The sequence below is a fragment of the Chrysemys picta genome, unplaced genomic scaffold (assembly GCF_011386835.1).
Source record: "Chrysemys picta bellii isolate R12L10 unplaced genomic scaffold, ASM1138683v2 scaf297, whole genome shotgun sequence".
NCBI classification, from domain to species: Eukaryota; Metazoa; Chordata; order Testudines; family Emydidae; genus Chrysemys; species Chrysemys picta.
The window spans coordinates 13760-75000 of NW_027053004.1; the positions used below are offsets into that span (position 1 = coordinate 13760).

At 41.3% G+C, this 61241-nt stretch overlaps 1 protein-coding gene across 2 annotated transcripts; it reads right to left on the reverse strand.

Moving 5' to 3' along the window:
- Positions 1-4302: 4302 nt before the first annotated feature.
- Positions 4303-59251, reverse strand: LOC135978527 (TBC1 domain family member 5-like). 2 transcript variants are annotated; one of them, XM_065579439.1, is made up of 5 exons: positions 58971-59251; positions 48001-48066; positions 37290-37453; positions 10197-10296; positions 4305-5009 (listed from the first exon to the last, which is right to left on the reverse strand). In XM_065579439.1, exons 1-5 carry the CDS (start codon positions 59143-59145, stop codon positions 4906-4908), a joined length of 609 nt encoding a protein of 202 aa, XP_065435511.1. In that variant the 5' UTR covers positions 59146-59251; the 3' UTR covers positions 4305-4905. The 2 variants fall into 2 exon arrangements, with proteins under 2 accessions (XP_065435512.1, XP_065435511.1); XM_065579440.1 differs by lacking the exon at positions 48001-48066 and having other exon boundaries at positions 4303-5009.
- Between the last annotated feature and the right edge of the window lie 1990 nt (positions 59252-61241).

Below are 61241 nucleotides of genomic sequence, written 5' to 3' on the forward strand. Positions count from 1 at the left end.
CATGACATGATTGGATCCTCAATAGCTTAAATATCATATAAAGCAAAGTACTACTTTACATTTATGAACTAAAAGGAAAAAACTCCTCTGCTGCTGAAGCTGTATCGCCAGTCACAAAAACAACCTTGCAATTAATTAGAAGATTAAAATCCACAGAGTACACATGATTTAAATGTTGGACAGTTTGTGATTCTTCTGAGGTGAACTGAACCAAAACCACTTTAATATTAGAATCTGAGACAGAAAATAAATCTCCAGTACGCATGGCTCAGTTGCCTTGGATGCCTCAATGGCATGCTGCCCTATTGAGTAATGTATTCTTCCTGCAGTAACACTAACTTTGAAAAATGCTAGGACATCTTAAAACGCTAATAAGGAGAGTCATGGTGAGATAAAACTAGAGTGTCCAATTTTAAGTAGGGTGTATTCAAAAATTCGGAGCCTTACTTAAAATACAGGTTTTTTTCTCTGTCCTCTCAGTTGAAGGTGGCAGTTCGTGGTAGCTACAGCTTCAGATGAAAACCCAACTTGAGGAGGCAGGTGGAAAGGCTATGGGGTGATTTAATAATCCTACTATACGCTGTCCTAATTGTTTTGATTTATCCCTGTTTTCCATTATATTTAGTTTGTATTTTGCTGTTTATGACTGGATATCTATTTCCCCTCAGTTTTTCCCATATCTTCACTATCACCTACCTAAAGAGAGAAAAACAAAGTTTGGTTTTCTTCATTCATCAGAACACTCAGTCTCTTTTTGTTTATTTTAGCACTGATGGGTTCTCCCCAAAACTGCAAAGCAGTAGTGTCACACCTGTTATCTGAAGATAGCACAGTACTCATAAGACTGACATCACATCATGAGGAGTTACTTTGGCATTTGTGGGGTACATTTGGGGATTAGTAAGTGAAGAGTCATTTCTACTTCTCTCTGCCGAAAAGTTTTAACTGAGGTCTAGAAATGAATGGTTGGGCTCTATATCCACTGTTTCAGTTTCTGGATACAAAATGGTGTGCCTGATGAAAAAGACTGTAATTTACATTAAACACTGATGTAAGCTGCCAGAGTAATATTGCACACACTCCAGCATATCTGCACATTTATCTGGAAATCCTTAAGAAGCATTATTGACAGTTAGTGCTGAACTTGTGCCAGGACTCTAACTTAAAATTAAATTGATTCAAGTTGCAAGGCATAATTTTCTTCCCATTAATTATAACTGCGTTAGAAGACTGTTCTTTTCCTTTGTTTGCCTCCATTTTGTTCCCTGGGCTTCTCAATATACTGTTTAGATTTGATAAATTTACTGACACCGTCTAAGTTTCCTGCATATAGTGCCAAGACTATGATGGTACTCTAATAGTTCTTCCAGTGTAATCTGCTGTTCCATCCACCTACAGTACACCTCTTCAGTGAAAACAAAGTTGTCTTTGTCAAGCAGTTTTATCCCTTCCCACTAATTAGTGAGTCTAAACCTAGATTAGGAAATCTAATTCATGCTAATTTACTTTGTGATTTTAACGAATGGGCTGACTTCTGGCACAGGGAACTGTATTGGGCACTTTTATGGTGCAACTAGATCTGCTGCACAAACTGGGTCCCCTTATCTGTTAGTCCATTATAGTGAAGAAATATATTCGTCCATAAAGTGCATAGCTAAATTCTGAAAGCATGCCATTCAATCTGAGACTTTAATCCTCAAATGTAGATTTACTTTCAAAACTGAATATTCCAAAAGAACTCTCTCATTCTATAGATCTGTTCCATTTATATGTTTAGAGTCAGACTATCTCACTTTGTTGCAAAAAAAAAAAAAAAAAAAGTTCTGTTTTACTGCATTTTACTCCTAGTAGTGAAGAGGGAGGAAATGGAGTATTTTAGTCCATTTTGTGCATCATCAACAAAATTGTTTACTGAGGCTTGTTCTACATGAGAAAGTTACACCTGTTTAACTTAAGGTTCAATTTTAAAGGGTTTAGTTAAATTGGTGACAAAGGCAGTGTAGACATTGCTTTTAGCTTAACCCAGGCTGGCTTATTTTGGTTTAGCTTAAATCGACTGGGAACAGGGATTACATAAACTAAAATAAACCATTATTAATCCACAATAGGAATGTCCATATGGGGCTTTAAAAATTGATTTAAGTTAAACTGGTGAAACTTCTGTGTGCAGACAAGTCTGAAATTCCAATCGGTTACATGGCGGTATTAAATACAAGGGAAATTACATAATCCCCTTGCTGCCATCTATTTAAAAAACAAGGGGTAACACAGGCCTAACTGAGGCATAGACAATGAGGGAAATACTCAAATTATTTTTATAAATATAACGTGCACTTCCTTTTACCTGTGCGATATTATTTTGCCTGGCTACACAGGGCTGTATGGGGAAACCAACATGAAACTAAACAATGACAAAAATAAGGTACTGTCATGGAGAATGCCAAGGGTCCTTGAGGAACAATGTGAAAGCTATTAGTTGGGGAATGGCCCCCTGCTGGCTTCATCCAGGCTAATATGGTTTATTCTTCCCAGCCCTGAAAGTAGGATCAAAGGAGATACTAAAACCTTATAGCTGCTGGCCTAAGCTAGAAAGGGGTTGACTGGGCTGTTTGCTGCTGCCTGAGAGGAGATGCTGACAGAAGCGCACACAAGGAGGGAGAGAATTCAGCAGGGGAGTCCTCTTCTCCCAGCCCAGAGATGGAGGTAAGATAAGGGATGTGACAGAACACAGACTGACTTTCAGAATCCAGACTTAGACTGTAAGGCTGGCAGTCAGCAAAAACATCTTTTAAATTATAAACAAAACACATTATTGAGAAGGCATAACCATGGAATGTCACAATGCCATTTCCAGAGTCACTTTTCAGAATGGAATCACACTTTAAAGCTCTACTTAAATACACAATGAACATTAATATGATCCTTCCCAGTTGGACTAACCCCATAACATTTTAATTTGCTATCACTAGCTAGATCAAAGATTCTCAAACTGGGGGTCGGGACCCCTCAGGTGGTCACGAGGTTATTACATGGGGGGTCGTGAGCTGTCAGCCTCCACCCCAAGCCCCGCTTTCCTCCAGCATTTATAATAGTCTTAAATATATAAAAAAGTGTTTTTAATTTATAAGGGGTGGTCGCACTCAGAGGCTGGCTATGTGAAAGGGGTCACCAGTACAAAAGTTTGAGATCAACTGAAATAGATATTTCATTTTTTCCACTGACAGTTTTTGGATTATAGAACAGAAAAGGCTGTCTCTAAATAGATCTGAGCATGTAGAGAATCAGCTCTCTGACAAGCCAGCTATACAGCTACCTTTTGTTTCATACATTTCATTTAAAAATATGAAATAAACTTTATTTAATAGGAGGGGCTTTTTTTTTTTTTAAAACAGTCTTTTAAAGCTTTTTTTGCTCTTTTACAAAAGAAACAGCCCCCTCTGAATTAAAGGGCAGGGTGGTGAGGTGTTTTTTTTTCCTTCAGCACTTTCAATAACACCGAATTTATAAAGTATGGATTATGCCCCAAATAAAAGGGAACTAAATTTATTTTACTCATTCCCTACAGATGAGAAAATGTTTCATTTCAACCTGGGCTTGCAGAGTCAGCTATAATTTCCATTTCATAATCTTCAGTCTTATCACACTACACTTAATACAAAAATTCAATACTACATTGCACACACTTTACAAATACTGTATATAGATCAATGGCATGGGCTTGATAGCACTTTTTGTCCGAAAGGACTGCGTTTCCTACAATCTCTCTTCTCGGTACAACTTAACTCAATAACATAACTTGAGCTGGACAGCTTGGTGGGATTTCCACCAAAACCAAATGTGCAGACTGGCTTAACAGTGCAGAGGACCCATACATTCAAAGTGATATTGCCACAACGCTCTTAATCTCACAAGAAGTTCCTCCAAGGCAAATACCAGGTGCCTTGCTAATCATTCTGGAGACGTTTAGGTTTTCAATATTTAGAGGTCTGAAACTTAAGACCCAAAGGCCTCTGCTGGGGGCAAGTCCTTGCTCCTTCATTCTGATAATGCTTGCTTATGCACACCAGAAGTATTCATCAAAAGATCCTTTAAAGCTCTGCCAGGCATGAGGTATTTTACACCCAGCATCATCTAGTGGCTGAACAGTATAATACAATTTAGCACTCCATTCAATTCCAGATTTCAGAGTGGTAGCCCTGTTAGTCTGTATTAGCAAAAGGAACGAGAAGTACTTGTGGCACTTTAGACTTGTTAGTCTCTAAGGTGCCACAAGTACTCCTCGTTCTTTTTGCATTCCATTACAGCGGTTCTCAAACTGTGGGTCGGGATCCCAAAGTGGGTTGAGACTCCATTTTAATGGGGTCGCCAGGGCTGGCATTATATTTGCTGGGGCCTGGGGCCGAAGTTTGAGGGCTTCAACTTTGGCCCCCTCACCCAGGGCAGAGGGACTTGGGCTTTGGCCCTCCTGCACAGGATGGTGGGACTCTAGCAGGCTCAGGCTTCGATCCCCCCTTCTGGGGTCATGCAGTAATTTTTTTGGGTTGCAGTGCAATGAAGTTTGAGAACCACTGCATTACGACAGACCCCAAGGAATGAAAGGTGAACCTTATCTCTGTCATGTTAACCTCTTATTTTTTCCCCCAAACAAGTTTACATCATCACTGAGCAGCTGTGAAAACTTCTGGCACACCTCCTGTTAAAGCCAGACCACTGCAGTCCCCTCCTGTATTCCAGAGGCAGATGGTGAACGATAGATTTCAGAGTCCAGCTCTACTTTATTATTTAACATTTATAAGACAGTAGTGATAAGAGGCCATAACCCTGCTATGCCCAATTGTGCTAGGTGCTGCACGAACATATCATATATTACAGTCCCTGGCCCACAGCTTCAGACTGTCTCCGGATTTAGATCTGTGTGCAAGAGAAACTGGACTTTGTCCCTGAATCAAGAGATGAGCCCCTCTGATGTAGCACGTTGACAGACTCCAAATGCTGATGATGCTGGAGCGCTGAAAATTTAGAGGGTATCAAATGCCAGTATTAGAACCTGTGTCATTGGATCTGTGCCAAATCAGCTAGCGCTTAATGTCCAGCTGTGATACTTGGCTATGAAACACATGCAGCTTTTCTCTTTGAGGCCTTCCAGACTGACTTGATATTAAACTAACACATCAAACTCACTTTCATGACAAACTCAGTGGGGGCCGGGAAGCCTTCAGGCAGTCACTGTGGGATCTGAGAAAACATGGTGACGTCTCGCACAGATCCCACAGACCAGGTTAGTCATGATCTGCTCTGAGACATCAGACAGAGGTCACATTTGTCCTTAAGGAACATTCTACGACCACACTGGGGGCATTTTTTGAACCTGCTAGGAAGACGCTTCTACATTATTCACCTCTACCCCGATATAACGCGACTCGATATAACAGGGGTTCGCATACAACTCGGTAAAGCAGCGATCCCAGCGGATCAGCACGTCAGGTCCCAGCCGCAGCGCTCCACTTCCCGCCGCTGGTGAGTGCGGGGAGGTTGGGGAAAGGACGCTCCCTGTACTCACCTGCAGTGGGAAGTGGAGCGCCGCAGCTGGGAGCTGGCGGAGTGGAGCTGGGGCCAGGCTGCTCTGCTTCTGCCGCTGCCGGTGAGTGCGGGGAGGTTGGGGAAAGGACGCCCCCCCCGTACTCACCTGTGACACGAAGCGGAGTTCCGCGGTTGGGAGCTGGCAGAGTGGAGCGGGCTGGGGCCGGGCTGCTCTGCTTCCTCTTCTGCTGGTGAGTTCGGGACCTTTCCCCAACCTCCCGCCCCCTCCCAACGACACGGCTGGGGCCGGGGCAAGGAAAGCAGAGCGGGCTGGGGCCGCAGCGCTTTGCTTCCCGCTGCAGGTGAGTATGGGGGGGCGTCCTTTCCCCAACCTCCCCGCACTCAGCGGCGGCGGGAAGCGGCGCGCCGTGGCTGGGAGCTGGCGGAGTGAAGCGGGCTGGGGCCGGGCTGCTCCGCTTCCTGCCGCTGCTGGTGAGTGCCTGTCAGGGAGTGGGGGGGTGTGTGGATAGGGGTCGGAGCAGTCAGGGGACAGGGAGCAGGGGAGGTTGGGTAGGGGGTGGGGTCCTGGAGGTGATTAGGGATGGGCGTCTCTGGAGGGGGAGGTCAGGGGACAAGGAGCAGGGGTCCAAAGCAAGTTCGATATAACGCGGTCTCACCTATTGCATGGTAAGATTTTTTGGCTCCGGAGGATCGCGTTATATCGGGGTAGAGGTGTAGTAAAAGAGAAGAGAAGGAATAATGAATAAGGACATAACATATTAAATGTAAAACTGTATGTAATATTTAACAAGTAAATTAAAGCTCTGTGAAGCACTGCATCCTGAGGTGCCCCGGTACACTAAGTATACCTTTCATAAGAAAAATTTTGAAAAACATTTTAAACTATAGGAACAATATTATCACAGTATTAAGGGCACTAGGATCAGAATATTATTTCCTGAAGAAAACCAATAGACGTGAAGAGAAACATTAAGGGAAATGTAGCTGTGATGACGCTGGAGTAAAAATAATGGCGAGTAAATTCCTTCACCAGCAGCTGCATTAACAGTCTTCATTTATATTATTAATTAAGCTTCACAAAACTCTCGTGAGCATCTCCATTTGACAAATGGACACACAGACACAGAAAGTTAGGTGATTTTTTTTCAAGGTCACAAAGCATGTTCGTGGCAGAGCAGAGAAGAGAATCAAGATCCACCTTCCAACCTGGCATTCCTATCCACTAATACAAATATAAAGATTGGCAGCAGGATGCGTTAAGAGTCACGAGACCTTCTCAGCAGCCATGGCACATGCCATCCTTTACTGGGAAGTTAATGGTCATTCTAATGCATGGACCTACGTGCGCGGATGTGCCATATTACACTGGAGAAAGGAAATCCCAGAAGGTTAAAGCTCTGCGCATCTATCTTATTGAACCATCTCAGGGATCATAAACCAATTTCAATTCATTTTCATCACACACAAAAAACAACTTTTAACTCCTCCCTGTGCTACTAAGTTCTAATATTCATAGAACATCATTCATTTCCATACTGCCAAGTCATAAACATATAATTATGTCGTCAGTGTGTGCTGCAGCAAGAGAAGTAGATGAGGACTTAATGAGAAAGCTTTTGTGTATATACACAAACAAAAATTGCCATTCTAACCATCTGTTCCTTCTTCGGATTCCATGGAGTGAATTTATAATGTTGGCAATCTCTTGTTCAATCCCATGGTAACAAATTGGCATGTTTTAGGTAAAAAATTATGATGTCATTTTGTGGTGGTGTGGAAAATTGTGCAAAACAATTTTTTTTTAAACAAAATTATTTTCATACAAAGGGCTATTATGTAAAAGAAAAATTGTGGATTTGCTTAAATAGATAATTACAAGAGGTTCAAAGATTTAAAGTAGGATATTGGATTCAAGAGTGGTTTTGAGCAGTTTTGGACTATGAAAAATATGTAACCTATATAATGAACTATTATAGTCACTGGTGGTAATAAACATATCCCCATAGCAGAAGGCGACTAAAAAACTTACTCAGAATGTCACAAATCATTTTCAGATAACTTCAAGGAAAAATATTCTGCAACCATTAACTATTTTTGATACTCAGTACACTCATTTATTCTACAGATAATTTTGTGATGAACAGCCATAGTATCTTTGTTAAAAATGACTGGCAAATGTAGTAGAGTTTCTAGAGAAAAATACATAATTCTATGGTAAAATTTGGACTATTGTAAATAAAAGTCCATTCAAACAGCATTCCTTGTCTTCATGAATCTCTTCCAGCTCAAACACATGTAATTCAGCATATTATGTTGACTGGAGAGGGGACAGGTCAATGCTGCCCAATCACAACTCTTAACGTGAGTAGCCAAGTCAAGAATCGTGCTCTCAGTATGACGAATATCGGGGTGCTCTTTAATAACTGCTAATCGTGTACCTTGATCTGCCACTGGCATTGTGCTTTCTGCATGAATATTTCTGATGAACTTCTTCCCAATAGGGTACCATCGTGGACAACCCAGGCAGAGTTGAGATGTCTCAGGATAGTTGTCTAACAGCTTCCATTTGAGGATTGTTAAGGGACAAAGCCAGAAATATTAAATCTGATGAGACTGTTCCAATAACCTCGCCCTCTCAGGGCAGCCTAGGATCTTGTCTGACCAGGGGGCTTCTTGAAGAACAATGAAGGCTGGGAAGGTTTTAAAAGGACACACTTAGAGGGAGAACCAGATAGAGACACGCAGGCACAGACACCCATGGGGGTGTCTGAAGAAGATAATCCTGCCCAGGTTGACATTATGGAATGGTAGTGCTTTAAACAAGATAGACATGCATACAGGTTCTTCCTAAATAAAAACTATTATTAGTTTATTTAGTATTTCTACTAAATAAAAATACTTTGTCTTAAGAAGGCTGTTGGTCATTACCACAGGTTCAAGAAGGGAGATTAAAAAGGTGCCTAAACCCCAGTTGGATCTGCATAGTGATAAGTGTTTGGGGTATCTTCTTGTCTTCTTCTTCGGCTATCGCTTGATGCGAGGATGATGTCTGCCAAGGAGCTTCATTGGTGAGTTTTTAAGTGGCTGCCGCCGCCACCACATAGCACAGAGCACCGGGTCAGGCCAGGCTCTGCAGCTGTGCTGCCCCAGGAGCTCACAGCCCCGCCGCCCAGAGCATTGCGCCGGCGGCGGAGCGAGCGAGCTGAGGCTGCGAGCGAGGGGGACAGCAGGGGAGGGGCCGGGGCCGAGGCCGAGCCTGCCGGGCCAGGAGCTTGGGGCCAGACCGCACGGTCCCCCGGGCCGTAGTTTGCCCACCCCTGTGCTACATCCAAACTTCCAGAGGCAGCTGGGCCTTCTTCCTTCCTACCTCTGTGGTCTTCAAGAAAAGGACTACATCCTGAAAGAGAAACTGGAGGGAAAAAAACAAGAGAAAGACCCAGAACACCATCAAGCTCAAAGCCACGTTACATGGAACTAAGCTCCAAAGCTTTCAAGAGCTTCCAAAGGGTAAGCTAACTGCTCCAAAACTGGCTTGGAGAAAATAAGATGTTTAGACTACTGAGGCAAACTCTTAATGCAAAATACATCAAAAAGGCATTAGTACAAATTCAGAATCTTGAGTGGTCAAAAATATGCCTCGCTAGACTTAGACTCACTGGACTGGAACTAAGGACTGTACAAAGACAGTGGGTGTCAAGAAGCAGCCTCGTTCTCCATGACTATATAGTCTGGAACACTGAAAAGATGGGCAATCAGAAAAATAAACAGCTTTGACTACAGGTTACCTGGAATGTTACCAGGTATCCAGGACTGGAAAACGCAGGCGAAGCACAGCCAGAGAGATAATTGGAGGGTCCAAGTGAAGGTTGCTTTGTCAAAAAGAATATGGCTGGAAGATTCTAGTGAGGGCTGTAGTACTGGCAGTTTTTACACTATGTGGCTGAATAGGACAATTCTTGGAATTTGGCTCAATATAATTTTATAAGAGCATTGCTTATTGTATCTACATACACATATCTTGGGCTCCTCTGCAGTTTTTTTTTTGTTTTTTTGGCAATTTGTCTTGGTATTATATAAATCCAATAACTTTCATTGTTGATCCCGTTTTCCAATACACCAATTATTTGTTAATTCATGTCTTCTGCTGCTAATGTCAGACCAAGAAGTGGCAGAGGAGATTAGGAACCAGCCTGGAGTAACAAAACATTTTTATGTAGTGAAAGTAATCACCACACCATTACATCTGATGAAAATATATAGATTTTCTACAAACATACTTCAATGTATCAAGGATCACTGTGTAGCAGCTGAACTGCACATGGACTTGTAAAATGAGTTGAGTTGTGTGGTCCTTAAGAATACAAGAAATCTAAGAACAAGAAAAGGCCACCTGTCCCAGCATGTCTGCTCTTTATCCTTATGTTAATCAACTGGCTAAAAAGCACTCACATTTAAAAGCAAGAGGGAAAAAATGATATGGTGGTTAGAAACATCTGTTACAACAATTTGGTACATGAATTCTGTTTATAACATGACTTACAAAGTTATATGCACTATACTACAGAACTATTACTTAATTCCAGGTATGCAAACATGGAAAAAACCTCCAGAAAGATTTATAGGCCAGCATTAATTGTCTAGGGTACTTCACTTACCAAGATGTGTATTCATCATTTTTGCACAGTATTTGCACATGGCCTCTAGGTCATTTAGTTGTCCTTGGAGAAATGAAATTTGAGTCTCCAATTCTTCTTCCTACAATTGAAAGGATAAGCTTTAAGAAACCTAATATACAATAAAATTGATAAGCAATGCCCTTAAAATGTTTGGAACATTCCACTGGTTATGAACTTATTTTTGCCTATGAGTAAGTTTTGGAAACAGCAGAGTTAGGTTTCTTTTTTGTATGTGAAATGGAACCATTTTGACTTCTCTTTCTTTTATCATTCTTAATGATGTCTTTGGCCTACGCAAACCTAATCCAACGGAGACATGTCATGAACCTACACAAATTATGGAAATTCACCCTGAGCAGTGTCACATACTTCAGACATTATTACTAAAACCTCCCTAAAAATTCCACCATATTCCATCAAAACACTAGCCTTTTAGCTTAGCCACTCTGAATCTTTAGTATAGGCTAAACATATACTTATTCATTATATATTTAGGCATTCATTTTATTTACCTAACGAATCATGCTCTATTTGGAAAAAAAAAAATCCTGTATTTCCATGATAGACCAACTACAACTCCAAATGCATGTTTTGTGTAATATTTGGGGGAAAATATTTTTTAACCAATGTACTGTAGAGCAGCTACTCTGGAACTCTTTGCCAGAGGATGTTGTAAAGGCCAAGACTATAACAGGGTTCAAAAAGAAACTAGATAAATTCATGGAGGATAGGTCCATCAATGGCTATTAGCCAGTATGGGAAGGGATGGTGTCCCTAATCTCTGTTTGCCAGAAGCTGGGAATGGGTGACAGGCGATGGATTATTGATGATTACCTCTTCTTCTCATTCCCTCTGGGGCACCTGGCATTGGCCACTGTCGGAAGACAGGATACTGACCCAATATAGCCGTTCTTATGAAATCTTTAAGATCTGTTCAGTAAACATGCATTTAACATATTTTTAAAGTAGATTTTTTTTTTTTAAGACCCATAGATTTCAAGGTCAGAAGAGAGCATTATGATAATGTAGTTCCTGCACAACAAAGGTCACAGAACCTCACCCACTAATTCCTGCATCAGGCCCATAACTTCTGTTTGAGTCAGAGCATATGTTTTAGAAAGTCTCTCAGTCTTGATTTAAAGATGACAAGTGATGGAGAATCTACCATGCCCCTAGAAAAGTTGCTCCAAAGATTAATCATCCTTCCTGTTCAAACAAGTTTTTTTTTTTAATTCACAGTATAGCAGTATGCAAAAGAAGGTCACTTTTGAGCTCCTCCTCTTCCTTCACATTAGGAGGCTTACAGATGTATTACAACAAAGAGTCCTGTGGCACCTTTAAGACTAACAGATGTATTGGAGCATAAGCTTTCGTGGGTGAATGCCCACTTCGTCAGATGCATGTATTACAGTCTTTCTTGGCAGAGGTTGTTGGCCCTCAGACTGTGAATTAAGTATTAACAGGAAAACAGCAATGTAGAAGGATAAAACAACCTTGATTTGGCTGCATAATTAATCCTAAATTAATGATTATCAGAAAACTAAGAGCCAGGGCCCAGCAAAGTGAAGGAAACTTGGCACTCAGATGACCTGTATCCGCCACCAACTATTTAAAAGAAAGTATTTGTTTAAATTAGCATTCTGCAAGAAAGACCTGTAAATGAACACAACTTTCTCAAGCTTACATACCTTGTCATTTTTTTTTATAATGCCAAGTCATAAACAAATTGCTGACAAGTAAGTCAGGTTCAAAATTCGAAATGCTGACAGTGTTAACTAGACTGTACACGGTTATAATTCTATCCAACAAATGTAGTACTTAAAGACCTCTCTCTAGCAACTACATCTTGCAATGACTACAGAAAATAATCTACTCTATTTCCTGTTACTGCTTTTGATACTTAGCTACCGGCTTGGGAAAGGAGACTAGATTTGATCATTTTACTATAAACTCATACACAATCAACTTGTAATAGCAGCATTAACTAATAATTTAAACACAGATGCACATACCAATGTCATTCCTGTGGAACTGAACATGGAAATTGAACTTCTGGTAATAAATAGTTCTGTATTTCCCACACTTCTATCTTTCTTCATATTCATGAATCAAAATCAGAATAAATTGTTTTTCAAAACATTCCTGGTGCAGCTGTGGATACTTAGACAGTAAAATGAAACTCTCCAGTTATACTAAGTACCAGTTAATTTCCTAGCTGAGATTGATAGTATGATTGAAGAGTAACCAAAGACCTACAATGTCTATGTAACATTCTTGTTTTAACCTGGAAAACATGAATGTTTTTAATGCCTTGCAAACGTAAAAATGGAAATTGCAACTAAACATATTTTCCTTCTTTTCCAATATTTATAATAAATTCTTACACTAATAGTAGGAGACAAAGTTGCACCAACTCTCTTGATTCTAGTTCACACCACATTACATGAATTTTTCTGTCAGACTGTTGCTCTATGTTCCTATAAATGCTAACTTTTGCTTTTACGCTTTGCTGAGAACATGCCTGAGAGTTCTTGGCTATAATTTCCATTGCTGAACAGCCAAATCATCACTGAATCGGATCTCAGTGTTACACATTATCACAGGACTGAGAATGAATAAGTACTGTAACAGGTATGTAAAATAGTAAGCAGGAAACAGAAGAATTTTCCTGACCCAAAAGCAGATCACAAGGAAATGAGTTATAATGACAAAACACGTAGTAACAAAGAAAAGGCATGGCAATCAGAAGGAAACATGAGGCTGCATACAAAGATTATTTTTTATGGATAAAAGAGCAGCGAGATACCACTATGTGGTAGGCTACAAAAAAATTAAAAATGTGAGAGAAGGAGTTGCATCAGGAATTGTAACTTGTAGGTGCTAAAATGTGTTGTGCTGCTCTCTCAAGTGCGCTCTCCTGGAATCATACACAATGACTGTGCATGACGCCACAAAAAAATTGATCTGTGAAACACTCAAACTACACAGTGTAAAGCTAGGAAATACTTACATAAATATAAATGAAAACCAAGACGACATACTCTAATTCTTTTGGGAACTGAACTGCCAGCCAGACAGACTGATGGGGGTGGGGATAGGTGAAAAGGGGTTCAAAATAATTCAACCATAACTCGGTGAAGTTGATCATTTTACCACAGAAAAAAATCTGCTGTCAGTATGAGAAAACTAAATTTAACTAGTTATTAAAGGTTTATAGAATAACAACTGCATTTAGGCATTTATTTTCAACATTTTATAATACTAAATGAAATTACCCACATTGTGTAGGCATTATTCAAAACCACTACTGCTGTAGTCAGGCACTGGGGATCATGTTGTGAGGAGGAGAAACAAATCAAACAACAGCTAAATCAAACAAATGAGCCATTGTGCCTGGCTTGGAAGACAAAGAGAAATGAATCTTAATGATGAGAAATACCCCCTCTCCCCTAGCCCTACAACAAATTCTGGAAAATTCAGTCCCAGAAACTCACACCCACATCCTCATGGTTCCAGCCCATTCAGAACTTTAAAGATAATCAGCAACACCTTGAACTAAATCTGAAAGTGAAAATGAAGCAGATGGGTTTATAACCGATAGGTAATATTGGTTCACATTCCTCTGACAACATAAAATTGACTTACATTTCTCCATAGTCCAAACTGAGCATTTTTTGTACTATTTCCACATATTATATCCAAACTGTTCTATCTTCTAGTAAGGCTAAACCCTGCAAAGGTGATTCACTTATTTGTGTGTTTTTCATATTCTTCTTTCCTTGTGTCTATATTCAGACTTTCTCTTACATTTGACGATTCCCTTGACCATGCACATTGTTTCACTTTTTGTTTATGATCCCTCTCATTTCTTTGCTTTAATTTTGCTTGGGGGTGGGGGATAGCTCAGTGGTTTGAGCATTGGCCTGCTAAACCCAGGGTTGTGAGTTCAATCCTTGAGGGGGCCACTTGGGGATCTGGGGAAAATCAGTACTTGGTCCTGCTAGTGAAGGCAGGGGGCTGGACTCTATGACCTTTCAAGGTCCCTTCCAGTTCTAGGAGATGGGCTATCTCCATTAATTATTTCATTATATTATATTTATTTCATTTCCTCTACTTCTACATTTATTTTGCTCCTGCAACTTTCTATTCCCCCACATCCTTTTTGGTTTTCCCACCAATAGAAGGATGACACTGGAAAGTATATTTTGGATTTTTCCTACTGATTGAAAGACTCATAATAAAAACAGTGGTGCCTGCAGTCTAGGCTGTATCTCAATGAGCTTCATGGGATTCAGGAAAGCTCAGAGTTGTGACTCTAACTGAAATCATTCAAAGACCCTTATGCACATATTACAGAAGGTTTTATGATCATGACATTGTGATCCTAATTTTTCACAGCTCATTGCTTTGCAAGCTGCATTAAGTTGGCAGAAGCTATGTTTAAGACCTCTGAAACTATGCAGTATATACAAGCCAAGATCTCAAGAAAAATGATTTTAGAAGGTGCCACTCTCACCAAAACGTTTTTTTTTGCAATTGAAAATAAATCAGTCTTTTCACAATACATATATTCTGCTTCTGCATAATAAATATCCAAATATCAAACTGTCAAGGCGTCAAAGAAATTGATCAAAATGCAAAACAAATAGGGCTGTTAGTTCCACCCCCCCTTTATGTTATCATATAACCTTCACTTTTGCTGTCCAAGGAATGAAGAGCACAACTATGTTTAGTATTTTCTTTGTTATGTACATGTTTAAACTGAAGGGAAAACAAAATATTTTTCAAGAGCTAAAGAAAATTAAATGATCTGATAATTAATCAAGACAGATTACCAAAGACATGCACAGCATTATTTTAATAATTAAACTTGAATGAATTTGTAAAAGGTTGATATAGTTTCTTGGATCTCATATTCTTTATGTTTTGCAGAAGTTTACTAATCACTTAGAATATTTAGCATGGGAAAAGTTCATCTGCATTACAGCTGAATGATTCTGAATCTGTAGATACTTAGCAGCAATAAAAAGTGTCATATGCAGAAATGAAGAAACTATCTTCAAAAGGACTACTTAATCTGGCTCATATAATGTTATTTATGCCAAACTCCTTGAACAATAAATTCAAGTAGATAATTACATTAATTTAAGCCCCTCCTTAGATCCTGTCAAAATGGCAAGACAAAATATAGTAGAATTCAAACCTGTCAATATTGGAACATTAAAAGAATATCAAAGGGGAAAAATAAAGTTGGAAACAGGGAACTTACACAAATACATATTCACTAGAGGGTCTTTTTTCATGCTTAAATGCTTATTCACAACATAAACACAGAGTACGTGTTCAGGTTATCAGTGTCATTTTACATCTGCCTATTATAACTTTCAGATACATTGCAGACAAATGAACACACCATGTTAATTCTTCCACTTATTTTCTTTACACAAACGTAGCCTGGATAGAAAATAGCACCTAATGTTTCCATTCTGTTGCAATAGTCAATTTCAATTCTGTTTCTGACTCTACCGAGCCAATATATAATAGTGAACCCATGACAATTTTATGCTGTTTGACACCCTGGGAATCTTTATGTTCCATGCCAGCAGCATGCTTGCCCACAACACGTGCTGACATTTAAAATCATTACTTCCCACTGATGAGTAATATAAAATGGAATTTAAAAATAAACATGGTGTGATGTTGCATCCCATAATGATTAATAGAAATATGCTTATGAGTGTAAATATGACATAAGTGGAATATGTTTTATGCTAGATATGCCATGTAACATATCTTTGCAAAGGTTATGACCTACTGAATATCGTCATCCTATTTGTATGCATCTATCATTTTTATATCTGCAGTTATGTGCGTTGGCTCTATGCTTGTATTTAAAGTGTTTGCTGTAGGAAGCACATAAGGCAGATTTGGTCAACATAGTGTGAAGGGGTTATTCAAGTAATTGGGAGTACTTAACTAACAATGGACTTTGGGAGATGCAATCCACATCTGAATTTTTCTGGGAATGTTCAAACTAACATGTAAACAATGACATCGGCCTGCAAAAAGCTGAATCATTCTTAGACATGTGACTTGCCCAGGTGACTACAAACTACATCAGGTTGAGGGGATTTTACACAGGAGCACAAAGGGATTTCCACCCACAAGAGAAAGACTATACAAGGCCCTGGAAACCCCTCCATTTTGTCTTCAGCTGGCTCAAAAGATAGCCTCTGCACCCCAAAGAAATGCCTGAAAGAAACTGGAACAAAGGACAGTAACAACGGGGGTGTGAGTGATTGCTGGACCCAGACTAGGAAGGAGTCTAGTCTGTCAAAGAAGCTTATTGAAACATCTCTGAGGGTGAGATTTACCAGCATTTAGTTTCTTACTGTATTAGGCTTAGACTTGCATGTTTTTGTTTTATTTTGCTTGGTAATTCACTTTGTTCTGTCTGTTATTACTTGGAACCACTTAAATCCTACTTTTTATATTTAATAAAATCACTTTTTACTTAGTAATTTACCCAGAGCAAGTATTGATTCCTGGGGGAGCAAACAGCTGTGCAGATCTCTCTATCAGTGTTATAGAGGGCAAACAATGTATGAGTTTACCCTGTATAATCTTTATACGGGGTAAAACAGATTTATTTGGGTTTTGGATCCCATTGGGAACTGGGTATCTGGGTGCTAGAGACAGGAGCACTTTCTAAGCTGCTTTCAGTTAAGCCTGCAGCTTGTGGGGGATGTGGTTCAGACCTGGGTCTCTGTTTGCAGCAGGCTAGTGTGTCTGGCTCAACAAGACAGGGTACTGAAGTCCCAAGCTGCCAGGGAAAACGGGCTCAGAGCTAGTCCCAGCACATCAGGTGGCAGTCCCAAGGGGCTTTCTGTGACCCAACCTGTCACACATGGAATCATTATTATTTATACTCCTTAAGCACTTCAGAGCCACAGTCACAGACCAGTACTGCACTGTGCTAGGTGCTGTGCAAACCCAGAACAAAAAGATGGTCCCTGCCCCAGAGAGCTTTCAATCTAACGATAACACAAGAGACAACAGAGAGATCAACAGACAGACAGCCAAAGAGACAGTACATGGATGCAAGGATTGGTCAGGATGCTAGGTAGTAGTCTTAGCACACCAGCAGCCTAATCATGGCCAAGCTTTTATAGGCATCTTGGAAAAGGAGATTTTTAAGGAGGATAACTAGTTAGTGTTGTGGATGATCCCGGACAGCTTCTCCCAAGTGTGTGGGGGCAGTATGAGAGAAAGCATGAAGATGCTTGTTTGAAAACTTAACAAGTGGGTAATGGAGCTGGTTCTGGAGGCAAAAGCTGACATCTTGGTAGTGAATGAGAGAGGATAGGTAGGGTGGGGGATGGGCAATGAAGAACCATGAAAGTGAAGACAAGTAGTTTGTGTTTGATCTAGTTCTTTATCACTTGGTGGTGGGGGAATATCCATGCAACTGTAACATTTAACTTGAAGTACTTCCTACTTTTATATTTTTCATAGCAATACTGATAAGTGCAGAAAAATAAATTCCTTGGACTTTTTCATTAATAAAACTATGGAATTAAGATTTATTTAATATATTAGTGCTACAATACTTCCCACAAAGGCGCATGGAAAACTCAGAGCTTAGTCTCATACATGGGGGTAGGGTGGGCTGACCCTCATGCAGAAAGAGGTTTAGCCTTCAAATTCCACAGAGATATAGGCCATTCACACAAGCTACCAGACTTTCTGTGCTCCCTGCTAACTGTGGAACCAAACTTATGGACCTCAATCAGATTTTGTATTTTTTACATCTCAATGGGTGCCAATTTTATATTTTAAATATATTTTCAATGCTACCAACATATTCTTCACACACAGCATTTTGATACATTTTTAAAAATAGATATTTCATTCCTATGGACAGTGTGCACAAGGTATAAATAACAGTCATGGTGGTGATGCTTTATTTCACATCATTCTTCGTTGATTTTCATCTGCTACCATCACAAGGTAGATATGAAATAGGCTTAGTGGGGGTGTCCTCTTGACACCCACACATCCTTGTTTTGATTCTGGGATGCTGGAAAGTGTTAATGGCTCCCATCAATCACAATCTAGTCAATGGGTGCGCTGAACGTCCTTTATCAAGGCTAAATGAGGGAACAATGAAATGCTCCTTTGTGTGATGTTGGGTGTCTGATGAAAGCCACTGCCCAAAGCACTGGCCAGTATAGTATGGACTGAGCAGGGACTGAGCCGTATGGGCTGAGGAATTCACTGGGAACATAAGAATGGCCACACTGGGTCAGATCAATGGTCCATCTAGCCCAGTATCCTGTCTTCCAACAGCGGCTGCCAGATGTTTCAGAGGAACTGATCGCAAATGCAAGGGTGGGGCATTGATTGGCTGGAGCTGTATGTGTCAGAGGCAGAAAGCAACTAGAAAGCCAGGGAAAGCCAATAGAAAGAAAGGAAGCACTGAGAGTATAGCCTTGGGACAAAGCCAAGAAAAAGCTCCTTTTGGGTAGAGTAGTCACTGGAAAGCAAATTTGGATTTCTGAATAAGGAAATTGCCACTGTTTGTTCCTACTGTGTTCAGGGAAATGAGAATTTGTGTACATTCTTTGTAAATAAACAAGATTGCACCAAAGAAATATCTGACCGTGATAACAGATTTCTCCTCCTAAAGCAAACACTGGCTAACCGCTCAGGACAAGGAACAACAATAGGTTTTGCAATACCACGGAATGCTAATTTAGCCCAAGTTAAATTAGTCAGTCAACCACATTAGTTTTCTGAGTAATTATACCACCAATGTCTACCTTAATAACTTGGAAGTCAATGGGGCTACTCTCTTGCTGAGATGCTTCAGTGATTAGCGGGATCAGGGCCTTTAAGTGCATGGTGGTTTAATGTCAGCCAAGGAAAGGAAACAAGTGCAGTAGAGGTCCTTGATATCTGAAGGAAGTTGGGCATTGCAAGAGCTGCAGAAGCATGTTTTGGAGTTTATTGTGTTTCCTCTGCCTTGGCCACCATCTTGACCCACAAACCTGCTGGACAGAACTCCTGCTCTATGGTAGCATTATACCTTTCAAAACCTCTCAAGAGTTCCAGAAATTAGCCCACCTGAATTAGGCAAATGGGGAAAAAAAATCCTGAAAATAAAGGTCTCAAACTCACCATTGGTGGGGGGCTGTGGAGAATAAAAAAAATTCAAATATGCAAGGAAGAACAGTGGAAGAGTCCATACAACTCACAAGAGCTAACATAAAACAGATAACTTGCTGACTCTACAAAATAATATTAAATTATTTGCTTCAGTGTGGTCTCCTAGGAGGATTGGGAACAAATGCCAGAAACAGATACACATTTTCTAAAGGAGGAGGAAGAGTTCAAATGGCTTGAGGTGATGCCAAATCTGGTGATAGACAAATTAAGATATTAGAAGTTAACAAGTGGCAGACCCAGATAGGGTTCCTCTCAAATTCTGAAGGAAATGAGAAACCAATAGGCAAACTATTACACAGAATATAGTCTGGCTTCATATACTGACTCACATTGTCAATGTATCTCGAAGGGCTATATTTAAACTTATTGAAAACAGCTGAGATACAGCACCCAGTCACTGGAAATGAGGAACTTAACATTGTATGCTTCAGGAAGTGCTAAAGACAAGACCCAGGATTATTACAAAGCTAGAAGCGTGACTTCAACTCAGGAAAACGTTGAAAAAACTAACAAAACACAGAATCAGAGAATAACTAGAAAATTGTGATTAATGAAAGTCACCAAGAACTCACTAAAGGAAGGTACAAAAATATTAGAAGATTTTTCATGCCCTTTAAAAAAAAGTTACAATCTTAAACAGAACATAAGAAATGGCAGATTCAACAGTACAGTAATACAGGCTTTTAAAAATGGCAGCACCTAAAGTATTTCTGAGATAACAAAGAATTGCTAGGACAGTCAGGACTCTTATCTACCCAGGGCTTTTGGCTGGTATTTTCAAGTGAGCTAGGTGGTCAACTCCCATCAAATTTCCAAGCTTAGCATCCTAAGAGTACATACAAGTAATACAAGTCATCCCCGTGACTCCTTCTCTGTACACCATTAATCACAGAGAAAGACAGCATTGCCTATGAACTTTCCAAAGCTATGTACGTATGTGCAGAACTAGTAGAACACTGGCAAACAACTGAACGATTGCATTTCAAAATCCAGTGTACATGCACAAAGTACTTAAAAAACCAGTATGACTTTGACAAGTCACAGCCAATCATCAAGAGACCAACAAAAGACACATCTCTGACCTAGGAACCACTTCTTGCCAAAATCCACGTTTCTAACGTCTACCACTAATGCATGAGTGCTGTTCACAGGAGATCACAGGAAAAGTATTTTTGTTCCTACTCTGATTTTGAAAATGGCTGAACCATTATGGTTGATTATACTAAAGAAAAAAATGGTAAAAATTTACTTACTTATCCATATATTTTCTTAAGTTGGCACATGATGCTCTGTGATCCATTACTCTTCTTATTCCTGCTCATCTTCCAAACAGGAAGGAGCCTCTTTTTTTCGTTAGGCCCTCCTGCCACCCTTCCCTAGCTTCACAATGTAGTGCCAGGAGTTGGAGCTATTCAGAGAACTGATCGCCTCTCCAACACCCCAGCCAACTGCTTATACTGAGAAGACAAGCTATAAATTCTGATTTATAATCATTATGAAAGATTCACTGTTTCCAGGCAGGATACTTCATCTTTTGCATCTTATTAATTTATTATACAAAAAAATGGAAATGAAGACTTAGATCCCAATATGAGAAAATCCCATTTCTCTCTCTCTCTCTGCAGGAATGTTCTGCAAGAGAAAAAGGACTGATTGCAACATTTCCCCTCCAACTGGAATTTGATGAAAAAATAAGTGACGCCTTGGGTGGAGGGCCACGAAGCAACATGTGCCTATTCAGAGAATGAAAAATTACAACTAGCTAAGTGAATTATACCTTTCACTGCTGCTCTATGATATTTTACAAGTGGGTTGTAGTCAGCAAAACAAATCCCCACAAACCGGAGGGAAACTTAAATGAAGAAAACTGAATTGAGAGGGAAAAAAACTCTTATCTGAAGATTGATTTTTTGTTTGTCTGGAGTTTTTGCTTTTATTCTTTCTCCTTCTTCCATCATATGAAAGGTTTTAATGAAGAAAACCAAGAATGAAACTGCAGAACCATTTGTCCAAAAATAATATAAGATAAAGATAACACTTCTACTGTAAAGTAACAGATAAAGGAAAAGAATATACCGAGACTGGGCAGCCACACAGTAAAATTGCTTGAATGAAGTACTGTGTTGTCCTGCCAGGAAATGGCAAGGTTCCTGAATAAGTGACCCCTCACAGAAGGGGAAGAGGAGTGTAATTTGTGAAAAATCTGTAGGAGGCCTGAAAAATTCCTGAATTTATCCAGCTGGAAATAGTGAATGATTTGCACCCTTCCTTAGGCAGCCAACTAATCCTAACATTTTCTTCAAGCATTAGCTTTGCATAAACAGAATTTGAATGTCTCAATCACTGCTAAACAGTGAAACTAATTATCCTGGTAGTTGAAGGACTTAGACCAGGGGTCGGCAACCTTTCAGAAGTGGTGTGCCAAGTCTTCATTTATTCACTCTAATTTAAGGTTTCACGTGCCAGTAATACATTTTAACGTTTTTAGAAGGTCTCTTTCTATAAGTCTATAATATATAAATAAACTAATGTTGTATATAAAGTAAATAAGGTTTTTAAAATGTTTAAGAAGCTTCATTTAAAATTAAATTAAAATGCAGAGCCTCCCGGACCGGTGGCCAGGACCCGGGCAGCGTGAGGGCCTCTGAAAATCAGCTTGTGTGCCGCCTTCGGCACGCGTGCCATAGGTTGCCTATCCCTGGCTTAAAACATAAGGAAAGCAAATTAAAAAAGATTGGTTCAAGTGAAAACCAGAGAATCCTGGTGCAGCCCTGAATCTCACCTCACCAGGGAAAAGATGCACATAAGGATTCCAGACAGATTTTGAAGAGACACAACTTGAAGGTCCTGGAAAATGTGAGAGTGCTGCTAAAGAAGGGCTAGATGTAGAAGGAATATGCTACAAGGAATATGTCTCCTAACACTGAGCCTTGGTCCTTCAGGAAGGTAGGACTCAAACCCAATCAAGAGCCCATCTAGAAAGAACTGCAATATGTCCCTGGTTGTGAGATACAGGGGAACTTTGACCTTTCAAGAGCACCACCAGGTTCAAGTTTGCAGAACCCTTGAAATGCCCAGATTTGAAAACCATTTATAGAATTGAGCAGGAAGTTCATGAGTTTTCCTGAATATTCATGCTCTAGAAGGTAAAACCTCTTGGGTTCAATGTGCTGTAGGTGTGAAAGTTTGAGGGGATCCTGAAATAGAGTTTCCCACTAATCAGGAGTTTCAAGGATGCTGAACTGACATCTGAACGAGTCTGAGACCATGAGTTCCTAGGCTACTACTTTTCTGTTAACTTCAAATGATTTAGTTCTTGTTCAATAGCATCCTATTGACACCTGCTTAAATACGTAACCTACATACTGCTCTTTTGCTCAAATATATGTGGATTTAATCCTAAAATGCCTTATGTTGTGAGCGCCTCAGAGCAGAGCCCCTTTATGAGGGCTTGGAAAACACCCAGCAAATAGTTGGCAGTACTATAAACAAACAATCAGTGTAATACATAGTCAGCAAAACTTTCAGCTCCAGGAAAAAGAATTCCTCCTGTTCTATTCAGGATTTTTAGCTTGTGCTTTTTTGCTCTAGCGTGCAACAGTAGCCCTGGTGTTACATTTCATGAGTGGCAACCAATTCTGGACGGAAACTTAAGGAAGAGAACCACCTTTCTAGCTGCTATAATTTTAAAAAACTGTTCTGATGAGCGTCTTAGGACAACCTCTTGCTTGGAATTGAGTGGGACTATCTGAGCTCCCACAGTGCTGCAGAAAAGAAGCTGATTCCTGGTTCTGATAATCACAAAAATTTGTAGCCTTCAGAGGTGCACCATGACCAGTGCACAGAACCCTCGGACTGCCTTGATATAATGGAAACTGGTACCAAATATGGAGAACCTCAGCCATGAGTGGTTTTTTAAACCTGTTGTTTTGGTTTCAGAACCTCTGGGAGTCACACCTGCCCCCCAAGGAGAGAGAGAGACTGACAGAAGCAATGACAGGGCATGGGTTCAAGTTACCGACCATAACAAGGACTGGCTAAGGCCCTTGTTGGAATAATTGGGTCAAAAATACCTAGTTACTGTAGCAGTCTGAAAGGAGCGGGGCATCTTGTGCTGTGGTTTTTTCCTAACCCTCTGATTTAGCAGCTTCTTGAAGATGCTCCTGGACACTATATTTCACTTCAGTCAGAAGAAGAAAGTGGGGGGAGGGGACAAAACAGCCAAGGACCCCTGGCTTGTTGTTTCCAAAATGCCAGGACCTGCTGCTGAATTTCAGCCTCAAACAAGTGAAGGCTTGCCTGCCACATTGCTACTGCTGTAGTCAGCCCTTGTTGCGATGTTTTACTTTACTCTGGAGCACCAAGTGGGCAGGGATCCCTGGCTTGGAGGATCTGAAAAGCTGGCTCCCACTGCTGCACTGCTGAATCCGCGCCCCCAAATGGCGTAAGGCTTGTGTGCCACGTTGCTACAGAGTGGTGCAATATTGCACAACTGATCACCAGCAGAAGCCTCTTTGATCCTAGCTGAGCCTGCTACACTGCTGTGTTTTCTCTTGCAATACCACTGTCTGGCAGGGTCCTGTTTTAAAAATATCTTCTCCCTACCAAGGGAGCACCAAGGAAAGGGTGAAAAATAAAAATATACATATCGTGAAAAAAGCTCCTGCCTGGAGACAGAGAAAGGAGAATCGAAGGGAACATTCCGCAGCTTCCAGTGGAGGCCAGACACTGGGGAGTTAGAGAGGCAATCAGTTCTCTAAACAGCTCCACCTGTTGGCAGTACATCCTGAAGCTAGAGAGGGCTTCTTTGGTTAAAAACCCCCCAACAAACAGAGAGAGAGAGAGAGAGAGAGGGCTCCATGCTTTGAAAAGGAGGAAAACCCCCAGTTGTAATGGGTCATGGATCACAAGGTGCCCATAATGTAGAATACAAATTATGCCCACACTGACAATAAATCTGGCAAATTTAGCTTGATATAAAAAACAAAAAGGGAATAAAGAATTGGAAATGGCCCCCTAGAACAGAAATTCTGGTAAATTTAGCTATAACGGGGCAGATGGAGCCTCATGATTCAATGGGTGCAGTCTACTAAGCGTTTCTTGTTGCAGTTAAGTGAGACACTGGTCAGGCTCAGCAGCACCCTCTGCCACAGCACCGCAACCTTAATCCAGGCTCAGCGTGGAGGGCAGGGTTTGGAGAATGAGCATGCCCCACACTCACCCAGCAGTGGCACGAGGCTGGGCCCAGCACTCCACTCTGGGCGTCGTGACCAGGCATATGGTGTTGCAGTGCCACTCAGGTCTGTGACTTTAGTGGGATTAATGGTTGTTGTGGGTGCAAATGAACCTACTATAAAACCCTGAAAAAGCCACTACTCAGGTATAGGCATTGTTGCACACATTGTCTGTAATACTTTAAAAAAACATCTTACTGTGATGTTGCTTTTATATCAATAAGTAGGTACTCAGATTATATGGTGATGAGTACCACAGAAATGATGATAAACATATAAATCAACTAGGGAGATTTCTGATTCCCCCCCCCATTATGATTATTTTACTATTATGTTTGGCTGGCTTTTTGGTTTTAATTCTAGATATACATACATTAGTGACTGTCAGACAAATGTGAGACTAAAACAGTCATAGTATTCTGTCCATAATTTAACCCTCCCTCTCCCCAAAGTTTTCTGATGTTAAAGATCTTTGAAATAAGATATTAAGTATTCTTGAATCCATATATTTCTGGAGTGAATACAGTGCATGTATTGTGCTCCTACACTGTGTTTCTAAAATATTTAGTAAAATGTTATTGAATTGCCTACTAGCTGTGATATATTTATGCAATTATTTTTTTCTTATTTTTGCTGTCTCAGTGCTTTAGTTACAATATTTCCTCCATCTAATCTTTTATTAATAATTCCCAAAGCATATATTTTGTTATAGATTAATGACCCCAAATAATAAATTCTCATTTAGTTTTCACAAGTGATTTCTTTTGCCACTGCAAAATGTTGATTTGATTCATAATATAAAGAGACATTTTTGAATTATGAAACACAATACACTATGAGCAACATTTCAGTCTTTCCATTTGCTTGTTAAATATATTAGATTTATTCAACCACTATTTATATTTTATTCACTTTAAAATGTTTCTTAAGCATCAGCTACATAAGAGTTCAAGTGAAATATTCTCTATTCCAAATGATACATTTGTTCTGTGATGTGATTCATAATATGATTCAGTATGCAGTTTTGGAGTTGGACCTCATTATTTAGATCTTTTAGGAGCTCTGATTATAATGTTCAGAATTTAAAAAGGGTAATGCTTAAGTATAGTAATTATGCAAGGACTCAAAACATTTACGAATGTAAACATTTACACTAACTTGCTACAATAAAGTACAAGATCTGCTGTTTTTGTGGGGAGAAGCTTGATTTAACTGAACATGAAAAAATTGCAACACATCCTAAATTGAAATATAAAACTACAATTTCTTTCAAGGAGAAAAAACAAATCATCTAGATTTGGAATGGTACTGTACATTTTTTTTTATGAGAGTCCAGTTGAGTTTCCTAACATTTGCAAAAATGGAAACTCAGGTAGACTATTAGATGATTTAAAGAGAGAAAAAAAAAGCAGAGGGTAAATTTTTCAAAAGTGCTTAAGTGACTTAGGAGCCTAAGTCCCATTGACTTTGGATGTCGATTTCACTTGGGCTTCTAAATGCCTATGTCACTTTTGAAAATGGGACCTGGACTCCGAAGTCATTTAGGAACTTTTGAAGATTTTACCCAGAGCCTCCAATCAGTCAAGATTTTGAAATGTTATTGCATCTTCCCTAGCAGCCACTAATTATTGTCCAATAATTTTAAAACCTCTTGTTGCCTTCTGCCAAATTATGTAATTCTACACTGTTACTATGTAGAGATGGGTCAGGATGTGGAACTAGGCATTATTACTGGTACACATGATTTCAGCAGGACTTAAATATTTAACCCTCTTTTAGCCAGTAAAAAACTACAGATTATTGGCTATTCTACACATTTCTAATGTCTTCCAAATGGCTTTACAAATCTGCTCTGTATGTCAGCATACTGACCTCATATATGGCTGAAAAACAATATGGTTTTGTTGTAATCTCATTCACTTTATGTAACTATAGCAGGGGGTTCTCAAACATCATTGTACCGCAACCCCCTTCTGACAACAAAAATTACTACACAACCTCAGGAGGGGGGACCGAAGCCTTAGCCTGCCCAATCCCTGCCACCCCAGGTGAGAGGCCAGAGCCCCGCCGCCCTGTGGGGGAGAGGGTGCCAAAGTCCAAGGGCTTCAGCCCCAGCAGGGGGCCTGTAATCTCAGCCCCACTGCCCAAGGCTGAAGCCCTCAGGCTTCGGTCCCAGACAGTGGGGCTCAGGCTTTGGCTTCGGTCCTGGCCCCTGCAAGTCTAAGCTAGTTGTGGCGACCCCATTAAAATGGGTCTGGGGTCCCGACCCATAGTTTGAGAACCACTGAACCACAGTTTTCATTTGTATAACTTCTTGTTAAACTTGCTAGAAATTCACTTCCTGCTTTTACCCCACCACAGTTGTTTTTATTTAAATGGAATTACTTGAAGCATGAAGATGTGTAACAGCTGACTATGAAGCGGTCATCAAAAACCTTTTTATAAAAATTACATAAACATGTCAATACATGTAAGAGAGAAAGCTTACTTTATAAGACATTTCTTTTCCTGATGCTCACAGCTCTTTGATCTGAGTAACAGCAGTGCTGTGGCTACATAAGGAAGGAAACTGAAAACAGTGCAACAGTTCCAACAGATCTAAAAAGTACCTCTACAAATCTTGGTCAGATGACCTGGCAGCCTGTCAGATTTAAATGCTTTCTATTTCCAAGGTTAGAACGGCATTGAAAAACTAAACAAATGCCAAGTTTCAAGTGTCTGAATTGAATTTGGCCTCATATCAAAATCAAGATGATCACATCGGAATGGCAAAGCTGGAAAATCTCCTGAAATATAAATTACAGTTTCAGATTGATTCATTAAACTTAATGCACTACACTCAAATGTCAGCAGAGGTGAGTTTTTTATATTAGACCCAGCACACCCCAAACTATTGATTAAGCAATGAGATGTTACAAGAAAACATTTATTAGTTCATTAAGCAGTTATAATAATAGTTTAAATTATATAACATTCATTTCTAGGAATGTTTTGATTGTCATTAAGAAAAGAGCATTGCATTGGGACATTTGTATTTCTGAATAAATGTGAGGTACATGTTAAATATGAATTCACAAACATTTTGTTAAAACACTATACTGTATATACTCGTTCATAAGCTGAATATTTTTGGCAAAAAAAGTGACGCATCAAAGAGGTTGGCTTATAACTGGGTCTACACCAAAATTTGATGATTTTAAACTCTATGGAACCACGTTCGCAGCTCCCATTGGCTGGGAACGGCGAACTGCGCCATAGGGAGCTGAAGGGTTCCATGCCTGCAGACGCTCCAAGTAAACAAAATGTCCCAACCCGCCAGTGGCTTACCCTCACGGGCCGGGAGCCAAAGTTTTCCAACCCCTGAAATATAGGATCGGCTTATGAAAGGGTCATACAGTTTTTGCTATTTTGACCTATCCATTTGGAGGGGTCGGCTTATAAACTAATGAACGAGTATATATTTAGGAGTTTAAAGAAATAATTTAGCCCACATAAAAGGTGCATGGAAGTAAAAAAAAAAAAAAAAGTCTCTAAGCTTACAGGATTGTATAAAATGCACAAAAGGAAATACTTCTACTCAAGGACAATGTGAGCGTGTATATGATGTTATTGCCACCACTATTTATTTTGTTATCCTCTTGGATTTTTATGCTTTGTAGTCTATGGCCAAAATTGTCAAACTTGGGTGCCTGAAGTGAGGCAGCTAAATCAGCGGTTTGATTTTCAGAGGTGTTATGCAAAATGCAGATCCCAGGGCTTGTCTACATCAGTGCAGCTGTGCCGCTGTAGCGCTTAGTGAAGATGCTACCTATGCCTATGGGGGAGCGTCTCCTGCGGGTGGAGGCACTCCACTTCCCTCAGAGGTGGAAGCTATGTTAGTGGGAGGGCTTCTCCCGTTGACACAATGCTATCTGCACTGGGGGTTAGGTCGGTATAACTATGTCGATTTTCCACACACCTGAGAGATGCAATTATACCAACACAAGTTTCTAGTGTAGACCAAGCCTCAGACATCTGTTTTTCTAACCAGTCTGATGCGTTATATAAATTACAAACATCAATTCCCTGCAAAGAGACGATAGCACGTATAGGGAGGAAAATTGTATGTCTGATGGTGTCACTTAAGTCAAACCTGAGAAGTAAGGAAACAGCTGATAAGGCCAACAATAATCTTGGATACAACAGTTTCCATCTTAACACTTCTTTGTGGCCAAAAGCCAACCCCAGTATCTCCTGCCAGAGACAGGTGTCAGACAGCTCCAATGTTTGCCAAAACTAAGAGCTAGTCAGCCGTGCTATTTGCCAAGAACAGGAACTGATTGTTCTTAATGCTTGTAGTTGAAGGAAGGTGATCATAATGTGAAATGAAGAGCTGCAAATCTGTCCAATTTCCCCCCACAGTCTGCTCATAGGGTGGGGGAGATAGGTAATGAGAGGAAATGACCCCGGAGCTCTATTCCAGAGATTCCCAAACTTCATTGCACCGCAACCTTCTGTTGTCCTTCTGACAACAAAAATTACTACAGGACCCCAGGAGGGGGTACCCAAGCCTGAGTCCGCCCAAATCCTGCCACCCTGGGGTGGGGGGCAAAGCCCCATCTCCGCAGGCTGGGGGGCCAAAGCTGAAGCCTAAGGGCTTCAGCCACAGGCAGGGGGCCTGTAACCTGAGCCCTGATGCCCAGGGCTGAAGCCCTTAAGCTTGGGCCCCAGACGCCAGCAAGTCTAAGCCAGCCCTAGTGACCCCATTAAACTTTGGGGTCCTGACCCACAGTGAGAACCGCTGCTCTTTTCCATCACCACTGCTGCTGCTGGGTGGATGAAGGGCACCAGACTGCTTTTCATGTAACAGTTAAGCTGCTCCTGCTTGTGAGGAGATGGCCCCAGAGTCTTTCTTTCCTGCCAAGAGGGGGCCTTAAGCCAGGGGTGCTGGAACAATGTGTGCAGTGGAGGTGTTGAGAGCCATTGAACCAAACTGTAAACCCTGTATATGATGGAAACCACTTCAAGCCACGGGGTGTGGCAGCATCCCCAGCACCCCAAGTTCCAGCACCAATGCTTTCAGCTAAAAATTTAAATAGCACTTGTCTCTGAAGATAGTAACAGTGAACATATTTTCATCAGTCTTTGGATTTAGGAAATACATCACTTTCTCAGCACTTGTTTAACAGGAATTTTGCTGTCTTAGAGGAGTAGAGACCCTCAGCATGAGGAGTCTTGCTCCTGCTTGTCAAAGTGATTCAGTTGGAGGCAGTGAATCAAGTTAAGAATCAGTTTTGACCATGCCCTTTCCAAGCAAAGTCCAATGTATTGGTCATGACTCAGAACTTGAAAAATGTATGCAAGTTACACCCCTGTTTATCCCATAACAACCTTGCAACAGCAGCACATTCCCTTGAGCTGGACAAATAATGGATTTTTTTGGTTTGCTGGCATTTCCGGAAAAAAAAAAATGGAAAAAGCTTTAGTTTTAGGTCAAATCGAAAATGAGTGTTTTGGCAAATCAGAAAGTAAAAAAAATTTCAAGTCATGTTAAAACAAAACTTGGGTGGGCGGAGAGAATAACCCCCCTTACAACCTTTAGCCCAGGGGTTAGGGCACTCACCTGGGACGTGGGAGGCAATTCCCTCCTCTGCCTGACATGGGGAAAGGATTTGAACTTGAGTCTCCCACACTGCAGGAAGTGTCCTAGCTACTGAGTTATGGGATATTCTGGGGTGGGTCCGTCTCAGCCTCTCCTGTTGAAACTGCTACACTTTGTATTAAGAATAAAATAGTCATTAGAGCAGGAACTTGAACGTGGGTCTCCCACATACTATGTGAATGCCCTTAACCCACAGGTGGCGGCTGTAATAGCAGCAGCCAACCCACCACCTTTCAGAACGCAGATGCCTGGGCTGTGGTGGCCCCAACTGTGCTCTGCCTCTTCCTGTCCCTGCTCTGTCCCCCACAGGCCACCACCGCCTTCCCCTGTCTGAGTCCCTCCTCTCCTCCACACCTCTCCCCTGAGAGGCCGTCACTGCCTGCCGTGTCCCTCCTCCTGGACAAGGGGGCTTAGAGGAGAAGGGAGAGTGGGCGGGGAACATGGATGGGGCCATGGTCTGGGCACCAGGGGGAACTTCTGGCGCTCGGGCCAGCCTCCCCAAATGCGGGAGGCACGTGCCGACCATGCCTTAACCACTAGGGTAATAGAACCATTCTCATTGTCTTTCTCTGACTGAATGACTATTCACTGTCATTCACAGTGGCAATTAATTCATAATGGGTCTTGCACATCCCAGGTGAGTACCCTGATTACAGGACTAAAGGTTCTTGTATAAGGGAGGTCCTCCTCCACTCTTCCCAGCATTTTGTGAATCTAATCCTGTGTTTCTATCAAAATGCCTGAAGTCAAAACACAAAATTTCAAGTTGAGTTGAAATTAAATGTTTCATTTTGATATTTCTGAAACATTCTGATTTTCTCAGTTTGGCTCTAACTATTAAACTTGACATGAATTCACTAATTATTTTGGGTTGACAAACTGCATTTTTTACAAAAATTGCCCTGCTCTACCTAAATTATTGCAATTTCCTCACCATAGGGCATGTGTTTCTGCTTATATGTTTTCCTCCTCTCACACTTTTCTTAGCAAAGACCTTTGAGGGTGGGAAATGGGTTTTTCTGGTGTCCATAAAATGAGTAATGGCTGATGTTTAAATACATCAAAACCATTTTTAAAAAATGACTGATGTATGACTAAGTGCCCACAAGAGTCGCTTTCCATAAAAAATTCTTGGACATAATCCATAATATAACTAGGATTGGCAAAATGTACAAAATATCAAACAGTAATACAACTACCCATCTACCAAAAAGGTACTAGATCAGCCACAATATAGTAAATACATTCAATAATAAAGTGAACCCAATATGTTTTCAAGTCCTTTGCTTCTTTTCCCTCCCAAAACAGTTCTCAATGAAGCAGCTATAAATTACTGGCCCGAGAGTAATTTACTTAATCTACTTTGGGACACTGGGCTGCACTATTTGTTCCCACACCCCATTAGGATAACTAAGCATAATAAAATATGTGAGGAAATACAAACAAATGATCATCCTTAGCAATCAAGAGCAAATTTAAATAAAACTTTTCTGTTACTAGCTGACCTGAAATAAAACACTTTTATGTTCCATAACAAGGCAGTCAAAAAGCTGAATACGAGGAAATAGGTTTTAGTGGTCTGAAGTACATACATTTTTTTTAGTTCTGAGGCACTACAGTGTAAAGCATATGACGTAATTTAAAGAACCCTTAGGAAAATTTGTGCTCTGCTTTCACTGCCATGTTATGAATTTACTGGTGATTCTGAGACATTTTCATAAACGGACCATAACACAGAGACTACAAATTTATTCCTTTGAAACATTCCCTCCCCTCAATCTTTCTTCAAGTCATCCAGTGAAAATAAGAAAAGAAAATACAAAGTAATAACAGAAGTGTTGGGAAAATCAATTACTCAGAAAATGTATAATGGGATTCTCAAGGGACTCTAACCAAGCATGAGGGGTATCATAGAAAATTCTTCTACATCTAGTATTACAGTATAAAAGAGGCATTAGTCTTAAACTCCATTTACACACAAGAGATTAAGCATGATAGCCAGACCACAAGCTGTAGACATAATTGGCTCAAATTTAGATCCTGTTAAATTATACCCATAAAATATATACATTTATACATTACTTAAAATGTATTTTTGTAGGGATTTTAATGTGTTTTGTTTTACTTCATCTCAGGCAGGCAGGGAGAGAGATGTAAGGTTTCCATTCTGTCCTTTAACTCAACCCACTGTGCCTCAAGCAGTGCCCAGGAGTTAATGTTTCTTGCATTCCTGGGCCCTGATTCTGCAAGCTGTTCTGCACGTGGGGCTCTCTGTGGATGCAGGGAGTCTGCCTGCACAGAGCAAAGTAGACAAGAGCAGTTCAAGTGGAGCTTATTCTTGGAACTGGAAAAACACTCTTAAGGTATGTCTATACTGGCAGAGTTACAGCACCGCTCAGAGAACGCTGAAGGGAAACCGCTGTTGTGTGTTCACACAGCTGCCTGCGCAATAGCGTGTTCACACTTGCGGCACTTGCAGCAGTGCACTCTGGGCAGCTATCCCTCTTCCTCTTCTGCCACTAAGAGTTGTGGGAAGGCAGAGGGAGTTGCAGGGCATCCTGGATCCTGTCCCGATGCCCCGTGATGCATTGCTTCGCATCCCAGCAATCCCTGTGCTTCCATCCACTTTTGGCGCCATCTTTCAATGGTTTGTGAACTGCATGCTCTGCCTCTTTGTCCTGCAGGAATGGATCCCGCACTGTTGATCAATATGCTGCTCACTCTGACTAATACGTCATGAGTGGCAGTGAAGTTATTCCTTAAATTACAAAGGCAAGAGGAGTTCGACATTGATCTCGCCATGCATAGTAGCTACGACATGAGATTGCTTGTGTCATTCATGGAGATCACAGTGGAAGGCCACAGTGGAAGGCCACTTTTGGGCTCGGGAAACAAGCACTGAGTTGTGGGATCACATCATCATGCACGTCTGGGATGACGAGCAGTGGCTATAGAACCTTCGGATGAGGAAAGCCACATTCATGGGACTGTGTGATGAGGTCACCCCAGCCCTGCGACGCAACACGAGAATGAGAGCTGCCCTGTTGTTGGAGAAGCGTGTGGCGATTGCACTGTGGAACCTGGCTACTCCAGACTGCTACCGATCCGTTGCTAATGAGTTCGGAATGGGTTGACGGAAGTATGCAGGGCCATTAATCGCATCCTGCTCCAAACACTGGCCTGTTCAGGAAGTTGCAAGCAGGGACTTTCTTCCCGGACCAGAAGATCACTGTATGGGAAGTTGAAGTGCCCATTGTGATCCTGAGAGACCCTGCCTACCCCTTAATGCCGTGGCTTATGAAGCCATACATGGGGCACCTTGACAGCTGCAAGGAACGGTTCAACAGCAGGCTGAGCAAGGGCAAAATGGCTGTTGAGTGTGCTTTTGGCCGTTTAAAGGCCCGCTGGCACTGCCTATATGGGAGGCTGGACCTGGCCGATGACAATATTCCTATGCTTATAGCCACATGCTGTATGCTCCATAATATTTGTGAAGGGAAGGGTGAAAGCTTCACTCAGGGCTGGACCGCTGAGGCTCAGTGCCTGGAGACTGAATTTGAACAGCCAGAGACCAAGGCATTAGAGGGGCACAGCGCGAGGCCATAAGGATCAGGGATGCTTTGAGGCAGCAATTTGAAGCTGAAAGCCACTAATATTTGTTGTTATGCTCGGGAGTGCAGCGCTTGTAATGCTAGGAGGTGATTGTGATTGGTGCAGACGATGTACTATGAAGGTGTAAGAAAATTGCCTGTTGCTTTGCAGGGCCCTTTTTGCTTTCAATTAATGGAATAAAAGATTGCTTTCAAACCAAAACAATTATTTTATTAAAAAACAACAACCGGAGGGGAGAGAGAAACAAAAAAAGCACATCAGCACTGAGGGGGATAGGGGAAGGGAGGGTCCCAGGAGGTGGCGGGGTCTCGGGATGATTAAAGATTTGTGTATGTCCAGGTATCATATCCAAGCTTCTCCTCTGGAGTCCAGTGCAGCGGGTACTGTACTTCAGCAGGGCTAAACTGCAGAGGGATGGGTGTTGAGTGCAGTGGGTACCAGGAGTCTGCAGGGCTGGACTGTGACAAGGCAGGAGTGGAATGCAGTGGGTACAGACTGGAGCCAGGAGGTTGATAAGAGTCTGTTGTTGGTGTCTGGGGAGCGCATGGGAAAGAGTTTTGTGACAGCGGCTGCAGGGGAGGGCGGGCGCGGAGCTGCTCGGTTTGCAGTGCTAGTAGTGCCTGGAGCGCATCCACTTGGTGCTCCATAATGTTTAAGAGCCGCTCCGTGGCGTCTTTCTGGTGTTCCACGTTCTCCGTTTGGTCCCTCTTCTAATTGTTCCGCCACTCCTTCAATTCCTGCTTCTTGGCTGCGGAGTGCATCATGACATCATGTAGAAAGTCCTCTTTAGTTCTTTGTGCCTGCTTTCTAATTCTGCATAGCCGTTCAGCCGGCGATAACAAAGAGGGAGACTGGGCTCCCAAAATCATATCTGTGAAGCCAAAATGCAACATTTTACAGAAGCAATATTGTTTGCAACACACGGACCACTGATTCAGTGATTTAAAACACAGCCATTGTTCACATACCTGTCACTAACTGGCTGACTCCTGGCAAGCACACATGAGCCACAAGATCCCCAAGATGGTGAATAACCGCAGGGGCAGGGGAAATCAGTGTTCCAGGACCGTACTGTACACTGGGCATGTGGCTCTTGGGGAGAGCCAGCGCTGTAGGGGTGGCCTTATAGTCATTACTGTACCCACATTTTCCACAGGCTGTGTTCATAATGGAAGATATCTCGCTGCTGAGGGTGAGCAGGGAATCAAGGGAGGGTCTTCTCCAAGCCTGAATCTTCCGCCCTGGCCCTTATGTGGTTCCACTGTGTGCAGCAATGGTGCCCCCCCAACCCCTGTGATGGCAGAGAGGAGCGGGAAAGTTACCTTTAATGGGGCAAAAAACAAAGCAGTTCCACTTACCAGGGGCCTCCACTCCTGTTTGTGCTTCGCCAAGCTCTGCCAGCTGTGACTGGCTAGCCTCCTCTGGGGTAGAGAAGAGCTCCTTGCTGCATGCTTCTCTGACCTCCGAGTCGTCCTCTGCCTCTGGGTCCCCCACCCCCTCCACATCCTTGTCCAAGATTTCTTCCTCCTGGCTCGGTCCACTCTTGACTGGCACGCGAGCCACTGAAGTCTCCACTGGTAGGCGTTCCGTAGCTCCTTCACTTTGACCCTGCACTGCAGTGTGTCCCGGTCATGGCCCCTTTCTGTCATGCATTGTGAAATCTGTCTGTTGGTATCATAATTCCTACGGCTAGAGCGCAGCTGGGATTGGACAGCTACCTCTCCCCAAATGCTGATGAGGTCCAGCAGCTCAGCATTGCTCCAAGCGGGGGATTGCCTGGTGCGTGGAGCAAGCATGGTTACCTGGAAAGATGCTCTGAGACCACTGCATGCATCAACGAACAAACAGGAAGGGGACTTTCAAAATTTCAAAGGATTTTAAGGGGTGGGGCTCACAGCTGGTCACCTGAGGGCAGGTCAGTAGAGTTCAAAGCGATGACCAGAGAGGAGAGAACAGGCATTGTGGGACACCTCTTGGAGGCCAATCGCAGCACTGTAATCGACCAGGGTGTCTACGCTGGTGCAGAAAACTGTACACCTCTTGTCTCTTAGTTTTTGTGCACTAAGTGGCTTGGCAGTGTGTACACCTCAGGAGTTACAACGCAGAAAACTGCTTTACTGTGCAGAAACTTGCCAGTGTAGACAAGGCCTTATATACTTGTGTCTTTAGGCACCCCAATAAAATGAAAAAGCAAATAACTCCCACTCCAGTATCTTCATTATTCCCAGTATATTGTTTGAACACAGCTGAGTAAAAAGCAGAATGGACACGTTTTCTTCATTTCAAAAACAAGTAAGCAAGGTCTTAAATTTAAAAATATAATAATTAAAAAAAACCTTTTCTAGTAAGGCAGCAAATTTTAAATACCAAACAGAAAAATCTATATTATTTGTAATCTTAGGGTTAAAACTTTAAAGTTATGACATTCACAGTTAACGTTTCCATTCTGTCTTTACCTTATCATTGTGCGTTTGTATTTCTGGGATCTCTGAATATTGAAAGTTTTGGTATAGTACAGAAATTTTGCTATTACAGTTACTTGGTGAAATTAACAGGAAATTCTATCAACAAATTTGTAAAAACACAGAAAATGTACATTTTGCCTCCATTTTTGAGCCAAAAACTCTAGTTTATCATTACATAAATATCTCTAATAATCAGAAAGATTATGTGAGGCTGATGGCTGAAGAAAATGTTTTTTTAAGTTTAAATTAATTAATTTTTATTTCAGTGAAGGAGCTTGCTCCCATAACATATAAGATTAATCAAACTAGATCTCCTTTAAGCTCTTTAGTAAGGTGGTAAGTTCTTACACAGCACCTACTACATCAACAGATTTCCTTAGATGAAAGCAACAAGTTTTTTAAATAAGAATTTCTTGTGGCTCAAGAAAGTGGATGCTTGGAGATATAACTGTCATTGTAGGATACAGATGTGACAGACATTGCGGGAAACCTCTAATATATTAGGGAATTTGAGGGGCACCAGATGGATACATTTGGATCTGATGATTATAAAGTCCGTCTCTGAACTAGTTATTAGTTTCGGGCCCACCCCGGAAGTCTAATGAAAGAAATGAACTTGCAGGAGTCTCACCTCTGATCTGGCCCACGAGAGACTTTCAGGGGCTTCAGAAGATAAAGTAGGGTTGTGGGATTGAGTGTAGAGAGCAGATGCTATTTAGCAAAAAATATTTTACAAATATCTTCAGTGATTTCTGTTTTGTCATTAATTTCTGCTTGGGAATATTTTCAAAGGCAAACAATTAATAAGAAAAAATATCAATTCCAATAAGTGAAACAATGTGTCATGGAAAAAAAACAAACCCAAACCAGCTCACAATGTTCAGGAACTTACAGACTCTTTTCTGCCCATAGTTTTGCTGTGGGAACGAGAACGGGAGATGGTACTGAAAAAGAAATCTTTCTTGGATGCAGACAAAGGAGGAGATCCTGTGTATTCACGTCCTGCAGACAAGCTCTCTATGCTTGGAGATGAACTGACATTTTTTGAACTTTGGCCTGTAAAACAAGCACAGAGCAACAAATCATTAAATCAGTGGAAAAGTGCTCTATCAAGTACTTCGTGTCTCAGGCTATGTCTACACTACTGCGGTAAGTCGATCGACGTACTTTAGGTCAAGTTACCGCGGGGTCTACACTCTGGGGGGTCAAATGGAGATTACTCTTCTCTTCGGGGGTAGAGTACAGGGATCGACAGGAGAGTGATCTGCAGTTGATTTGGCGGGTCTTTACAAGACCCGCTAAATCGACCGCTGGTGGATTGATCTCAGAGCATTGATCCCTGCCGTAGTGTAGACCTGCCCCCACGTGTTGCTCACTGAGATTCATAAGCAGATCAACACAGAATGAGATTTTGCAAAATTAAAGTGTGTCTGTATGCATTGTGACACATGGAGAACTACTCTGACATACAGGCCTCCGTATATTTCTAATGAGAGGGCACAGAAAAACAATAACAAATCTTAATAAGTACATATGATACCTAGTGGTACCTTAGTAATCTGTATGACACATATAATTAATATGAGAAGATTGATGTGAAGCCTTCAGTCTTGCACACAATATGTGGTGGGGGAAAAGGGATGGAAATGGAAAAGAATTTTTTGTTTAATGAAGTCATATATATAAGGTTGTGAAGAAAGACTTTTATGATGTTCTATTTTCTACTTTTCTTCCATCATTGGGAGTTGTTCTGAATGACTATAGCTCAAGTACTAGGATTGAGAATTAAGAGTCCCTAAGAAAGGAACTAAGATGTAAATATTTTAATAGATGCAAATCAGTTTAATCTTCCTGCACCAATGAGAAACAAACAGGGAATATGGTTGATTTCACTTTGAGAAGTTACACCAAATTCATAGGAATCAGTTCCAACTCAAAGATTTTCCTTTATAAATGTTACTATCATTTGTTTCAACATGTCCAGAGAAATCCATACTAACTTGCATTAAGTTATTAGGGTTGCTAAATAAGTATAAAAAGAAAGTTAATTCTCCCTTCTGATCCGCTAGCCGCCAACTGTATTTTCCATCATAGCGATGCAGAGCTAACACATACATTTTTTAAATTCTGACTGTATCTTCCTATATGCCTGTGCAGCATCAAGTACACCAGGCAGTGCCTCAATACATAATTAAAATAAAATAAAATAAAATAAAATAAATTGAATTCACAATATTATGGAAAGGTTGAGCATATAAGTTCCTGGCTCTTCAACAGGTAATAAAATTTGAAATATAAATATAGGGCTCGTCACCTGTTACACGCTATCATTCATTAGGCGTTTAAAGCCTATGGATATGTCTACACTGCAGTTAGACACCCGCGGCTGACCCGTGCCAGCTGACTTAGGCTCCTGGGGTTTCGATTGCAGTGCTGTTTAATTGCAGTGTAGACTTCCAGGCTCGGGCTGGAGCCTGGGCTCTAGGACCCTGAGAGGTGGGAGGGTCCCAGAGCTTGGGCTGCAGCCCAAGCCCGGAAAGCTACATTGCCATTAAATAGCCTCACAGCCCATGCCCCACACACCCAAATCAGCTGGCATGGGCCAGCACGGGTTTTTAATTGCAGTGTAAACATACCCTACGTCTTACTCTGCCCATTTTCTCTGAAGCATAATTTAGAAACATGCACATCAGAATATTGAAAGAAAGCTCAGAATACACCCCATGGACTTATACTCTGCCTCATAACAGCTGATCTAATCAACGTTCTCAACAGCTGAGCTGAAGCATTTTGAAGATAAGGAGATGCGAGTTCCAAAAAGGAAATATTTGTTTCCACTGAACATTATGTAAAAAAATAGTTTATTTTCACTTGCCTAATGTTTGCATGGCACTATGGCACGTGGAGCTACACTTCTCCAAGTCGTATGGATTTTTTGTTTAGTGCAGTGGGGAAAAAAATTTCAAGGTCCCTGAGTTCACAACAGGTAAGGTATTCAGGGAGCTAAGACAACTTTCACCTCCACTGCTGCGGTTGATAAAGATGAAATATGACAGTGGTTTTGAAAGAAGAACAACACCTACAAATAATAATATAGAGAATGTAGATCAAGAGCTTCTCTTCTCCCTGTCTCAGATCACTCAAGAACAAGGAGACATTCAATGACTTTGACAAGTAGCAAATTCAAACCTGAAAAGGAAAAACTATTCACACAGTGCATAATTGCCACATGATGATGTTTAGGCCAAGAACTTAACCAGGAAGGAAATCTAGAGTTATTACAGTTAATGCTAATCACATCTAGGAAGAAATATAAAAATGCTTCAGGGCTTAAGCCTCTCTACAACGATCAGAGATTAGGATGAGGCCTTCATAGGGGGCAGTTTACTGTGGGGTTTCTTGCACCTTCCTTTGAAGCATCTGGTTCTGGCCACTATCAGAGAGAAGATACAGCATTAGATGGCCCACGGATCTGATGCAAAATGACAATTCCTATATTACCAACAAAGTTAGCCTTGGCAAGAAACAAAAACGTTTATTTAGGTCAACAGGGTTGCTTTTAATATTGTTTATTTAAAATATTAATTTAATAGCCCCATAACAAAATCAATTAATATTCCAGTTTTCATTAAGTGATGTACTGTCACTAGGGTTGCAAAGATGAACTGGGATGGAGGATAAAAGCGGAGCTAGGATTTTTAAAAAAGCTTTTTTAAAGGTGTATATGGGAAAGTAGATCTAGTATAGGGGCACAAAATCCTAATTTGAAAGGAAAGTTAAATACTATTGCAGTGAAAAAAGTTATAAAATGCCACGAGAAATTATGGACCAGCCTTCTTTTTAGTCTTCTGTAATTATTTTCTCTCTCACTTCTCTTTTCTGATTTTGCTCCTTCTGTGAATCGATATATAATTAAGACCCTACTTGAATCACGGGATGATTGTCAAATAATTGCAGCTGAATTGCGGACAAGACATTGAAAATGGTGGAAAAGTAATAACAGACCTTTATTAATTGCAGTAATTTGGAAAAGCCAGAGAAAACCTATTTGCTGGAACAATATAAACATCCAAGTACGATGTTATGCCTGCTACTATTTTTTGATAACCAGACATTTTGCGGCATCTATATTACAGTCATTACTGCGAAGGGCTCCTTCCATCAGCCCCGGGTGGCTGGGGTCCTTCTGCTAGTGCTTGGCGGCTGGAAGCCCGTGTCCGGCACCTGGTTGACAAAATGGCGGTGGAATCCTAATATTGCGGGATCTGCAATTGCTGCAATATCGCAAATTAGGTAGGGCCTTATATTTGATTTCATGCATGCTTACGCCTGTGAATTCAGTGTACACTTTACAATGTGACCATCACATTGTATGGTCAGCTATTTTGACTGTGAATCCCTTTTGTTTTACTAACCTCTATGACACCAAAAATCATTCACACAAAGGAAGTGACCCGCACGCACAGGTATAAAGTTACTCACTGGTTTTCTGGTAAATCTCCTTACAATCTGCCCTTGGTTTTACTAAAGCTTATTGCTGCTTCAGCCTTTCATGCCAATTTCACTCTTGCATATGCTATATATAATTCCATTCAGCTGCTAGCATGGTCTGTATTTTGTAATGGTTGTTGCTTAAACTATTCTGAAAATTTAACAACCCCCTATCTGTGTTAAATCACATTCCTCCCTCCAATATGGACTGCAGTTTTACTCCTCGAAATGTGTTTCCATAATAAATCCACACCACACAACAGAGATAAAACAATAGAAAACTACAATAGAAAACAAAGTTAGAAAAGGCTGCAGAAAGAGAGATTAAGATACCAAAAAGTCACATGAAACATTAACACCACAGATTAATCAAAATTAGAAGACTAGGGAACACAAATCTACTTTTTGTTTTTATATATATTTAGAAAATACATTAGCACTGTCCATTGTCATCTAAGGCCTCAATCCTAGAATGAGGTCCACCCAGGCAAAGTCTCCTAGACATCCAAGAGACTCTGGTTGGCTGGGCCCCATTGTAGAGTTCTCAATAGCATTCTGGTACTTGCAATATGTACTGCACATAATACTGGGTTTAATTTTTTGATAAAAATTATAGCTTTTCTTAAAGAAAAAGTATAAACCCAAACAAACATGTGATCTTGGGAAGACGTTTCAAATGAAAACACTTTAAAAACAAACAACTGGATACATTGAAATCTTGTCTGAAGAACTGGCCAGGACACAGAAGTAAATAAGACATCACACACTGCAGAATCAGATGGTGGGTAATTGAGCAGAATGCAGGGAGGATTGATTTGAATGTTCAACAAGCTTCCTGGGGGGTAGAAAAGGTGATGAATAAACCTTTTCCCACTTTTCCCCAAATTCCCTTTAATCTCCTTTTGCGTTCCTCTCCCTCATTCCCCGGCAAGTCTGCCTCCTTCTCTCTACATTTCCCTGCATTGACCTCACCCTGCCTTCTGTCTCTCAGAGCTTTCTGTCCCATCCTCTAACACATTCCCCCTCCCTGATGCACCCACAGTTTCTCATTCCCTTCTCAACCTTTACATGGTCACTAAGCAGCCACCATCTTTCCTGAAGGCAACCTGGCTTCAGCACCATTGGAAAGTGTGGGTGATGGTGGCCATCTTTGCTGTGGGCATTCTCATTTCACCTGAAAATGCCGTAAGGAATGGCAGATATCATTGTGAGGGAAACCCAAGGCTTCAGTCCCATAAACTGAAATGGGAGATGGTGGCCATTTCTGAAATCGGCAAAATTTCAACAGAGTGAAAGCAGAAATCATAAAATTACAAGAACCTTTAAAAAGGGTCATATTCCTCACCATTCGACAAAGCTGCTATTTTTCTAGCTGCTTTACTGAAACAAGAGAGGCTTCAGGTAGCATGCTGAAAGTTGCACATTAAAATGTAATTGTCTAAATAAATGAATGAATACACTGAACGCCTGATATTGATCTTCTACAGTAGAAAACAATGTTCAGTGTGGTTCTGAAATGATGACAAGAGTATAAACCAAAGCAGGGCTAAAAAAAACAAGGTTCAGGATAAAACATGAAACCATCGTCATGGAAAACACTGCTAAGGCACAACACAATTCAAGATGACTCCTGCACTTTTCTATTCACAATCACCACTTTTGGCCTCATGCTCTGAAACATCATCTGAATTATTTTATAAATGCTCCAATATGTACATTGTATTTTATGACTAAATAACAAACAGAGCTGAGCCTGACTCACTAGGCTTGGATTTGAAATTTAGTTTGAATTCAAACTTCCTGAAATTTCAGCTATTTTTTTAAATCCCATATTTGATATTCTAGTTGGAATCATTATGAATGTAGGAGATGGTGGTTGAAGATCTTCGACAAAAGATAATTGGTCTAATTTTTCTCAATATTTTTTGCTTATGAATGTTCTCCCTAGCAATTTAGTTTATAAAGTGGCCTGTGACGCTCTCTTGGGTAATATACACATTTAAAAAAAAAGCCACATTGATACAAAAAAATTTAATACAGTGACAACTAAAAGGAGTCAACAGCTTTCACTCAGACTAACCTTCAAGCTCCTAAGCCATGTCCCTCAGGAAAGAACTGAAAGAAACGGATAGGCTTTGCAGTCAGCTAACTTTGGCTTTGTTGGGAGAAATGAGTTCCTGAGACAAGGGCCACACAGTGAAAGTGCTCTGTCTCCATCCCTTAATGGTTTAAATCTTGAAGCTTTAGATAATAGCAGCAGCAACAATAATCAATCACCTCTGCTAATTTCAGCTCTAGGGAAGGGACATGAGGAAAGAGGCAATCTCCAAGGTAGCCAGGATTTATAGTAAATGACGTAGAGCAGTATAGATCAAATTAGCACCTTGAATTAGACTTGTAAACACTCTGGGATCCAGTGCAGATGGAGCACTGCTGTAATATGCTCCATGTGAAAACCACCGCTAAACAAGTTGGAAGCCACTTTCTACTTACGTTAATAGAAGTTTCATGTCACAGTAAACTAATCTGGAGGTGACAAAATTAGGAAGGGTCAGTGCCCAAAGGAAAAGTCCCAACCTCCTTTAATAATGAACATGAATAAAAACAATATTGGATACTACTGCTCTTTGAACGTCCAAAGTAGATAGTATCTAGTGGGCCCCGAGACTGAACTTGTTAACAAAAGCTAAATGCCGCGTCAACTGAGAAGGTAGGTATCTACCTATTGTATCTTCCTGGTATTTGCCCCACACAACCAGCATAACCTCCCATATTGCAAGGATTCAGTTTCAGCAGCTAGCCCTTATCTGAACAATTTTACCACAGCAGCATTATGTACACACTGAAAGGAACGTGGATAGTACGGACCCCAGTGTATCTCATATGAGAAAGTCCTGAGGCAGAATTACCCCAGACTAAGACTTGGACCCTCTCAGAGAAAGAAAGAATGGAGCAACTTGCATTGTTCCATCCATACCTGTCAGGGTGCAGTGGTGGAAGTATAAGACGCTTCAGGTCATTTCTGAATACAGCCCAAGTTGTTGGTGTTGATTGAGAAATAAATCTTAGAGAGTTTATGTCCTACCTACCTTATATACCACTTCTTTTTCTAACCCATCACAATGGTTGACAGCAACTTTTCAGAATTTCGTACAACATTTTTATAGTTACGATGTAATCTGAAGGGTATATTTCATGGATCTCAAGTCATGGCTGGGAAATATAAATGCTAAAAATAAGAATAACTTATTGGGTGCGGAGTATGAAATCAAAGATAGAATGAGAAGAAAAATTTAAAAAATACATAACATATAAAGGGTAAGCTAAATATGCTATTTTCCCCTTGAATAAGTGATGATTAGATAACTTCCATATTTGTTCAGGATAATTGAAACAAAGAACAATGTGAAAAAATGATAGATCTTATATTACATCTGATGTCATTACATACTTTTGTGTTCAACCTGTTAACTACATTAGTGAACACTGTGGGCCAGCAGATGACGTAGCAATAGGTTCACAGATACCATCAATATACGCAGAAATAGATATACAGTACTCGGAACACATCACAGCATCATGCATGCAAATAACAATACCACAGTTTCAATCAAACCCACAAAATGGAAAAGGTGAGTTGTAAAAGTGAAAGTATTTTTGCATGTTCTCACAGGACTAACCCCCAAAAATATAAATCACACAGGAAATGGAAAAGGGCAGCAAACTGTCCTTTTGGTAAATAGCAGGCCATCAGACAGATCGCACAAAAAAAGGCTCACAGTTTACAGAAAAGATTAAAATAAATCAATACTTATAAATGACCTGCATAGCCTGGTACTAGAAAAACTATCTATAACACGGAACTCAGTGGACTGTACAACAATACTGATCTACACAGGAATTACTTACATGAGATCAAGAGATTTGAACAATTTAACACTTACTGAATACAAATGGATAACCAAATGACAACTAGAAAAAATTACATGGAATGCTATGAAAGCTAAAATATAGAAAGCGCTAAACAGAAGAAATGATGAGCATAAATATATATCTATATTTTTCAGACATAAGTGATCGCTAAAATGGACACTAGACTATGAAAAAAGAACTTGCACATAAATTTGAGAAAACCTAAGGAAAATAATCACCATTGACCTTTGTGTCTACTCCATTCCTGTGGGCACTACTGTGATTCCGACAATTATTGGGAGGATCAAGAGCTACATATCAAGAATCAAAAAGGAGTGGCAAAATATAATTAATTAAAACAGGAATGACCAATGACAAGAAAGGCTGCCAAATCTAAAATTAGAGAAAACAAATCAAAGACAAGTCAAACCAGCCCTATATGCTTTGACTAACAAACAGGACCCATTTAAATAGCAAACTCCAACGCTGTCAGTCTAAAATTTGGCCGAGTTGCAGCTTCCTTGAGACCTTGCATTGTGGAAATCACAAAGTCTTACCATAATGCTTGTGTCAACTTTTTCAGATTTATTCCACCTGTGTCCATTTTTGAAAACCTAAGAACCTTCATTTTATGTTGGAAGAACACATTTGAGCATTGCCTGCATGGCACAGGTTTCAGGACCTCAGCAGAGTAAATACAAAATAACAGCTGGGACTTTGTAGCATGTCCCACTGATTCACCACACTTACCAACTAATGGCATAGTACACTCACTCTACAGAATGGCTAACCACAATGAGGACATCTAAGGAAGCATATAATTTTGGAAAATCAAGTAGAATCAAAACAAATAAATAAGGAACAGAACCCCTACCTCGAATGTGCCACCACAATGTGTAAGAAGGCGACAAACAGAACTATATATAGTAACGAGACAACGCGGCTAGCTAAATACAGCCCATTCTTCTCTAGTACTTCAACTAGCAACCTTGGAACATCACTGAATCACAACAACCCTCTCCCCTCTGCTACTCAATCTAAGATCAATACACTCCATCCTCATTAAAAGGAGCTCAAAACAGCATATTAATAGTCCAACCTTCTAGAATGGAAACATGCATGGGGGGGGGCTTCAATCTAGACACTGCGGACTTCAGAAAAGTCAAGGTAAAAACATTACAGGAATGTACAGAAGAAAAGAAAAAGCTATGCAGTACTAAACGTAAGACTAATCTGGGCACACTACCATACAGTATGTTTACTATGTATATACATGTGCATGGATGCAGAAATGGTTGCCTATTTGCTCACAGAGATTGAGGATGCCAAGTCAAAATGCAGAGAGTACTCCAGTTGGTACACCTTCCCCACGCTAGAAGAAGCAGTGCTTCCACAACACTGACTATTTGGCTACTGCTAAAGGCAGCTGATGTTCTGCCTGGTCCTGTGGTTACAAAGGCTCTGTTTCTGTACCCCTGGAAAAAGGCACAGATGCTGGGTTAGGAGAAGAAACTGAATTGTGTATCACAGTTGGCATTGTTGGCGAAAAGGCTGAGGTGGAGGCGTGCAGAGCCTTGAAGGCAAAAATGAGAGATTAAAATGAATGCGGTGTACAATGGGAAGCCAGGAGGAGGACTCAGAGAGGGGATAACAGACTGGTGAGCAGGGGAGAGAATATTAGTGACTGCATTTTGAAGGTATTGGTGATGATGACTCAGATATAAGTCAGGCTAAAGAGAAGGGGGTCATGATAATCAAAATTGGATAAGAAGAGTTATGAACATTTTAGTTTCAGGACAGAGGAAGTTTCTGATTTTCTATATATTCTGGAGGAAGTAGCAGCAAGATTTAGATACCGCCTGGATATGTGGGAAGAATAATAGTAAGGGGCTAAAGTTACACCTCTACCTCGATATAACGCTGTCCTCGGGAGCCAAAAAATCTTATCGGGTTATAGGTGAAACCGCATTATATTGAACTTGCTTTGATCCACCGGAGTGCGCAGTGCCCCCCCCCCCACCCGGGAGAACTGTTTTACCATGTTATATCCAAATTCGTGTTATATCGGGTCGCGTTTTATCGAGGTAGAGGTGTACTTTCCAGGCTGTGAGCCTGGAGGCAGTAACTTCAGTGGAGGATAGGGAAAGTGGAGAGGATTTAGGAAGAAAAAAAAACAGTTTGGTTTTAGCTTTACTAAGGGTGAGTTGTAGATGAGCCATACAGAAACAAACACTGGAGATCCATACTGAAATCAGGGACTGGGCAGGAGGAAAACAGATCAGCTTTGGAGAAGTTGATTTGTCAGTAGTGAGCATAAAGGTAATAGTTGAATCCAGGTTGGTTGAGGAGTCTGTCCAGGGATAAAGAATGGAGCAAGATAAGAATCAAGGAGAGAGCCCTCTGCAGTCCCATGAAAAGGGGAAGAGGATGATAAGCAAGTGAGGCCTATGCCATGAAAGCCAAAGTAGAACCGGATTTCAAGGAGAAGTGAAAAGTACTCAGATCTGCTAATCTATAATACGGCAGTTGCAGTAACCAGGCTGCACAGTACTGAAATTTGAAAAAGAATGATTTCTACAGGTGTTGTTTCTTATTAACTTGAATTTCTTTGCTAATTATTTTCAAAGTTCATGCAAACTACTGTACAATTCCCCTGTCTTTATCAAACTCTAAGTGGTATAAAATTTTTCAACTCAGTTTTTTTCAATTTATTTAAAACAATTTCACCTACAGATATCTATATCTTAATATTTCACATTCAGGCAGCTAAACCTTCTCTTTAAGTAAACTATAAAAGTGCATCTCCTGCTAATTACAGCAGGCTTCCAGTCCAAAATGCCTCAGTCGAAGATTATCATTGTGAATATATGCACCAAAAAAGACCACCTGAATATTAACAAAGTAACGTGTGAAATTAACTACAAAATACGAGATTAATCAGATTTTTAGCAAAGACAGAAGCTGGCACATAGTGAATGTAAATCAGTATCACAGCCACCCTCAGCATCATCATGTTAATGAATTTAAGGGAAACCTTTTTTCTTCTGAACAACAGTGCCACTCAGTGGATGGACAAGGACAGTGAGTTAATAAGCACTGGAAATGGAAACATCACAGATGAAATCAGTTGGGGGTTCCTTGACAGACCAATGATAATGCTGCAGGCAAAGAGATACTATGAGTTGCCATAGCAACTGTACCTTGGAGGGCTGTTAGATTCTGAGCAGGAACAGACATCTGTGCTTCGCTGCCTGTAACTACATCTCCTAGTAAATAAATAAAAACATCTTAGGATTTTTACAAGAACAAATACAATTTATTGAAATAAAGTCTTTTAACCTGTAGTTCATTGAACGATAGTGACACTAACTCCACACAAGAAACATGAACCAAGCAAAAACAGTACCTGAAAAATGTATAATAGAGTTGGCAAAAATTAATGGGCTGTTTGGCAAAGAAAGGTGGTTTTTTTTTAAATAAAGCAGGTATGCTGGAAAAAAAAACAATGTGTAAAGAGATTTTTTTATTTACATAAAGATGTGAACAAATTTGCACAGCTAAACATGATTTGCTTCTGGCTCTTCACGATAGTACAACTCTGATACTAATGCACAAAATAATATCAGAGAGTTGTGCTATTATTGTGAAGTGCTAGAAGCAAAATATGTTTAGTTGTGGAAATTTGTTTTAGGGCGCTGCTAAACTCACCCCTTTATGTTGCTGATTTTAATATGCGTTGTCTTAATCGCATATGAAATTGTGTTGTCAGTAATGCAGTACTAAAATCAACAAAAAAGTAACAGATTTGTTAGTCTGCAGTTTATTCTATTCATTACTATGTAGCTCTGCTTTGAGTAAGCACAGCTGCTCCCTTCTGCCCCAGAAACAACACACTTGTTTTCCAGACATAATCAGCAGGGAGTTAAAATATATAGTTAATTCAAATACACTGTGTTAAGTGGCATGTCATAATGTTATATTGATTACAAAGATCTTGTGTTACTACAACTACTTCAGAAATGTAAACATGCCAAATAAATAGTAGTCTGGACACTCCAATAGCTGAACATAATTTTGGTGGCATTTCTTTTTCATATTGGTCCTTTAATATGTGCTTGTGATAAAGTGGCATTCAAATCAAAAGCCTTTTTGAATCAAGGACCCCAAAGGAAAACTAAATTTTGTACTGTAGTTTAAATGATACAAAAATTAGGTACAGTCAATATCACAGAGACTAACTGAAGGAGAAACTCTTTTCTTCTATGAACACATCACCAGTTGGTAATTAAAGATTAAGGCTAGGTCTACAATGGGGGGGGGGGATCGATTTAAGATACGCAAATTCAGCTACATGAATAGCGTAGCTGAATTTGACGTATCTGATCCGACTTACCCCGCTGTGAGGATGGCGGCAAATCGACCGCCGCGGCTCCCCCGTCGACGGCGCTTACTCCTACCTGGGCTGGTGGAGTACGCGCGTCGATTCGGGGATCGATTGTCGTGTCCCGACGAGACGCGATAATTCGATCCCCGAGGGATCGATTTCTACCCGCCGATCCAGGCGGGTAGTGAAGACAAGCCCTAAGTGGCTTCTGAAAAAACAAGAAATCCTGTGACACACAAAGGGAAACAACTTAGCTAGTTTTTTTTCAGAGACATTTTCACCATCACATTTATTTTCCTTTTAGGATAACAAGCTCTACATACAGTACACTGAACTCAAGCTTTAAATTTAACCTCAGTGTCAATGAAGTGCTTCCTTCAGTAGGAACAGGACAATATTTTAATTCTTATGCTGTTGGCACGCTATCTTGCACAAGAAAGCAGTACTGATGCCCAATCTTTTCCTGTAATATAGGGTAGGCTGAGTAAGGTTAATTTAATATTAGCAGAATTTGATTTTTCAATTGGGTGGCACCCTCAGTGCGTTGGTACTCAGTTCAACTATTATTTGTAACATTACAGACTAATCTGGAATTTGCAGATTTGTAAGTGTATTCTTTTAGATCAGTCTACAGTTCTCCATTTACCTTATTTTATTGCATAGGCATTATCCTAACAAGAATTCAGCACATTACAAAAACTTTAAAATGAAGAACACCAATTATTGATCTTTTAAAAATCAGCTACTGATAAAAAATAAGCTCCCCTCATTATAAATTTAGTGTGAGCAACTTTAAAGATGGAAGAAGAAGTTACTTACCGCCTTGGGCAGTAACGATGGTTCTTCGAGTAGTGTCCCTATGAGTGCTCCGCTGTAGGTGTGTCTGCATCCCTGTGCTGCTGATTGAAGAACTTCAGTAGCAGTGTCCATTAGGCCCACGTGTGTGCTGTCTCTCCTTGTGCTGCGCCACAAGGCTATCCAGCACGCGCGGGCTAACTGTCCTCAGTTCCTTCTCTACCACAGAGTAATAGCGAGAACTCTGAAGCAGAGAGGAGGAGGGTGGGTTGTGGAACACCCATAGGAACACACATCTTGAAGCACCATCATTACTACACAAGGTAACCTTCTTCTTTGAGTAGTGTCCTAAGGGTGCTCCACTGTAGGTGACTCCTGAGCAGTATCCCCTTGCAGGGCTGGGACTTTGGAGTAGAGTTAGTACTGTGAAGCCAAAGATGGCATCAGAGGCAGAGTCCCCGGTGTTCTGCAAAGGTGTGGAATGACACATCGCCGCACTGCAGATCTCTGAAATGGGAACATTCTTGAGGAAGGTGACAGATGAGGAGATCAATCTCGTGAAATGTGTACGGATCGAATCTGGAGGGGCCATGTTATGAATTTGATAGCACTGCTTGATGCAATTCGAGACCCACTTGGAGAGTCTTTGGGCTGATATTGATGAGGCCTTAGATCTTTCCGCCATAGAGAGAAATAGTCAAAGGGACATCCTGAAGGCCTTTGTCCTGTCGTGGTAGAATGCAAGGGCTCGCCTAACATCTAGGGTATGCAATATGGCCTCCCTATTGTCTCGGTGAGGCTTGGGGTAGAAGGCGGGAAGGTGAATAGACTGACTCATGTGAAACGAGGTGGTCACCTCAGGGATGAACCTCGGATGCAGCCTGAGTTTAACCTTGTCAGAGAAGAATATTGTGTACGTGGGATGCGCCATCAGAGCTGCTATTTCCCCTTGCTGAGATAATTGCAACCAGAAAGACTGTTTTCATCGATGGGTATGCTAGCGAAGGGCAGGGCCTAGCGGCCCTTTCAACACTAGGTTTAGGTCCCACGAGGGGTGTGAAGTCGAGGGAAGAGATTTGTTATTCCCTTAAGTAACCTTTTAGTGGTCGGGTGCAAAAGTACGGAGTACCCCTCTACGGCCTGGTGAAATGCTGTAAAAGCTGCTAGGTGAACCCTGAAAGCACTCAGGGATAACCCCGATTTTTTAAGTGTCAGAGCATATTCCAGAATATGTGGAAGAGCCAGTGACACTGGAGAGATTTGTTGGGACGTGCACAAAATCTGGAACCTGGAACATTTCTGAAGGTAAGTGGGTAGTAGAACCTCTTGCACTTCCTTTGAGCATTAGCTCTATAGGTGCTGGAGCCACATAGAAGCCAGGCTTTAAGGTGGAGGATCCTCAAGTTGGGATGTTTGGTATTTGCCTTGCGCTGTGAGACAGTTTAAATGCATGCCCTATCCTATGATGTGTCTGGAGTAAGGAGTGACGAAGGTGGCACCAAAAGAAGGGGATCCCTTTGCATGCACTGGCCGGGTTCTTTCACCAGTCCAGGGAGTTCTTGATCATGGTGGACAATGACAGGTTTATCCAAGCTGTCCCTATTCAGCCTGTGAAGTCTGACGTGTGGAATCACCACCATGCCAGCTGCCATATGCTCCAAGAGCTGGAGGCAGATTGTGGCTGGCACTTGAGGGCTGCATTGAGCCATGTCTGTAAGTGATATCAGGGACAGAAATCTGTCCTGAGGTAGGAAGGCTTTGTCCTGTAGTGCATCTAGGTCGGCCCCTATGAATTCTAGGCATTGCACTGGTGTGAGGGTTGAATTCTGGGCATTCATCTGTAAGCCCAGTTCCATGAACGAGCGCATCATGCCCTCAGTGTCTTGATGAGCCTCCTGAAGCACCGAAGAGAGTAGTCTAGGTAAGGATAGATCATTATCCCTTGAGATTTTAAATATGTGGGCACCACTGAGGGAACTCTGAAAAATATTCTCAGGGCTAATGAAAGTCCGAAGGGAAGGACCCTGTATTGGTAATGGTTGTTTCACAGAGTGAACCTGAGGAAACAGCTATGAGCCAGTAGTACTGAGATGTGAAAATGGGCATTTTGTAGGTTGAGGGCTGAAAGCCAGTCTCCCTGTTCTGGTGAGGGAATGATCATTGATAGTGTGACCATCTGGAACTTCTGAGTTTTGACAAACTTGTTGAGAACTCTGAGGGCCAGGATGGGGCCTCCAACCTCCCTTCCTTCTGGGTACCAGAAAGTACAGACAGCAAACACCTTGCCTCATAGATGTTGAGGTACTGGTTCTATGGCCCCTAACTGCAGGAACTGATCTATTTCCTGCTGTAGTAGAGTTCCGTGAAAAGAGTCCCTGAAGAGGGACGGGGAAGAGTGTTGTAGAGGAGGCAGGGAGGTGAAGTGGATGAAATAACCAGATCTGATGATCTCTAGGACCCATCTGTCCAACTTGAGCTCCCAGCCACTGTGGAACGTTGCCAAATGGTGGCCAAATGGGTACATGGCTGCAGGTAGTAGTGGGGAGTGGTCTTGCAGTGCCTCGACCTGCCTGTCAAAAGTGATGCTTAGGGGCACATAGTTGGGTTGAGGACTGGGCACCTGAAAGCTTTCATTTTGAGAACTTTCCCTTTTTCTTCTGAGACTTAGTGCCATTGTGACGGGAATTGGGACAAATAAGGCCTCCGGTGGTACTGAGGGCTAAAAAGTCTCTTTTGCCCCAGTGTGTAGATTCCCAGTGCCCTGGAGAGTGGTCCTGGAATCCTTCAAGGTATGGAGAGAAGTGTTGGTCTTCTCAGCAAAGAGCTTCATCCCCTCAAAAGAGAGGTCGTCCACTGTGATCTGCACCTCCTTTGGGAATCCCGAGAGGTGGAGCCATGGGGCCCATCTCATCATCGTATCTGTGGAGATGATCTTGGCAGCCAGGTGGGCGGGGTCAAGGGACGATTACAAAGTTGTTCTTCTTGGATGATGGCACTGAAGGAATCCTGGAAGCTCTCCGACAGCTTATCAATAAAGTCATGTAATTTATGTACTCATACTTTACTAAGAGAGTCTGGTAGTTGGCAATTCGAAACTGTAAGGTAGCTGAGAAATACACCTTCCTACCAAAGAGATCAAGGTGTTTCCTGTCTTTGTCATAGGGTGTTGTCCTGGAGTCGTGCTGTCGGCCACGAGATTTCAGAGTCCACCACAATGGAATTGGGTGGTGGGTGAGTGAACAGGAACTCTGATTCCTTTGTGGGGACATAATATTTTTGTCTGCCCGCTTGCATGTTGGGGTCACCAAGGCTGGGGTTTGCCACACCATCTTAGCTCAGTCTAGGATGGCCTCATTGATTGGGAGGGCAATTTTGGAGGTAGATGAGGACTAGAGGATGTCAATAAGCTGGTGGTGTGTATCTTTAACTTCCTCCAATAGTATGCAGAGGACGTCCGCCACTCTCTTCGCCAGATCTAGGAACAAGCAGAAGTCATCTGCCATGGAAGGTGGCAATGGCATGACTGCTTTGTCCGGCGAAGAAGAGGATATGGCCTTGGTTGTGACCTCCTCCTCTGTCCACCTCTTGATCCTCCACTTCTTGGGGTTCCCAGGCCTGTGATGCTGTAACTAAGGGGCATGCCTCAGAAGCTCTCAGGTGATACTCAGTGCCCATGAGGCAGGCTGTTGGTGCGCTGCCCAAGGGTCCCAGTATGGCCACTAGGGTGGCATAGGGCCTGGTGGATGTGCCCATGGGTGACCATACCAAGATGGTGATGGTGCTGTCTGGTGATACAATCTCAGACCCTGTTAATATTGGGCCCTATATGGAGCTTGGGAGGAGTACAGAGAAACCCTGTCCGACTTACTGACCAATCCCTAACTCAATATCGGAGGGGCATGACATGACTGTGGGAGAATACTCCTTGGTCGGCCATGGCTTGGTGCCATGAGCTCGGTACCAAGGGGCGAAGAGCCAGGAGCTTCCAACATAGCCAGGTCACCGGCCTGATGGAATTCTGCCTTTACCGAGCATCCGGGTGTTGGTGGTGGTGCCTGGGGAGATGGAGACCTCACCCATACTGATCTCTCTGGTGCTGGATGGGCCGATGCCACCACTGGTGCAGATGACAGCTCATGTACCAGGAGCGTCTTAGGGGTTTGCCATTGTCTCTCGGTACCAAAGATTCGGTACCCACGTCCAAAGGGTCTGTGGGCCTATCAGCGGCACCAGACACTGACGGTTGCCGTGAGGCATGGGTGCCGGATGATCCTTGTGCCGGCAGTGCCGAGGATACCGAGTGAGAGGGTGATCACTTTTGGCTATCCTGGAGCTTGCTGAGGGGATTTCCTGCTTTCTTTTTTGACTTGGGAGAGGCGTCCCCGAACTGTTTATTTGACCCACTATCCTTTGAAGTTGAAGGTTGAGGGGACGACTCATGCCTTCTGGAGGGCTGGGGTCAGAGAGCCGTCTCCATAAGGATGATTTTCTGGTGGAGCTCTCTGTCCTTGCAAAATCTCAGTCAGAACTGCTGGCAGAGGGAACTCTTTTGTTGGATGTGGCCCTTGCTGAGGCAGTGAATGCACTGAGAGTGCTTGCCCGTGACTGGGATTGCCTCACTGCAAGTGCGACACTTCCTGAAGCCTGAAGAGCCGGGCATACCCTTGTCCAGGAGTGCCCCCGACACCGGGGGGTCGACACAAGAACCAAGTCTTTTCTTCTTGATGTTGGGTTGTTTTTTTCTTTTGGGCATGGACAAATAAAAGTCAAAGGCTAAAGGGTATCTAAAAGCTAAAGATTAACAACTGAAAAGGAGAGTTAACGATCCGCTAAGGGACAGCTAAAGACTCTGTCTCTAGCCAGGGGCAGGTGAGAAGGAACCGAGGATGGTTAGCCCGTGCGCGCTGCCTAGCCTCATGGTGCAGCCCGAGGAGAGACAGCGCATGTGTGGGCCCAACAGATACTGCTGCTGAAGTTCTCCAATCAGCAGTGCAGGGATGCAGACACACCTACAGTGGAGCCTCATAGGGACACTACTCGAAGAAGAAGCAACAGGCACAACAACACTTTTGTAGCTGCTGCCACAGCTAGTTGGTGACTGTTCAAGCAGGGCGTGCTAATCTAGAAGAGCTATGCCATCCAGGACTGACGTTGGCTTTATTTTGTCAGGTATGCAATACATTTGCAACCGACCACTCCCTCACCCTTGGCCCAAGAAAACAGTAAGCAATCTGTCTTGTCCACCATGGTTACAACCCGCTATACATTAATGTAAATGAACAACATAACTTCAGCTTTTCAAAACAACTAGGATAATCATGATCTCTGAAAACCAGGAATGCCTCTTTTACAGGGTCTGCACTGATCAGATTTACAGAATACAGTGCTTTGTTTTTGTAAAGAACAGAATACTGTCACCTCAAGGAGCTGTCAGCCAGCTGAGCTGGTGAAACTACCAGCAGAATAGGTGAGCACATATGTACCTGAGGGACCACTCCTGGATCTGTTTTTATGGTCTATCTAAAGCCTCCCCCTTAGCAGCCATCTATAGTCAGTTCTCCCCACATGTCAGAACCACGTACAGCATGAGACTGTAGGCACTACTTGAAGTGCTGGTGTCTGTTGGACTTTGGGCTGGTATCCATGTTTCTAGTCATCTCAATTGGATCATGAGAGAGCACCAGATAGTGGAAGTTTATTGAGAGCATTAGGGAATAAAAGGAAGAAAGTTGTGGGTGGGCGAGGGTGAAAACAAAGACAACCTCCAATCCTGCAAATGCTTATACATGGCTTAACTTTATGCACTTGAATAGTCCCCCTGACTTCAAGGGGCCCATTCATGTACTTAAACATGTGCACAAGTTTTTGTTGAATGAGAGCCTAAGAGCAAATGCGACAGAGAGAAAGAATGTGTGTGGCAGAAGGAAACTGAGGAGAGATACAGTGGTAAGAACTGAGGAGGAAAAAGGCAGATGGTTGAAGCAAGGGGAAGAAGGCACATCCACACCTTAGTTACCAGACCCATTTATGCACACCTCCCCGATCTCCAGTAATCCCCTATAAAATTCCCAGGGTATCCTGAGTTTATACCACAATAAACTGTAAGTAAGCTATTTTTATTTTTTAAAAATAAGTATGGTCTCAAACTATTACGTTTTTTAAATATTAGCAACATCTCAAAGTCTTTGCTTTGTTTACATGAGTGGAGAAAGATCTAAGGTGAAAAGGTGGAAGGTACCCAAGGCAAACCTTCCCATCACCCCTTTCTTTCACAATGCTAATATCTGCAAAATGATCATTACAAAAAGACAGTGATGTGTCTGCGTACAGCAATGTCTCTAGGCAGATAAGGAATCTGCATTCATCAGCTGCTCCATATATATGAATTTACTTTCTCTTTGACCATGGCAGTAACATTTGACACTCCTTTAGAGACATGACTTAACATTTCTATAGCCATTTGGGCTTGGTTTCTTAAAAAACTAAATCACAGCACTTTCAGACTCATTTGTTTGCCATAATTTAGAATTACCAATCAACTGTAGCTTATCAAAGGAAAATTGAAATAATATCTATTTAGAAAAAACAAACAGTACAGTCAACTAATATAGAAAACAACAATCGTTACCATTCTTACTACATGTACAAAAAATTTAGACCTAGTTAATGATTTCAAGTCTTTTTGGTCTTTAAATCACATCTATTGGTGCTATATTAAACAATAATGAGAAATCTCAAATCAGTGTAAACCAGTGACAGACTACTGGACTAAAGAAAAATACCAAAATACCAATTACAGATACACAAAGATGCTTATTACCCTTCATTATACTGAAATGGAATAGTCTTTAACATAATGCATGGATGCTGTACATTACTGAAGCCTAACTGTAGGATTTTTCCAACTATGAAGTTCCCTGTGCCCAGACTGGTTCTGGATCTCTAACTTGCATCACTACTATTATTTGTCAATAATGGTACAGCATGTAAATCCCTGTACTGCTACTTGTGCAGGAAGTTGTAAATAATCATTATATGGTAACTTTTGTAATAACTGTAGCATGATTACAAATCTCTCTGCTCTGACTGACCCCTATAAATCTCTGTTCTGACTGCTTACTGTATTTAGAGGGTGTTTTTACAACATGATGGCTAACATGTGACAGGTAGCATGTTGTAAAATCCTAGTGTAGACAGGGCAACCCTTGGGTTCACCTAAATCTAGATAGAACTACAACTTGCTCTGTCTAGGCTAGGATTTCACAATGTGTCAGCTGTCATGATGTAGAAACTCACCTTTTTCCTAGTGTAGACATACCCAGTGTTCTCAGCTCGTTCACTCCTTTTATCTGAAGCAGACGACCTCCAAAATTTACAAGGACCTCACTTTATTACCACCCTGCCCCACAAAAAATGGGGACAAAGAAAATGGGGCTGTGAAATTGCTGAAAGGGGAACATTATTTTTTAAAAGATCAAAAATCATTGGAATTGTTTCTCTTCAGGTCCCAATCTGCTTCCACTGAAGTGACTAGGAGTTTTATCAATGATTCAATAGGTGCACGATTGTGACATCTGACATTTCTACTGTGAGTCAGGTGGGGCCCTGCTTCAACTGAGAGCCATTAAGGAATTAATTGGTTTCCAGTTTCTCCTTCAGCCCACGTACAACTACCACTATGCAAGGAACTTCACTTTTACAGATTGTAGAGCCCTGCTGGGGCAGTTTCTGCAGTGCCCCAAGTCTGAGTTGGGGTTGCTAAGGAACTACTTAGCTGAACTTCAACCAGGCCCCTAGAAACATGCTTCAAATTACTCTATACTTGTGTAGGAAAAGAAGGGCTACTGTGACTGTCCTTTTGGGTTCTGCTCAACCAATAGCCACTGGCCACATGATGCCTGATAAGAAGCTACAGTTGGTCCACTAGGACCCTTGATATGGCAGGTAAGGAGAAGGAGGAAATTTGGGTCATAGATGTGCAAAGTATTATTTTTGTATTATTATTTTCCTCCCCATATATTTTCAGCTCTGACCAAAAAGCAACTTCCTACTGTGTGCTTACTGTGGGGCTCAGGAGAACCAACGTCAGCCTTCAAGCTCATAATCCACTAGAAGATGCTTGGAGGTAGACAGAAATGAATACACAGAGTCTACATACTCCCCCCTTATAAAGAGCAACGTTATCTCCTTGGCGGTCATTAGCCCAAGAAGCAGAAGTCTGTCTCCTGTACAGTGCACTGTACTGTGGTTGAGGTTTAGATCACCCACTATTTATTTTGTTGACTGTAAAAAAAAAAAATTGAATTGAGAAATGTAAGGAAATAAAATTATTTTAAGCCTCAAGAAAAAAAGTCAGTATTTCTGAAAAGGAGTAGGGGCTCCCTCCAGGTGTAATGCCAATAGTCAAAAGCAAATATGTTTTATGCTATTAACTGTAATCAAAATCAGACACCAGCATTCTGAAAGGAATGAGATATGGATCAATCACAGAACATTTTACAGTAACATTATGTTCCTTCATTAGTACTCAGCTAGTACTGTTACACAAGAGCTTTATGTCTGATAGCCAGTCAACGATGAGGAAAGCTATACAGCCCAAAATGTAATATTAGCCATTGAAGAGAGAAGAAAATAACATCTAGAGGGACAGATAAGATTTAGTGTTAGGTTGTTTTGTCCACTATTTCCTCCATAAACATTTTTTGTTCATTTTAAAAGATGGAAAAATCCTATTTGTATGTTCTCTACAGCCACAATTTCTAAACTGAATCTCATTAAGGTGCAAACATACCACAGTACATAGAAAATATGTCTAAGTTTATCAGCAAGTTGACTATTTCAGTTACAGCAATGTTAATCTATAGAAATACTAGATAAAAATCAATATAAAAAATTTCTCCCTCTTGGGCTAATTTTTGACTGCAAGATTCCTGTTGAGATTTGTGGAATTCCACGCCACACCTGGAGTCTTTTCTTATGTCTCATTTTTACCTTTGCTCAGCTGAACTGGCATGCTTTCCGATTTCATCATTCTCTGCTGTTGCTGCTGCGCCTGCAGGTGTTGGTGCTGGAGGGGCTCCACAGTGCTCCTGATGGGCATTACAGCAGAAGGAAAGCTGCTGCTGCTCGCACTAATAGCTGGGCCTGTAGGACTACCTGAAGCCATAGCTGGGGCAATCAGCTTTCGACCAAAATTAAGCAAGCTATTGGAGACTTTATTAATGTTCAGTGGAGCAACCTTTGCACTGGCACTGAAAAATAAAATGGAAATGAAAATATCACGATCATTAGTAATTTATAGAGCATTACAAATATATGCAGCGGTTTACGAAGAGTGGAAAAAATCTTCTAAGGCACAAGGACATTACACATATACAATTTTACATGCACACATGAATTTGTGCATAAATCCAAATACAGTGTCAACAGGGGGAAAATGCTGAGAATGTTGCAAAGCGGGTGATCATGATGGAGTTTAATATAATTGAAAGCTTTTTACTGAAAAGAGTATTTATACTTTGTTGTATTCCCACCCATACTGAATGCTGTAATATGTTGACAAAAGCACTACTGCTACATTATGGAGCGAGGATAGTTTGCGCATTTTTATGGCATCCACTGACTCTTAGTAAAACCAGGCCACATATAAACTGTGGTACAAACCATGTTTTTTTCGGAATGGCACTTCGAAAAAGTTAGACTACTGTATGGCATGTGTATTACTATTCTGATTATTCTGTGTTAGTCTTTTGCTCCTCAATTTGTGTTATGCACTGTGCTCTCATTCTGGCTAATCCAGCTAAGCATTACTTCAGTTAAAGAATATGGCATCAACGGCTTTGGGCTTGATCATTCCACCTCATGAGCTGCCCAGAAAAGAATACTGTAATAATGAAGTGGCGAGCTCTGGATCCCCTCTTTCTGTGAGTGAAGGAATGTTATCCCACAGTTTGAGAATTGCTGTTTTACCTATTGGAGGAAAACTTCACCCCAAGTATGAATGGGAAATTAAAATGCTCCATTCAATGGAAACATTAGATTTTGGCAAATGCTGTGCAATTTGAACTTATTCTAAGAAGCTACAATTCATGGAAATTAAGGTTTAGTCCTTCAGAACATACTGACAATTGACATTTGTTTTCTTTTGCTCCCACCTCATATTAAACTCAACTTGGTTATTTGAGGTGTATACGAGGCTAAGTATTTGCCACAGAGGATCCGGTCTGAATAATGATTTTAGGATTGGATCTATATACCATAACGTAATCCTTATTATTGTTCTCTTTTGTTTTTAACTACAGTGGCTATTTTTAATGCACTTAAGTTATCTGCATCATTAAGAACAAGGAAATTTGTTCAGGGCACACACTGGTGGCTGAGAGCATTAAGGCTCGGTGCATGAGTCTTGACTCTGATATATTTGGTACACTTTCTGACTTCAGTGCTCTGAGTGCATTTAGTACTGAGACCAGGCGTTAGACTAGACATCCTCATCAACCTGAAACAATTATTTGTATTCTCATCATACCTAGGAGCCCTAGTCATGAACCAGGATCCCACAGTTCCACCGGCTATACAATATCTTGGAAGGAGAATGACAGGTTACAGGACGTCCTGGAATCATGGATACGACTTATCTGTGCTGACTACCAGGCCTGGAATTTCTGAAGATCTTGACTGATCACGTACAGTAATTGAATTGGCAGAGACCATAAGTGCTAGTAGGGAAGTGAAGCCTTGCTCTCTGGTGGGCTGTGAAAGCAACAAAGGCATTGATGCTTTGACATAGCCAGTTAACACCAGAACATGAAAATTAGATGGTGACGCAGGAGAAATATTTATTTAGAATTTTCGGGGAGGAGTAGGAGAGGGACAGGTTGAATGTGCCTTTAACTTACCAAAAAAAACCCCAAAAAACAAAAAAAACACCCAACTCAGACCCAAAGGTCTGCAATGTTGTTGGAGGACTTTTTGTTTTTTAATCATAACTGTAAAAGGCTGTTACATATCATCTGAGAATTAGATGAGAATTGGTTATTCAGCTTCAAACATTTGCCAGGATTCAGGTCTCTTATGAACTGACCTTGCATTGGCAATGATCACCTCAGGACACAAACACAAGAAGCCAAACAATGATTTTGGTACTTTAATGGCTTGCCACGAAAAGCTGATGCTATTTTTTTCCCTCAGATCCCTAAGTGGAGTTATGTGGTGTTTTCCTCATGTTGCAGTTTCAAGAAACGCAAGCAATGACAGGGCATT

Excerpts from the sequence above, each read along its gene's own strand:
- LOC135978527 (XM_065579439.1), bottom strand. The coding sequence starts at position 59,145 with ATGGCTTCAGGTAGTCCTACAGGCCCAGCTATTAGTGCGAGCAGCAGC. Across the intron at positions 48,067-58,970 it reads GCCAGTTCAGCTGAGCAAAG|GAGATGTAGTTACAGGCAGC; the intron begins GTAAAAATGAGA and ends TTTATTTACTAG. Across the intron at positions 37,454-48,000 it reads GAATCTAACAGCCCTCCAAG|GCCAAAGTTCAAAAAATGTC; the intron begins GTACAGTTGCTA and ends CTTGTTTTACAG.